The 72,089-nt window shown below is 33.8% G+C and overlaps 4 protein-coding genes and 1 long non-coding RNA gene across 15 annotated transcripts in view; 2 read left to right on the top strand and 3 right to left on the bottom strand.

Annotated features, from left to right (window-relative positions):
* The window catches only part of LOC148300710 (IST1 homolog), a 7,718-nt gene extending 3,176 nt beyond the window's left edge, over nucleotides 1–4,542 (bottom strand). Inside the window, exons 1-4 of the mRNA XM_088274415.1 lie at nucleotides 4,203–4,542; nucleotides 3,889–4,051; nucleotides 2,392–2,620; nucleotides 1,791–1,909 (exon numbers count right to left, since the gene is read on the bottom strand). Coding sequence (XP_088130541.1) covers nucleotides 1,791–1,909; nucleotides 2,392–2,620; nucleotides 3,889–4,051; nucleotides 4,203–4,384 — 693 coding nt within the window. The 5' untranslated portion in view covers nucleotides 4,385–4,542. The remainder of the gene's footprint in view (nucleotides 1–1,790; nucleotides 1,910–2,391; nucleotides 2,621–3,888; nucleotides 4,052–4,202) is intronic.
* A 5,089-nt stretch (nucleotides 4,543–9,631) lies between these two features.
* On the top strand, nucleotides 9,632–37,115 carry LOC148300709 (uncharacterized). 9 transcript variants are annotated; one of them, XM_088274400.1, is made up of 23 exons: nucleotides 9,632–9,762; nucleotides 11,452–11,605; nucleotides 12,629–12,844; nucleotides 14,918–15,025; nucleotides 15,149–16,338; nucleotides 16,782–16,885; nucleotides 17,335–17,531; nucleotides 17,730–17,834; nucleotides 17,916–18,136; nucleotides 19,121–19,234; nucleotides 21,523–21,589; nucleotides 21,704–21,817; nucleotides 26,733–26,880; nucleotides 31,593–31,705; nucleotides 31,794–32,239; nucleotides 32,979–33,218; nucleotides 33,304–33,533; nucleotides 33,804–33,922; nucleotides 34,002–34,120; nucleotides 34,200–34,296; nucleotides 34,777–34,899; nucleotides 35,014–35,182; nucleotides 35,265–37,115. In XM_088274400.1, the coding sequence occupies exons 2-23, from the start codon at nucleotides 11,471–11,473 to the stop codon at nucleotides 35,675–35,677; spliced, it is 4,788 nt and encodes a 1,595-aa protein (XP_088130526.1). In that variant the 5' UTR covers nucleotides 9,632–9,762; nucleotides 11,452–11,470; the 3' UTR covers nucleotides 35,678–37,115. The 9 variants fall into 9 exon arrangements, with proteins under 9 accessions (XP_088130526.1, XP_088130523.1, XP_088130527.1 ...); XM_088274397.1 differs by having other exon boundaries at nucleotides 32,967–33,218; XM_088274401.1 differs by having other exon boundaries at nucleotides 17,332–17,531; nucleotides 33,307–33,533.
* Nucleotides 37,116–44,212: 7,097 nt separating this feature from the next.
* LOC148300708 (coiled-coil domain-containing protein 6-like) lies at nucleotides 44,213–55,262 on the top strand. Its single transcript, XM_088274405.1, has 12 exons — nucleotides 44,213–44,547; nucleotides 44,989–45,124; nucleotides 45,990–46,080; nucleotides 46,405–46,554; nucleotides 47,872–48,015; nucleotides 48,251–48,390; nucleotides 48,709–48,786; nucleotides 49,169–49,283; nucleotides 50,630–50,725; nucleotides 51,343–51,435; nucleotides 52,913–52,996; nucleotides 53,111–55,262. Exons 1-12 carry the CDS (start codon nucleotides 44,523–44,525, stop codon nucleotides 53,297–53,299), a joined length of 1,341 nt encoding a protein of 446 aa, XP_088130531.1. The 5' UTR covers nucleotides 44,213–44,522; the 3' UTR covers nucleotides 53,300–55,262.
* Nucleotides 55,263–60,502: 5,240 nt separating this feature from the next.
* Nucleotides 60,503–63,393, bottom strand: LOC148300707 (uncharacterized). Its single transcript, XM_088274413.1, has one exon. It carries the CDS (start codon nucleotides 63,106–63,108, stop codon nucleotides 60,592–60,594), a length of 2,517 nt encoding a protein of 838 aa, XP_088130539.1. The 5' UTR covers nucleotides 63,109–63,393; the 3' UTR covers nucleotides 60,503–60,591.
* A 7,804-nt stretch (nucleotides 63,394–71,197) lies between these two features.
* LOC148300706 (uncharacterized) overlaps nucleotides 71,198–72,089 on the bottom strand; it is a 1,510-nt gene continuing 618 nt past the window's right edge. For 2 of the 3 annotated variants that reach the window (XR_015838902.1, XR_015838901.1), the window contains exon 3: nucleotides 71,198–71,505. This is a non-coding gene — a long non-coding RNA (uncharacterized LOC148300706). Of the gene's footprint in view, nucleotides 71,506–71,829 lie in introns of all 3 variants that reach the window. The other variant, XR_015838903.1, reaches the window with a different exon arrangement.

Below are 72,089 nucleotides of genomic sequence, written 5' to 3'. Positions count from 1 at the left end.
AATCACTTATATTTATTAAACCCCCCTAGGAATCGAACCCGGGACCTCCAGAACGGTAGGCGAGCATGCTGACCATTACACTACGGAGGCGGACAAAAATTGTATTAACATGCTAGTATTCGGCTCAACACAGGCCATGCCTAAAGAGCCGTAATACGTATATTAAATGTATGTATGAAATGAAAATGTATATTGAATGTATCTATGTATTATGAAAATAAATAAATAAAATAAATAAATAAATAAATAAATGATGCTCATTGATGCAGACAACTGATTTTTCAGAGCCAATATTCTTTCTCTTAATTGTGAAAAAACTTTATTCATACCTTTTTACAATTCTTACTCGTCAGCCCCTTCATCAAATCTTAATATTGTGTTTCATAATAATTTGTCCGCCTCCGTAGTGTAATGGTCAGTACGCTCGGCTACCGTTCTGGAGGTCCCGGGTTCGATTCCCAGGGGGTCAAATAAATATAAGTGATTTACTCACTCTAATATTTATTCCATATTACCCTGGACTAGTACCTGAAGTGGAGGGCTGATCACCTTTCCTTCATGTGTTAACGATCAAGATAACACTGCGTTTGTATGATGCAGTGCCCTATGCACCATTGGGGTGCGGATAAGGATTTGAATGAATTCATAATAAAAATTGTAACCTTGACATATGTAATAACTGTGTAAAAATGAAAACTGAAAAGTCAACAAAATATTTGGGTTTAGATTTAGATTAGATTATAAACTCAAATGGACCAAGCACATAGAAAAAAATGTAAGCAAACTTAGTTATTTAACATATATTTTCAAATGTTTGTCTAGTTATGTCCATCCTATTTCTATAAAGATATTTCTATTTGCGACTTCCCGTTAAAGGCAAATTATGATAATTTTGAGTGAAACAAATATTGACAATTTTACTGACTGTTTCCAGGGAGCTTGAGTGTTACAGGCTTAATGTTAGAGGTTAATCGTTATGTTACAAGTACAAGGAGTACCAATAAAAAAATTGCTGTCAGAAAACATTTTGATCATTAAAATGTAATTTACATAAAATTATATATTTCAAAAATTGAAAATCAACAATTAGCATGTGAAAATCCGAGAAATCGTAACATATTATTTTTATCTCCTGATGTCATTGCAACCTAAACAGATCTATTGCGATGAACATGATACAAAAAAAGCTCTTAGCGTCTGAACGTCATGAAAATCTAAGAAATGTATGCATATTCTTTTTACATTTTTTTAAAAACATAATTTTTATTCAAAAAGGGGGTCAGTGCCATATAAGGATCACAGTAATCAGTACAAATCTCTTGTGTCAAACATGATGCATGTATATATATGTATTAATTTAAAATCAAACACAGATTTTTTGAGTCTACTAAGTTGTATTTTATTAACAAAAAACACATAAAAAATTATATTGTGACAATTGTTTCGCCTTGTTAGGGCATTATCAAACGAATGTGAAGATCAAATGGACTACGGTCCTTATGTAGCTATACAATTCTTCTTACAGATCTTCACATTCGTTTGATAATGCCCTAACAAGGCGAAACAATTGTCACAATATAATTTTTTATGTGTTTTTTGTTAATAAAATACAACTTAGTAGACTCAAAAAATCTGTGTTTGATTTTAAATTAATACATAAATTAAAATGGGGTTCTACAAATTAAACGCCAAGTCAATACATGATGCATGTACATTATAAAAATGAAAGGAACACATAAATGGAGGAGTGGAAACTGCAAATAAAATAAAAAAGAGTGAAAAGTACTAACCGGATAACTGAAAGGTTGAGGGGGTGGTTGGGGCATACACGGCGGCTGGGGGAAGTCCACAAAGCCAGGAGGCCGAGGGGCCGCATTGGGGCCCAGGTCAATCAGCAGTGCATCCAATCCTACCAAACAGTACAGCATACAACATTAAAGGCTAGATTCAAAAATAGTTTAACACATAATTTAATTTATTTAACATAATATCACTCATAAAAATAATAAAAACACCACAATTTATGCTACAAGGCGTGGTTTTGCATACATATTGTACTATTCAAAAATCCACACTACTTTTTTGTATTTTTGAAAAACAAAAAGGGAAATTCGCATTCATGCGAAAATAAACACTAGTATTAATGGTTTAAGAAAAAATTAAAACATCCAAGACTTAAAGAAGAGGGGGAAAATTATTTTTTTAATAGTGTGTAGGATATTTCAAGAGCTATCTTTCTGAATTTCCATTTAATAACTTACAACACGCCATTATTGTAAAATCACTATATATTTTATTATTAATTGAGTCTTGAGGTATTGGAATTGTTTATCAATAAAATATACCTGTTACATACATAAAATACTTATCATTATAACAATAAAAACTTACCAGTTGGATGCTGGTTTTCATTCATCACTTGAGGATCAGGCTCATAATTAACATTGTAGTTCTTGGATATTTCTATGAGATATTTTTCAATAAGTATTTTAGGAGGACTTTGAACAGATAGTTTATGTTTAAGCTTTTCACTTATGGTATCAACACTCTCCTTTTTGCACGCTTCTGCATAAACTTTTCCATATTTCGCCGTTAGTAACTCGCATACCACTTTGAGTTCCTAAAAAATATTGAAAAGCTTTATAAAACTCTTTTTTTTTACTATTAAATCACTCACATGGCGTCGCTATTTATAAAACATCACACTGTTATTACACAAATCAAAACTACTAGTTTTCACATTATTTTCCCTCTGGAGGCTAACAAGAATTTGAGTTTCTAACAAACATCTTTTTAATAAGTAGACATTAAATCGGTAACTGTTTCTTTTTATTTTATTTTACAGTGAAACTGTTACTACTTTGAGATATATAATTGCAATTAATAACATTATGAATAAAAATAATCGAAGTCTTTGATTGATATATTCACTCAAATAATAATTTAATTTTCAAAAGATATTTGAATGATCAACTCAGTTCAAAAAGTTAGAATTTGACTAGTGATCAAAGTTAAAATAAGTAGTAATTGTGATATCATTGCTTATTATATTTTTTAAATCAGAGCCAGAAACCCTTTTTTTGGTCGTCAACATGAAAGACGTGGGATGCATAATTACGATTTAATGGATTTTTTTTCTTCAGATAAGTCCTTTCTTTTATTCAATTATCTTATAATCTAATAATTTATTTAAATAATGACACGATAATCATTTGATCTTTATTTTTTTTCAATTTATCCCATCATTCATTACATCAAGGGTGGCCAACCCACATCCTGCGGGCCACATGCGGCACGCAGCGCCCTCACGTGAGTCCCGCGGTTATGTATGATGAATATTTTTTTTAAATATAGGGTCCATCAGAATGTATTTCAAATCATATTTAAGTTATTCAAACCAAACAAGTTTCTGTAATTACATGAAATGCATATATTCTGGTGAAAAGAAACTCAAATCTCGCACTGCGTGGCCATTGATAAATTGGTTTCATTTAAATTAAAATTGGTAATATTGTTTAATCTATGTGTCATTATTTATAATTTTGATTGTTAAAATTGATAACAATGTTTATTACTATACAGATACATTTTTCGTTGCTTCCATGTGTGTTTTCTTCTTACATCTGGTCGTAGTAATGTTTAGTTTGCACAATCTCATTACCTCGGCATTATAATTATTTAGAATACTTACAAAAAACATCAATAAGTATGAATTTCATTGTGGTTTTTTTTTAATTATTACTGTCTGTATTCGGCAATTAAGAAAATGTTAGGTCATCGATGCAGCCCGGGGTGCAATTTGGGATGGCCAGGCTTGCGTAAGACAATAGTGCAAATATACAATTATTATACTATCTACCATTTGGAAAACACTAATCTGAATACTACCTGGATATCAGTTTGCATTCTTGGAGCAACCCATATGAGACTTGAAATAGCTTCAGCCAGACCTTCATCCAATTCAGTCATCTGTGTGATGAGACCAAAACGTGCCAAGAGAAGGTCGCAATACATTTCAACAATTTCCATTGCCTCCACCATATAGTCTTCCCTACAACAAATTACACATACATGTATTTACTTAGTTATTCTTTCTGAAATGATAACCTGAGCAACTTGGATGGTGGCCAAATATGTTAGCTTCTACACCTAAGGTAAACTTAATACGAAAATGATACTCTTATCATAAGTTATTATCTTACCTGATGATGTGTTCTACGCGGATTTTAGCGCGTTCGACCTTTTCGCCTTGTATATAGTCAGCTATTTCTTTTCTGGATTTTTGGGTCAATTCTGTTTTCTTTTTTTCTATTAACTTCAAGCGATTTATCGCTAATCTTAAATGCGTTTTTAACTTCGTGTAATTAGGTCCACTGGAAAACATTTTGTTGTTTTTGTACTTTACGAATTTAAAAATAACTATAGTACTTGATTTATCCTTTTAGAATGGTTTAATATTAATAACTTAATATGAAATAATTAAAAAATGACTCATTGATTAAAACAATCTGTACACTCCTATATTCTGTATATTCGACCTCCGTTTTTGACAGTAATGGTAAATTGGAAGTTTGACCATATTTTTTCTATGGACTAACTCAGTGGTGGCGGTTGTGTTTTGATATTCTAAAAAAAAAATTCCCATAACCTATTGTAGTTTTAGTTTTCTGGGTGATTTGAAGTAGGTTTTTTTTATTACTTAGATAACATTTTTAAGATCGTATTCTGTAATTTTTTCCGTGTATTCGCTACCCACCGTCAAGGTAACAATTATATCTTCATTATAATTTTTTATATGCCGACCATCTAAGCATTTACATTTCAGCGGATTCTAGTTCCATAAAAACTAGTGTAGTGATATGATACGTATAAATTTTCAGGCGTATTATAAGTAATATATATTTAAAAAAAAAAAATAAAAAAAAAAAAAAAATATATATATATATATATATATATATATATATATATATATATATATATATATATATATATATATATATATATATATATATATATATATATATATATATATATATATATATATATATATATATATATATATATATATATATATATATATATATATATATATATATATATATATATATAAATATATATATATATGTTTATATATAAAAATATATATTTATATAAATATAAATATATATATATATATATATATATATATATATATATATATATATATATATATATATATATATATATATATATATATATATATATATATATATATATATATATATATATATATATATATATATATATATATATATATATATATATATATATATATATATATATATATATATATATATATATATATATATATATATATATATATATATATATATATATATATATATATATATTATACATATATATATATATATATATATATATATATATATATATATATATATATATATATATATATATATATATATATATATATATATATATATATATATATATATATATATATATATATATATATAAATATATATATATATATGTTTATATATAAAAATATATATTTATATAAATATAAATATATATATATATATATATATATATATATATATATATATATATATATATATATATATATATATATATATATATATATATATATATATATATATATATATATATATATATATATATATATATATATATATATATATATAAATATATATATATATATATATATATATTATTTAAGGATATATCAAGATAACACTGCATCAATACGATGCAGTGCCCTATGCACCATTAGTTGCGGATAAGGGTTAGAAGAAGATTTGAGATCTAACATATCGTCAAATCTTAATTCATGTACATTATATGGATCACTCTTTCTTGATTTTTACATATTTTCATCAATAATTTACCTCTACTGGCCATTTGACTTTGAATTTATTCACTTTGTTATCTAGAAACATTTAAATGTCAAATGTTTAATACGGAACTATAAATAACTTCATGGCGTTGAAAATTGTTACAACAGGCAATAATGTCCAAGTGCCACTTGGTCACTTTTGCTCGTAAAGAAAATGAACATCAATGCAGTTAGTCATTTTTAACAAGTAAAAATATTACACTTCCAAGTTAAAAATCGCTCTGGGATTTTTTTTCAGGGCAGTATTAAGCTAGTAAGATGTCAAATAGTTAATAATCACGTTTTTGTAAAAACTGCAGTTGGTCACTTTCTCCTGTATGACTACGATATATGTATATATATATATATATATAAATATATATATATATATATATATATATATATATATATATATATATATATATATATATATATATATATATATATATATATATATATATATATATATATATATATATATATATATATATATATATATATATATATATATATATATATATTTATATATATATATATATATATATATATATATATATATATATATATATATATATATATATATATATATATATATTTATATGTATATATATATATATATATATATATATATATATAATATCCTCGATTCGCCTGTAATTTGTTCTTGAATTTTGAAATTTAATTCATTTACATCAATGTTTTTTGCAGCCAATATAGCTCGTTCGCTCAACCAATCATGGTTTCTGTAATTTTGAGAAACATTTGGAAACACCTTCTGAATGAGTTCATCTTTTGATCGAGTTAACTTACAAAAACTTTGAGGAAAGCTAATGCAGCCAGTCAACGTGTTTGTAGGGAATTTGCCATTACCAATGTCAATGAGTTGTTTGGAGAATATGTTTCCAGATTAGTCATTTTGCAACTCGACACGCATATTCTTGCTTAAATGAAGTACTTTGACATGTTTCCACACATTGGAGGACTTTAGACATGCATTGAGTTCATCTGCTGGCGTTGATCGTGGAATCACTGGCAATGTTTGACGAAAATCTCCTGCTAATAAAATCAATGCACCATCAAATCGGTTATAATTGCTCCGTAGATCTTTTAAGGTTCTGTCTAAAGCCTCCAAAGATTTTTTATGTGCCATCGTGCATTCATCCCAAACAATAATTTTACATTGCTGCAAAACCTTTGCCATTGCAGAGTTCTTCGAAATGTTGCAGGTTGGAGTTTCATTGCTTTGCATATTTAATGGCAATTTTAGTGCTGAATGGGCTGTTTGACCACCTTCAAGCAAAGTTGCTGCAATTCCCGACGAAGCGAGTGCAAGTGCAATTTTATTTTGTGAGCGAATTGTTGCTAATATTATAGAAATCAAAAAAGTTTTTCTTGTACCACCAGGTGCATTTAAGAAGTAAATCCCGCCAGTTTCATCATTTGTTACTTTCATAAGAGTATCAAATACATACTTCTGTTGGTCATTCAACAGTGGAAGATTTATTTAAATCAATTCTTTCGAAGTGTTGAGATCATACAGTTTTTCTCGATGCAACTCTTGGTTAAAAGCATCATGCATTGGACGATTAGGCGCGGCCAGACCTAATTGAATTAATAGTTTGTTTGATATCATCAAGCACATGTTCTCAATTGAAATCAATGCTTCATTGTAAATTTCTTCACTGATTTGTATATTTGGATATCCCATTCTATTCCGTATTTGAAATAAAATATCATCATGCAAATTGACTACGTTTTAGTTAGAAAACGTTTGTATGGGAAAAAGAAAAGGGCTGTTTTAAGGGTATTTCCGGCAATTATTCGAATTTTTCTCGCCGTAAAAACCATCCTTGAACTCCAACGAATATTTAAAAAAAAAATGGCTAAATTGGTCCAGGCGTTGTTGAGTTATGCGGTTACCAACACATTTTGCGATTCATTTTTATATTATAGATATATATATATTTATTTATATATATATGTATAAATATATATATATATATATATATATATATATATATATATATACTTATAATACTTAACATACTTATAATAATATGTAAATACTTATAATAAATCATACACGTAAGTAACTTCACTGCTAACTTAGAATCAATGAAATGTATAAACTCATGCCTCTAGCTAAATAGCATGTGTTTTTGGCTAGAATTTTCACTAATGAATTACGTGAAATTATAGTAACTTTAAACATAAAGAGTAAATCCACTCACGAGTAGGCATAGGCTATAAATCTTAAAAAGTTGAACCCTGAGTAAGATCATGATAAGCGGTGTTTCATAAGCCATATCTAGATTTCAGAGTCACTTGGACGTTAGGTAATTTAAAAAAAAAATCTTGTTGCCTAGAGAAGGTGCTATACATTGTCCAGCATTCGGATCCGTATAAGAGTGCGGGTCTGAGAATTGATTGGTAGACTTTTCCCTTTAATTTAGATGGCATTTTAAGATCGCAAAGGACTCCCGTCAAGGATCGAAATTTCATCCACCCCACACTTATTCTGTGCGATACATCTGCAGCGCATCCTCCATCCCTGTGTATAATTGATCCTAGGTATTTAAATAAGTCGCAATTTGGTATTACTTCTCCTTTCAATTGTATTGGGAGGATAGCAGCATTTGTATTTTCAAATGGTAGGTACAAATATTCGGTCTTGTTACTGCTCAGTTTCAATTCATTGTCCTCTAAGATCTTTTTCCATCTTTCCAGACCATTTTGTAAGTCTTCGTGTATTTCACTTATTAGCACGATATCGTCTGCGAATAATAAGACAATTAGAGGACTGCTCATTCCTTGGTTAAATAAATAGTTTATGGCCAAGATGAAAAGTAGCGGGCTGAGCACCGATCCTTAATGTACCCCCACTTTCATAGGAAATTCTGGTGAAGTTCCCAAAGTGCACCTCAATTGCGTATTTACGTTTTCATTCATGTTCTGGATACTAAGGAAATATTTTTCCGGTTCACTATGGACTCTTAGTGCTGCCCATATCAGGCTTCTAGGAACTATGTCAAAAGCCTTTTCTAGATCTACGAAGACCATGTGAAGGTCTTTTTTGCCATCTCGGTATTTTTCGGCAAGGATTCTAATAGTTTGGATTGCGTCCACTGTTGATTTTCCTGATTCAAAGCAACACTGATTTTTGTTTATTTTCACCAGATTTCTAATTCGTTCGTATATTTTAATAATGTGGGACATCAGTTTCATACCCCTGTAATTTTCGCACTTCCTGGAGTCTCCTTTATTTTTATAGAAGGGGAGAAGAGAGCTTTTTCGGAATCCATCAGGCATTTAGTGATGCTCGAACTTCTTGCGCCCAACCAAACGCTGTCCAAGAATATACTTAAACCGACACCAAAAATTAAATGGTTCAATATCTCCAAAGAAAAAGGCAAACAACTAACATCTAAAGTTGTCCGATCGCTGGACTATATAGTACCTACTCTGGTACCTAGATAGACATTTAAACGAAGAAGATGTATTATAGACAATAAAATAGAAAAACTTCCACTATTTATGTGTATTTTTTATAATAGGTACCTACTCGTGTTTTATAAGAAATTTTATTAGGATACGTTTACAAATTTTCAGTAAGTAAACGTATCTATGAACGGACCGTTACGTCAGTAATTTTCTATAGAGAAATAAATGTTATCAAGCCAAAGAAGATTTTTGAATAAAGCGCCAATTTCGACATTTTTATGTACAGATGGCGCAGTTTTACATACACGCCATAATGTAATGAGCGTGAACTGCTATTTATTATAGGTTTTTTGTAATTAAACTGTATTAGCGTGTTTAGAAATACAGTAAACATTATAAAATAATGATCACAATTATAAAAGGTATGTGAATGATTGTATTTTATCCAATATGGGCCGATATTTTTCCATTTACGGTCGGTTTTAAAATGTCAATGTAGGTTGCATAGGCGAATTTAGGGCAGGTTGTTATGATGATTGAAGAAATACAGTTATGTTCGGTTTAATTTTGCATTTCATCCTTGCAGAAGTGGTATATCTTTAATTTTATCGTTCAAATTCCTGTAATTTATAGAGATTTTTAACTTAGACCGCGATATTGACGTAGACGTACCTTGTCGATTGTTCAACACACCGATGTCATCAGACAATATTCTTGACCCGAAGTTTTTTAATATCCACAATGAAAATACTGTGGTTTTCTCATGTATTTTTATTATCTATCCCCTTATATTTCTAAAAAGAAACATTTAAACTAGTTTTATTTTCAATATTTCAATATAAGTGTCATTAACTTTTCGGGATCGGAGTATTTATAATGATTAGTGTCTTTACTAGTAACCTTTATTCTAATGATGTTATTACGATACTAATAATGGTTTTCCTAGATATTTTTCTTATATTTACTTCATAACGGTTAGTTTTATTTTTATTTTGCGACCCTAACACTTGCGACCTGTCACATTCTAGGTGGCAATGCAAGTTTTTTTTGTTAATGTCTTATGTTTAGACTTATGGAATTTTGTTTAAGGATGTGTCAAAAGAGCCTTTTAGAATTAAATATAATCTAAAAATGTACCTACTGTAAAAACGTGTAATGCAGTAACTGAAAATAATGCTCTTGCAAGAAGTGCATAATATATACATTAGTTTATACTGCAAGCGGCTGCGCTCATCTACAAATCTATAGGAGTAATAAATGTATTTCTTGTACTGAAATATATTTTTTCCGTAATCGTCTGTGTAAATTTTGTGTATTGGTGAAATCGGTTTTTAACCCTTTGCAGACCGTGTTTTTTGTGTTCTCTTCGTTAATGATTTGTTTGTATTATTATTGTACAATTCTATTTACAGACGTTTGCACAAATCACATCATTTAGTCTATTTCCATGATCTGGGTGTAGCAATATAAAAAAGAAATAGCAAAACTTGCAATTATTGTTGATAAAAGTTGAATTAATTAATTGGATCATTAATCTTCTTTACTGTCATTACCACAAGCATATAAATCTGCGGATAGTTTAATCATATTATTACACCTTAAGTGACCATATTACACCTTAAGCGACCATATTACACCTTAAGCGACCATACATTCCATGTTAGTTGGAACTGTTTAAATGTTGTTAAGTTTTGGCCAGTTTGTCATTTTATCCTGCAGCCCGTTATCAAAAACAGTTATCAAAATGCGGTACAGTGGTTTCAAACCTAGAGTCTGCAACGCTAACCGCTGGACCATGATCCGACTGCAAACATACACCTTAATATCAAGCATTAAAAATATTATTTTGATAAAACTCCAATATTCTCTGATGGAATATTAAAATATAAATTATCATCGTGTTCTGAGGATTTGTACAAGTAATCAACCTTAAGCTACATATAAGACTCCTTTATAAAGTGAATTTTTGTATCCTTAATATGTGACGTATTTCAATTCTGAACCTAATGAAGAATCCAAAATATGTAAGGGGATCGAGAACATCCCATTTAATAAGGGTAGGAAGGTGAAGGAAAATAAGGAATCACTTAAGGTCTTCTTAATTTTGACAGATTAAGAAAATTGATCCCAATGGCGCAGTATTACCAGATTGTGCCTAATCAGGTGACACTGGAAGACCTGCAGAGGTTCTATCCCAATATCTGCGTGGATGGTTCTACAATCCAGTATGTCCTCCCTGACGATCAACAGTTTACGCAGCAACAGGTAATCCAACATTCTTAACTCTCTTTTTTCCCAACCTACTTTGGTAACGGAATATGTATATATTTATATACATAAAAAGGGTGTTTTTAAACTGGCAACATTGTTTTTACAGACTGTCAATTTGATAGTTGACAGTTGATTTGTTGTCAGTACGTTTTGCCATTTCACCTTGAATAGACTGACGCCAGAACAGCGCTTTCAAATTGTGCAAATGTATTTTGAAAATCATGGTTCGGTTCGCCAAACTTATCGTGCAAGTGATTCGGAAGACCGTTGATCGTTTTCACACCACGTACACTCTAGTGGATAATACACATCCACAAAGACGACAAACAGTGTGCACAGAAGAAGTTATTGCTGCTGTGGAGCGTTGTATTAAGGAGGATCCGAATGAGTCGATTTGCCATCGTGCACAGCAATTGGAGCTGTGCCCATTCACTTTATGGAAGATTCTGCGGAAAGATCTTGTCTTAAAAGCTCACAAGATCCAGCTTGTGCAAAAGTTGAAACTGCGTGACCATGTTGAATATGCGTCGTAGGCTTGGTGAATGGGCGGAAAACAATATTCAGTTTGATTATCTTTTTCAATGCAAAATTTTGTTCACCGATGAGGCACATTTTTGGTTAAATGGCTATGTCAATGAGCAGAATTGCCAAATTTGGAGTGAAGAAAACCCAGAAGTGTTGGGCCTCACTGTTTGGTGTCATTTATGGGCAGGTGGAATCATTGGCCTATATTTTTTGAAAGACGATGCCAACCTGATCGGTGCAATCAGTGGAGAGCGCTACAGAACCGTGATTACTCACTTCTTCATACTTCAGTTGAATGTCATTGATGTGACAGAGCTGTGGTTTCTACAAGATGGCGCAACATGCCACACTGCAAGTGCCACCAAGAATTCTCTGTAATAATAATCAGTGTAAACATAGAAACCCTTATCAAATAGTACTCGATGTGTATGTTGTGTCTGATGAAAAGTCAGGAATCTAGATTAAGGATAATAATGTTTTCCCGAATGGCAGGTGATATTGTCGGGGGAGCAGAACCAAAGCATCATGGTCGGAGCGCCCCTGGAAGGGGGCGAGGTGGAGGGCTATGCCGCGCCTCCCGTGCAGTATGTCCTGCAGCGCGAGCCACCACCAGCTCCCGTGCCCCCGCCTCCCGCCCCGCCGCCTCCTCAGCCGGTCCCACAATCCCCTCAGCCCCCTCCGCCCCCTCCGCAGCAGCAGCAGCAGCAGGTATTTAGCACTTCCCTTGTAATATGGCAACGTTTTAGCATCTTTTCCCGCATCCAAACAGAGCATAATTGCTCATTTTTGTGGGATAAATACGTATGAAAAAATCACAAGACGGTCAGTACTGTCCTTATTCGAATCTTTAAAGAAATAAGGGAGATACAAATGGTTAAACTTCCTAGATTTCAATTGGTGGGAGATCACTCAACTTAAGAAGAGATAAAAGAAGATGTCATTATGTGTTTAAATCTTCTGGACCACTGTTCAATATAATAAAGTTTGTGCAAATATTATAAAGTAATGTACTGCCAACTTACTAAAATGTATTTTTTCCATAATTTTTTTATTTTTATATTTTCGGAAACATAGAGAACCTAAGAATGTTTAATATTCCTCGGGTCTAATAACAGCCAGTAAGTTCACTCGCGAGTGCCCAACTAGCAAACGAGAGAATTATATACCTATAATACATAATTTTCCCGTTTCAGCAGGTGATGGGGCGCTAGATCCCATCTGATCTGACCCGTATCACAATATAAAAAGAATAGCCAAATTTATAGAAATGCAAATAAATTTTGATACGTTTTTGATTTTTAATTTTGAGCTGTTCAAACTGGTTAGCATTCCTTAACTTAGTTGTGAAATTCATGCCAAATTATACATTTTAAATATTGATTCTTCAAATAGTTTTTAATACAATATTACCTATATGTATATAGAAATAGTTTTTTATTTATTTCTTTGGACTCTCAATCAAAACTGGTTAGCCTTACTTGAACATCTCTAAACAGTACATTTATTGACTTTCAAATTTTTATTCCTAACTGTTTTCAAATTTCAAAATTTTTTTTTTCTAGATAAAATGCCACATGTAAAGGATATTTGTTTTATTATTGTTTACATGTATTTTGCAACCACATGTACAGCACGTTCGTAGATTTTATTTTAAAAACACAAAAATTTAAAAATAAAAAATGCATGGCGGACTCTTCAGCTATCCGAATGTGATTGGGTAATACACCGGGACTGTTCGTGTTCAATGAAATTTTTAAGTATTGTTTTATTATTTTAATTCGTCCGCCTCCTTAGTGTAGTGGTTAGCAAATTTAGGTACTATGCTGGAGGTCTCGGGTCCGATACCCAGGGGGGTTGAAATGGGGTGTTTTTTCACTATAATATTTATTTTGTATTACCCTGGATTGCTACCTGAAGCGCAGGACTGATCACCTTGACTTATATATAATAAACGATTGAATCAAAATCGCATCAATTTGATGCAGTGACCTATGCACCATTGGGGTGGGGAAAAGAGTCAGTAGTAATAAAATATTATATTAATATTTACTATTTATATGGAACTAAATTGGGGATTATAATACTATTTTATGTATTACTTTTAAATCAAACACAGATTTTTTGAGTCTACTTACTTGTATTTTATTAACAAAAACACATAAAAAATTATATTGTGACAATTGTTTCGCCTTGTTAGGGCATTATCAAACGAATGTGAAGATCAAATGGACTATGGTCCTTATGTAGCTATACAATTCTAAGTGACAGTTTTAACACGTGCAGCAATAATTTATGGGAGACAACATTAGCTAATGGGGGATGTAGGTATCTACCCTTGTATTTATTTTCTGGGAAAGGAAGAATTTATTGACATGGCAATTTTTTTAGAGAATTAATATTTTAAAGCTTAATACAATTGTTGGTAATATTATTTTTAAGAATTTATATATGTAGATGTAATTATTACTTTATCAATAACGCATCATGCAAGCGTTTACATAGAGAGAGATGATGTACAATAATGGTCTATTTAAATATGTTTAGCAGTAGTGAACACATAAGGTTGGTTTGTTCATTAGGTAATGGGGGATGCAGGTATGTACCCTTATATTTATTTTCTGGGAAAGGAAGAATTTATTGACATGGCAATTTTTATTTTTATTTTAAGAAAGAATTTACATATCTAAAACAAATAAAAAAAATAATAAAACTTATCGTTTATTTTATTTAGTCTTTAACTTCATGTGTTAAAAAATCAATAAATTTTTGTCCTTTCAGCAGATTTACTATTCTGGAGATCTACCGGTAGAAACACAAGTTCTTCAACAAGCGCAGCAAATAATTGATTCTTCTCACATGAACCACCAGCCCCATCAGATTCAGCAACATGTGAGTTTTTTTCTGCGAAAATACATGCTCTGATATAAGAGTGTGCCATACAATAGATTCTTATTATTATCGGGCAACAAACAAATTGAATATCCCCGAAATAATTTAATTATCTTCTTTTAGCATATTCAAGTAGGAAGCCAACAACCGATCCACCATCATTCTCTTCTGCACATGCCTCCTCCACAATCACCGGTTGCCCAACACCAGTCCCCTCTTCACTACACCGATCAGCGGAATCAAAATCCTCAACTGGCTCAGCAGCAACACCAACTTCAATTGCAACAGCAGCAACAACAACAGCAAAGGCAACTTCAACATCAACAACATCAACAACTGCAACAACAGAGACAACAGCTGCAACAACAGCAGCAGCAGCAACAGATTCAACAACAGCAATTACAACAACAACAGCAGTTGCAACTGCAACAACAACAGCAACTGCAGCAACAGCATCAGTTGCAACAACAATTACAGCGACAAGTATCTCCTCAACACATTCAGCGACAGAGTTTGCCGCAACAAGGGCAGCCCCGGCTCCTGAACCACCTCTCGATGGTGGGGAACTCTCGACTCGCTTCTCCTCAAGGAGCTAGACCGCCGCGTCCACCCCGGCCTCCGCGCTCCGCGCCGCGCCTGCAGCAACGCCCGCCGGCTCGCCTGCAGCCGCCCCCGTCCCCCCGAGCCGCGACCCCCGCTCCGCCCCTGCCGCCACCGCCACCGCCGCTGCTGCAGCAACCGCCGCAACAGCAGCACGCCAAGGTTATAAACCAGCAGCGTTTCATCGTACAGCACGCTCCCGCTGCGACTAAAAGAATCCTTTTGAACAATCCCACCGGCGATCCGGATGATCTAGAGGAAAGTATCACAGCCGCCGTTTTGCAGAAAAACCCCACAACCGAAGTTGCCTCCGAAATGATCGATCGCCGCCCTTTCCAGAGATCACCCGTACTGCAGCAGCAGCAGGCAGTAGGCGTCAGGCAAGCTCTGCCGCAGGGGCACATAGCCCAACAGCAGCAGCGCGTATTTGTTCAGCAGCAACAGTTCACTAGCGGAGGACAATACCCGCCGCAGACGCAGCAGGGCTACAGCGCAGATACCTTCCAGGAGCAAGGGGCGGCTCGCCAGGTCCTGTATGACTCGCAGCAGGGAAGGATGAATGTATACGAGGGTGCAGGTCAGCTGGAGATGGAAGAAGATGGCGATGATTCCGGATTCATTACTCAATCCAACGGACAGAAAGTCTCCATGGCAGAGTATAGACGATCCCATCTCCTGAAGAATAATGTCCAGCAACCGACTACTCCTATTAGGTAATTTATTATAATTTATACAAAATGTCTGTTGTTGAGATAGCGTGTATCGTAGTAAAACTGATTTATGTATTAATTTTTAAATCAAACACAGATTTTTGAAGTCTACTAAGTTGTATTTTATTTTAAAAAAACACACCAAAATTAATATTGTGACAATTGTTTCGCCTAGTTATGGCATTTTTAATTTATTAAACTAGGCGAAACAATTGTCACAATATTAATTTTTATGTGTTTTTTTTAATGAAATATACAACTTAGTAGACTCAAAAAATCTGTGTTTTTGATTTAAAAATTAATACATAAATTAAAATGGAGTTTTACAAATGAAATGCCAAATTATAAATAAAACTGATTTAAATTGTGTTTTCTTAGCAGGATTTGTTCATCTTTCCTAAAGCTATATTAGTAATGTTAATGTTATTTGTTAAATTATGTTACAGAGGTACTATGCGCGCCGCTCGTGGTGGGTCTGCACGCCAAACTCTGGTCCCCAGGAAACAAGATCTGCCAGTTCAAGTTGTTTCACCCTTCAGGCCGCATCAAGGTTACCTATTTTCCAAATCATTTCCCACTCTTTGGCACAGCAGCTCATTACCACCTGTTCATTGTGCATGTCTGTATATCGTTTGCAAGGATTTGGTGTGTTTTACATGAAGGAAATGAAACCATTTTACAATGAGGTGTATGTATACAATGGAGACGTACGGTGGGCAGTAATGGGTTAAGTATCTTACAAACTGACCTCGCCGTATTACATTATATATTCACAGTTTTGACATTTTAATCAATAGAATTAACACGATTCCGTGTATTTGCATGTTCTATTGATTTCTATAAAAAATGTGTTCAGCCAAAAATGTTCGCAGCATTGAATCAAAAGTGAGGATATTGCACCACAAGTGTCGAGTTCATATGACATTTTATTTTAGTGGTGCACTTAGCATTAAGAATATGTATACCATGGCAGTTCAAATGAATTGTTTGCAATAGAAGCATGCGGATATTCGAGTGAGCAGCAGCAGCAACAACAGCAGCAGCAACAACAGCAACAGGAGCTGGGTGGCGCGTCGGACGGTGCGGTGGAGCCGCAGAGCGCGCGCATGCTCATTCTGCTGCAGAACGGGGAGCAGCGCCTCATTACCTTCACGCTGCCCAAGGAGAGTTGTACGGTGCAGGAACTACTTGAACAGGTCTGTTACAATAAATATTTAACGTGTGAACCAATTATATCGAAAAAATAAATTCTTTTTTTTTTTGTAGTTTTGTTAGCTATTTTTGAGAAAAATTCACCTCTAGGATGTTTATATCAAATTTCACCCTGTCATCATTTTATAAATTTCTGTATTTTACACCTACAAATTTCTGTTTATGCAATGTTTTGTTTTCAGGTTAATGTGCCGTTCACAGCTGATACTCCAATAAAGTGTATTTCTAATACTGGATGCGATATTGACTACTTTGTATCCATCGGCTCCCCGACCAAAGTGGAAGACGTGAGTTGATAATTTACTTAAATTCTCTATTATAATTTCCAATTTAGTTTAGTTGTTAAAAATTGAGTATTGTTAATGCAGGTAACTGAGGCGGCCAGTCCCTTGACCTCGGGGGGCAGCAGCGTGGAGCCTTCCCCCGAGAAGAGCGCCCCGGCGCCGCTGGTGCCCTGCGCCGCGCCGCCCCCCGCCGTGCCCGCCCCACCGCCGCCCCCGCCCTCGCCGCCCCCGCGCTACGTGGACGGCATGCTCGCCCTCTGCAAGTTCTGCGGGTACACAGGATTCGACTTCACCAAATGCCAGAGGTGAAAACTGCCTGCACCATATCCATTATTTCTGTGACGTCACAAAAGAGTGATCCTTTTCATTCTGATTCTTTGTTAGCCCAGTAAAGCTCTTAATTTGAAATTGAAGGCATCATAATTTAAATTTTTTTTTTTTTACTAAAATCACCCATTTTCCATAAATAAATTGATGCGCTGGGATGTTTTAAACATAATTTATATTTTTTGTTGACAACACAAGCAGTTAATAAGATTATAAGTTTTTTTTTCTTTTTTTCTTCTACAAATTAAAAGACTCTTTTTTCATGTTTGTTAATCACCTGTTTTTTTTTTTTACCAAAAAGGTAAATGTCTATATATAATGTCAATTAAAATGTATTAATGAATAAAACATGTAAAACGTATCTTTAAAAACACAAAAATGACTAGAATTATTTTTAAATTCATTGTTTTTTGTTAAATTTTTAATTCAACATAAATATTTCACTTTGTAATATCAAGAATAAAACCAAGGTGGTATGCACTGCGAACTGTCATATTAGTTGGCAGGTTTGTTTGATACTTTACATTTTTTTCTTAATTTTATTTTTGTTTTATTGAATTTTTTTTTTATTATTATAGTAAATTCAAATTATTGTTGTTGGATTCATTTAAAAGATTTTGCTTTAATACTAATTTTTACTTACATATTAACTTGAACTAATTATGAAATTTTTCAAACTAGTATAAAAACAGTGTTGGAGGAACCAGAAAATTGTATTATTTTTTTAAAAATTAAAGTAGTTTCAAATTATTGTTGTTGGATTCATTTTAAAGTTTTTGCTTTATGTACGTGTATGTACTAATTTGTAATTACATATTACCCTCCAGACCTATTAATAACCCATTCTGTTTGATCTTGATCTGTTTTGAGCTTGAGTTTGGTCTTATCATATGGTATCGGTTAGTTGTAGGTTAAAAAGTTATGATTACATATTTTTAAATTGTTTTTTTTATTTCTTATAGGTGTCGGCGTAGATTTCCAGAAGAACCTAAAGCAATTCCAATCGCTACAAATAAAAAGCCTGAAAAGAAAGAACCTGAAAAGCTTCCTGTGACCCTGATCAAAGAAAACATTAGGTATTTTTTTTAATTGTCATATTTTTATTATATTGTCACATAATATATTTTTTATTACTGTTTCAAAACAATGATTCCCTTATAATATTAGGTTTTACTCTTTTTAAAAGAAGAAACCGCATTGACATTATTATCTAATGCCAATTTTATTTATTAATTTTAAGTCTGGTCTAAACATTTTTTTTAAAGTTTTTTATTTGAAATAATTTTTTATTATGCATTCATAGTGTATTGGAAATGTACAATGCAGCAATCTTTCGGTATTTGCTAATTTACAACATTTTGCAAGCTTTTAATTGTGCTTTGAATCCGATTAGAATCTGAATAGTACCTTTTTTACAAAACTGAGTAATGCTATTTTTATTTATCTTCATACTTTTAATCATGAAAATAACATAGGCATTCTACAATTTACTATGTATTTCAAAAATTTACTGGACTAAAATTCGTAGGACTTTAAAAATATCAATAATTTTTAAATTAGTGCAAATTTTCTTGAAATTCTTATGAATCAGCTAAAGTTATAATATCTACACTAAATAATTTTTTTTAAATTTCATACCCCTTGCTTCAACATATATGTCTCCCGGCCTTCTACCTCTATATGCAGACAAAGCATTGTCCATTTGTTGAATGATATTGTTTCCTATTGAAATGTTGGTAAAATCTTTGCATGCGTGTTTGTAGAACAATAACTTACTGGCTGAGGGTATCACAATACACCTTTTATTAAATTTATAGATAATGCGTATCTCAGCATTGCATTAATTCTTTATATCACTATTCGAACATATATTATACATCGTTTTGCCGCACAATCGTCTGAGTGATCGCATTTCGACTGCATTCAGTCTACTATACCCTTCTTTTGCCAACTCCTTTTTCTTATGTTTGATATTGTGACAATTAGATAATTATTATGATGAGATGTATGTTCACTGTTGGTCAATCTATTTTTATGAAGGACTTGTATATGACATGCAGACTAATATTATTGTACATTATATCTACTGTTTTTATGAAGGACTTGTATATGACATGCAGACTAATATTATTGTACATTATATTTACTGTTTTTATGAAGGACTTGTTTATGACATGCAGACTAATATTATTGTACATTATATCTACTGTTTTTATGAAGGACTTGTATATGACATGCAGACTAATATTATTGTACATTATATCTACTGTTTTTATGAAGGACTTGTATACGACATGCAGACTAATATTATTGTACATTATATCTACTGTTTTTATGAAGGACTTGTATACGACATGCAGACTAATATTATTGTACATTATATCTACTGTTTTTATGAAGGACTTGTATATGACATGCAGACTAATATTATTGTACATTATATTTACTGTTTTTATGAAGGACTTGTTTATGACATGCAGACTAATATTATTGTACATTATATCTACTGTTTTTATGAAGGACTTGTATATGACATGCAGACTAATATTATTGTACATTATATCTACTGTTTTTATGAAGGACTTGTATACGACATGCAGACTAATATTATTGTACATTATATCTACTGTTTTTATGAAGGACTTGTATACGACATGCAGACTAATATTATTGTACATTATATCTACTGTTTTTATGAAGGACTTGTATATGACATGCAGACTAATATTATTGTACATTATATCTACTGTTTTTATGAAGGACTTGTATATGACATGCAGACTAATATTATTGTACATTATATCTACTGTTTTTATGAAGGACTTGTATATGACATGCAGACTAATATTATTGTACATTATATCTACTGTTTTTATGAAGGACTTGTATATGACATGCAGACTAATATTATTGTACATTATATTTACTGTTTTTATGAAGGACTTGTTTATGACATGCAGACTAATATTATTGTACATTATATCTACTGTTTTTATGAAGGACTTGTATATGACATGCAGACTAATATTATTGTACATTATATCTACTGTTTTTATCAAGGACTTGTATACGACATGCAGACTAATATTATTGTACATTATATCTACTGTTTTTATGAAGGACTTGTATACGACATGCAGACTAATATTATTGTACATTATATCTACTGTTTTTATGAAGGACTTGTATATGACATGCAGACTAATATTATTGTACATTATATCTACTGTTTTTATGAAGGACTTGTATATGACATGCAGACTAATATTATTGTACATTATATCTACTGTTTTTATGAAGGACTTGTATATGACATGCAGACTAATATTATTGTACATTATATCTACTGTTTTTATTGTTTTAGTTCTCCGATTGAACCCGTTAAATTAAACTTATTGAAATCTTCTCTGAAGGTGGTTAAAGCTTTAAATGTAAGTATGAAATCCCAATATTGATGTTTTCAGACTGTTCAGATCTGTATTTCTAAATCCAAGAATAAGCGCTACATTAGAATGATTAATTACGCTATTTTCTAATTGTTTCAGGAAAAGAAAGTCAAAGCCCGTAAAGGAAGATTGAAACAAATAGATCCAGACCCTGTGATATTAACTCTTAGCTCAGATGATGAGGATTCCAATAGTTCTGCTCAAAATATGCAGGTATGTATATGTATGTGGGAGCTTTGTAGTTATACAGTAAAAGCTTGTAATTTCAAATTGACACGGAATAATTAGAATAAAATAACATAACATTTAATTACAAATAAGCAATTTAAAAAAAATATGCGTGCAGCACTGTACACGTTACAGAAGTGAAACTTTAAAAAAAAAAAAGAATAAGAAATTTTATGTGAGAGACAGTGAAAATCTCAAAAGAAATACAAAAATACAAATTTTGCATAAATAATTCAATACTTACGTTGTCATCGATAAGTGTTTCAATTGGTAAAAATAAATATCAAGCCAGGTATTGAACTTTTTACTGTGCAATAGATTTTTTTAGTTAAAACCTGAATGTTTTTTCTCCATTTGAAAAACATTTAGTATATTTAAAAAAATAATTAAACAATACCTTTTCTTCAAAATGCTAAAACAACACTTTCTGCCCTGTAGCGGGTAAATATAAAGTTGAAAATTTGCCGCTTTTGCTGGGATAAAGTACATTTTCTGGGCATTCCGAAAACATGCGCAACTGAAAATTTAAGATTTTTGATATGTGACATTGTTGAAGGGAGTGAGCGAAATGTGTAAATTTTCATCAAATATTGAGAGATTTTCGTAATTCTTTCGGTTGTGTGTAGGGAACATATCAAAGTACTCAAATAAAATATGGAAAATGGAAAAAATTTGGTCGAAGGAAGTTGCAGGAATGTATTGGTATCAAGACCGTCTAAAGAAATAGAATCATCTTCGGAAGCTTCACTTTTACTACAAATACGCATTCTTAGATAATGTAAACATTCTGATTTCATTCTCACTTTAACCAAAAGAAACATTTTCCAAGTTCCACAAGTGTTTTCATCATCGCTACTTGACGAATTCGACATTGTATGAGAGAAATCAACAATTTTTACTAATAACAAATTCAAAAATTAATCTTATTTTCACGGTGATATACTTTTTAAAAGATTATTTATGATTATTATTGACGATTTAAAAATTAATTTCGTGCGCGCACCGCTACACGTCTACACAGGTCGATTTCTAAAATCAATCTGAGTACAAGTCGATATTCCGACGGTACACAGTTTTCACGCAGTAACAAAGCGTCGATATATGGACGGTCTGCAGTGAAACGGTTAAACAATACTAAAAATACATTGTACTTATTTTAATAAAATGTTTTTCAACCATGTTTGTAATATCCTAGTTAATATGATTCTAGAAAACCAATAGTTCCTATTCGAAACTTGATTTTCATCAAATTATTTGGTGAAAATTATGTTTTGAAGAGTGATTTGAATCTTTACCATGTAGGTAAAGATTAAGTTAGAACTAAATCATTGCAGATTTCACTAATAGGTTTTTACATGTATTTTTATGTAATTAAAGAAAACACTTTGTTTTTTACCACTTGAGTTTTTATTAAAGACTACATGTTTCAGAAGTTAAACTTCCATCATTCAGGTCTGTATAATAACTAAAATATAAAATATAAAATTTTTCTATAAATAAGGAGAGGGGAAAGTAAGGGGAAGGGGTTAGTCAAGGAACGGAGTTTGAAAACAAAGGAAAAATTGAAAGCAATGGCGAAGAATTTTGAAACAATATATTATTTAATAAATTATCATTAGAATTCAGGTTTTTTTGTATTTCTAAATTTTCAAGATAATTCATAATTTGGCCTTTATATGGAACAAGGTGTAATAATTTTAATTTATGAGAGTGAAATGAGTGATTAGTATCTATTATATGATTTGCAAATTCCGAAAAATAATTACTAACAAGACCGCTATGATGTTCTTTAATTCTAATCTTCAAATTTCTCGCAGTTTGGCCAATATATTTTCTATCACAATCTCCACACGAAATTTCATAAACACCACTTTTTTGTAATAAATCAATTTTAGATTTTGAGTTATCGAGGATTTTATGTAAATTATTATTTGTATAATATGCAGGTTGTATATGGGAGGGTAAGATTTTTGAAATATTTTTAGTTATTGAACCCGTATATAAAATTTTTCGCCAAGATTTATTTTTAATTGAATCATTATTAGGAGCTGAATATATGTATTTTTTGGTTAAATTATTTTTAATTTTATTTTTTAACATTTTATCTATTAGCGCGCTATTATACCCGTTGTTTTTTGCTATTATTTTAATTGTGTTTAATTCACGATTATAATTTGAGTTACTGAGGGGGATATTAATTAGTCTATTTAATAATGAATGGAAACTGGCCATTTTATGTGAAATGGGATGAATGGAATCAGCTGGAATGACTGTGTCAGTGTGTGTTGGTTTACGATATATATTAAAATCTAATTTATTATTTATAACTTTAATCGATAAATCAAGAAAATTTAGGGTATTATCGTCATTTTTTTCCATAGTAAATTTAATATTATTATGTAATGTGTTGATGTGAGTAAGGAAAGAATCTAGTTATCTATTGTTGTATTAGCTGATATGTTCCTTAATGATTTTGAGACAGAATTATTAAATTCTAGTCTTCCTATTGTAAAAACATGTATTTTTAGATGGTTTAGATACGTTGATGACATTTTTTGTATTTTTATTTTTTATTCCATTCATTATTAAATAGACTAATTAATATCCCCCTCAGTAACTCAAATTATAATCGTGAATTAAACACAATTAAAATAATAGCAAAAAACAACGGGTATAATAGCGCGCTAATAGATAAAATGTTAAAAAATAAAATTAAAAATAATTTAACCAAAAAATACATATATTCAGCTCCTAATAATGATTCAATTAAAAATAAATCTTGGCGAAAAATTTTATATACGGGTTCAATAACTAAAAATATTTCAAAAATCTTACCCTCCCATATACAACCTGCATATTATACAAATAATAATTTACATAAAATCCTCGATAACTCAAAATCTAAAATTGATTTATTACAAAAAAGTGGTGTTTATGAAATTTCGTGTGGAGATTGTGATAGAAAATATATTGGCCAAACTGCGAGAAATTTGAAGATTAGAATTAAAGAACATCATAGCGGTCTTGTTAGTAATTATTTTTCGGAATTTGCAAATCATATAATAGATACTAATCACTCATTTCACTCTCATAAATTAAAATTATTACACCTTGTTCCATATAAAGGCCAAATTATGAATTATCTTGAAAATTTAGAAATACAAAAAAACCTGAATTCTAATGATAATTTATTAAATAATATATTGTTTCAAAATTCTTCGCCATTGCTTTCAATTTTTCCTTTGTTTTCAAACTCCGTTCCTTGACTAACCCCTTCCCCTTACTTTCCCCTCTCCTTATTTATAGAAAAATTTTATATTTTATATTTTAGTTATTATACAGACCTGAATGATGGAAGTTTAACTTCTGAAACATGTAGTCTTTAATAAAAACTCAAGTGGTAAAAAACAAAGTGTTTTCTTTAATTATTGTAACATGTCTTACCACAAAGTTAATGCCGAATCAATAAATAAAATATTTTTATGTATGTTAAGATCTTAGCACATCTTTTGATAAAATTTTATTACTTTATTCTTTATGAAACATTCAGTAGCAAGATTGCTATAATTTGCTAAATAGTGTGTTTGTGCTGTGCAATAAGCTAAAACATGGAGAATGATAGCAAAAAAAAGTCATTTTATTTTATTTTTATTTTCGTAAAGGTCATGCATCACAAGCTCACAAAAAGTTATGTGTTGTGTACGGTGATGAAGCCCAAAAAGAATGGCAGTGTCTGAAATGGTTCACCAAATTTTGTTCGGGTGATTTTTCAATATAAAAAGACAAGCGCTCCGGACGTCCAGTTGAAGTCCATGGTGACCAAATAAAGGCCATAATTGGTATCCATTGCCATAGTTCAACACGGGAGATAGCAGAAAAGCTGAATGTATTGCATACATGCACTTGAAACCACCAAAAACATATTAGTAGTCAAAAAGTGATTGGTTTACCTCATAAACTTAAAGAGCAAGACTTGACGAGGCGTACCTTTGAAATATGCTTCTTATACGCAATGAAAATGACCCATTTAAAAAACACATAATTATTGGAGATGAAAATGGGTCATTTATGATAATATTGTAAAAAAAAGATCCTGGACTAAGCAAGGGGAACTAGCTCAAACAGCTTCTAAGGCTGACATTCATCAGAAAAAAGGTCATGTTTTTAGTTAAGTAGGATCATAAAGGAATTATTTTTATTGAGCTTTTACCCCGTAAGCAGACCATTAATTCAGAGGTTTATATTGAACAGCTGACCAAACGAAACGATGCAACCAAAGAAAGTAGCTGGCTGAAAGAAAAGGTATCGTCTTTCACCGTGACAGCGCCAGACCTTACAGAATTTTGGTCACCCGGCAAAATTTGCTGGAGCTTGGTTGGGATGTGTTACCTCATCCACCTTATAGTGCCGACTTAGCAATATCAGATTACCATTTATCACCAATTGTCGCGAAATTTCTTACATGGGAGTAAATTCAATGATGACAATAATGTACAAATTCAGTAAGAACAGTTTATGTAAAAAGAATAATGATACTACCTAAAAAATGGCAAAAGGTTATAGATAATCATGGACATTATATTTGAGATTAAAGTTATTCTATGTATGGAAATACGTTATTTTCTTTTCTTTGAAAAATCTGCAATGAATTAGTTTCCAACCCAATAATATTTATTAGTGAGTAAGATAACGTAATTTTTCATTGTGTTATGTATGTTCATAATGGGCTGGTACCTGAGCCGTATGACTGATACAATAAAATGTACCATATGCACCATTGAGTTGGAAAATAAAAAGCTTTTCTTTGCATAAGTGACAAACTAAACCCGTTGTTTTCCAAAATGTACTTTGGTGGCGGGTAATTTACTTTTAATGTTCATGTTTGCTTTATCTCCTGTAGGGTTCTGGAGACATGGTACTTGGGATGTTAGCCACTAACCCAGTCATCTCCCACGCTGCTAGCTTGAAAGAGCCAAGTCTTCAGGATCTTGAAACCACTCCAGGCAGCGCCCTCAATAATGCTCACCAGGATACTGGGCTATTCCAAGGTAAGTCAACCCTGTTATTTTATTTGTTTTAATGCTATCCTTATTTAGCAAATATGTACATTAGAGTACGCCGTTGATGTATGAAGAAAATTATTTTTTTATATATCAAAGACAAATGAGTCTAAAAAGTTGCATTTTGGATTGCACATAACGTAAAAAATATTTTTTTTAAATATTTGGCCCTCAAGTAGAGCTCAAAGTTTTCGGAAAAGCCATTTTTTGCATTTTATCAGCTGTCATTTCGTATTTTAGTAATATAGACAGCCTAATTAAATGTTACGATATGTAATACAATTTACTTAATCAGCACATAAGTTACACTTTACATTTTTTTTAAAAATGGTTAACGTTGTTTTAGTAAGTCATTGTTTCCATCAGTATTCGGTCGGCGCGCGGCGCTCAAAGGGATTGAGCGCCGCGCGGATTGAGTTGCACTGTCCGTATTTTCTTTACATCCCGGTGCTTTTAAAATGTGTTGAAATTTTATGTGTGATTTAGTTTTAGTTTAAGATTATCTTTACACACAATTAAAGTTATTTTAAATACATAATTATGTTAATTAAAAACGAAATGAGTTCATCTAAACCCTGTATAAAATAAAACTAGAATTATTTTTTAATCACTTTTATTATTAGTGTTTTTCTCCAACCGGTTTCACAAAGACCCTTGTCATCTTCAGGGATAGACATGCAACATGACCCCTTTCATTGTTGAATTCGCAAAAAATTAAGAATCGGCTCACCTGATGTACAAATATAAATTGCTACAGATATTATATGTTTTTAGATTTAAAAATGATATGGTGTTCAATAAAAATGCAAAAACTTGGACAAATATCAACCAATTTTAATTATTCTTCTTTTAATTGTACAAGTAAAGAAAGATATTTACACTTAAAATACTATAAAAAAAACGACACATTTACAACAATAAAAATATAAAAATACAAGATTATGTCACTTCACAATTCTGTTTTCCCGCGCATAGTCCATGTAGCCCCCTTTTCAGCGAGCGCGTACAAGGTTGGATCACCTGATATCATTTCTTTTGCTGCACATTATGCACTCGAGTAAATTGCGCCTGGGCAATTTTTCTAAACATTGATAGTTGGATGAAGCTGGATGTTTCGGTTCACAGTTTTCGCGAGCCATCCATTCTTTTTCAATATCTTCTATAATTTCAAATATAAACTGAAATTATTTCTGTCGTATGGTAATTTTTTTCTGTAGTAATGGATTTACATAAAACATAAATGTTTAGCACCATTCTTCCCAATATGTTGAATGCAATATTTTTCCAGTATTTTAGTATTCTTTATTCATCCAAATATACATACAACATTTTGTCTGATTCGTCCACTCCTCTCATGTTTTTATTGTAATCATGAATTGTTGAAGGCTTTTCTTTTTCTGATTCAAAATTACCTCGATTTTTATTTACGGTTACATCTTCTTCTTTATGTAGATCCTAGGGATCTGTTGTGCCTCCGCATGTCGCTCTTGGGATGTCGACTCCCAGCTGTCTTTCCATCTTTTCGGAGGTCTGCCTGGGGGTCTGCTTTCTTCAGGGTTGCCTTGGAAAGCGATACGTGGAAGTCTGTCTTCTGACATTCCGTTTATATGTTCCTTCCAGTATCGCTTTCGTTGTCGTCCCCACCTCACGATATCCTCCGTCTTACACATGCTTTGAATGTCGGGATATCTTACTCAGTCTCGCAATGTGTTTCCGTTTATGGATCGGAGAGTCTTCATTTCGGAGGTTCGAAGTCGAGATTTTGTTCTGGAAGTATCTGCTCTTGCCTCAATTCCATAACTGGCTATTGGTCGAACACATGTTTTGTTGTAACACGGTTACATGATTTACAATAATGTCACTACTGTGGTCACTTTCTCTATTTATCGGAATTTTTCTTAATTGTGTAAAAATACATTTTTTTCTGAATCGTCCTGTTGGTTTTTTGTGGGACACGTAAATATACGGGTTTAAATGTAGGCGCAAAATATCACATCACAACTAATGATTCAAGTGATAACTTCCAATGAAAACACTACACTATGCAGGGTCAGATATGCCACGTAATCAGACTGTCAACAGTTTCATCGATATTGAAGCTCAATGGGGGTAGTCTAACTGGCAAATTCCGCAAACATTTGAAGGTTAAATACTTTCTGGGTTATTTAAGTTTGGTGTCGGTCGTCTTGCGTGTTAGATTATTGTTTTACAATTTTTAGTGCTATTTGTCATACTTTTTATATTCTTAGTGTAATACACATATTGTATTATAAGACATTTTTCCCATAAAAATGTATTCGGAAAATAATATAGTGACAATAAAATGTTTGCAAACAATTTATTAGATTGTTCTTGTGACAATGATGGTAAAGTGTTATTGGAAATTAAATCTTGTAGTGATGACGAGGACATACCGATACCTAAACAAATTTAATTTTTTTGCAAAATACATATTAAAAAAAAAACACCTACTCTGCCACTAATTAACCCGCATATCCCCCCGACAACAATTTATTGTGAAATTGATGAAAAATTGCTGTAAATTTTTCAAAGATAAATATTATTACATGTTTATTATTTTTATTTATCTCAAAACGGAATACAATTCGCATTTAAATCTATATATTCCTGCTATAATTAATCAAAAGTTTTTTTTGTGTTAGTCTGCCTATGCACGCGAGTTTTCCGCCGGCTTTTCTCTCGAAAAACGTACCAGTGAAAAACTCGTGTGGTAACTAGCTGTCTTGGACATGGACATGAAAACTCGCTACGTGCCCTAATTAATATAATTTTTACAATGTAGTTCGAAAATAAATACTTTTCCTTATGGCATCCCGTTCCGTCTCGTTCGATTGTTTTTTTTTACAATTTGTAGATTTAGTCGAAGGGTGTAGGGGTCTAGAAATATTTAATAAAATACATTAAAATCTCGTGAAGACGAGAAAAAAATTACAAATACTGTGCATAAGCGGGTTCGTAAATAAATCTGTGATATAGAAATAGACAAACACTGTCGTGTTTGTCGTGTCGTGACAAGAATGAGAGGCCGACGTGCCGAGTGAAGAATGCGTAAAAAGGGTATGAATCTGAATATAGGCCGGCTTGAGAGACTTACTGGGTATCTTAACCTTTTTCATAAATTTTGCGTGTAAAGTGTGAGCAGCCGTGACCTAGCTTTTTTGGAGCGAATATATATTGGTGGTGAAATACATGTTATTTTATTATTATGTAATACAATAATATAGCAAAAAAAAAACAATATACGTGCTTCCGACCTCCGTTTTTATTTTAATTTTCATATTTTACCGCTGAATAACCGCCAGGCCGCGGATTGTTGGAGTCGGCAGTCATAATTTAGTTTATGGTTTATCTATGCTTAAGCGGCCATATTATAAAATTTCCATCTGACGTTTGGTATATTTGAGGTTTTCATTAAAATAATGTCCGTCGGGTCTTTTGTAAAGAAAAAAGGTTAAAATTGTTTGTTTTTTTCTTGGATATGAAAATTATATGCGCGTAATTAATACATTTTTGTGACGCCATTTCGCCGTGTCAGAACGGCGTGTTTTAAATTTTGACATTTCGGTTAAATAACGTGGGGATTATTATTTTCATGCGCTCGCGTGGGCATTTCTTTTTTATATTAGCCAACAATGTGTACTTGTAAACATTTAGATTTTATTTTTGCTGTAATGTGTATTGAGTAATATTAATAAACATTTCCCGTTTATTATGGCGGGGACCTTCGCTTATCCTTAGATTTTGTTCATTTCTCTTCTTTACTATCAGTTATTTCAGTTGTAAAAATGTGTTTCAAAAGTATATCGCCTTAATTTTATTAATAATAACGCAGTTATATGTACGAAACACGGAAATTTTATTTAAAGAAGTGTGTGTTTGTTTAAGGGGTGTCCTGGATGTTTAAAAACGGCACTTTTTGTAAAAAAAAATCTACGGGAAAGAATGAAATGAAGTTATTGAATTTTGAGGTTAGATTTTATATAAAATAAATACGAAAAAAATATTTAATAGATTTCTAATCCTATTCCACGGGCGTCTTGTTGCTGCATTCTTCAATCTGCGTGAAAGATTCCACCTCGTAATTTTGACTGAATCGGAAAACTAAAACAGTATTAAATTATCGTATATGTCTTCTGGGTAAACTAAAAAAATAAAATAAATCATCGGTTATTTTATGACACCGTTTGTCAACTGTTTCTTACCGCCGAGCTCCCATTCTTTCTTTATATTTTGAAGTAATGAACCCATGCGTTTTTGTATGTACCCCATGCACTAGTTTTTCGCAACAGTACAATCATCAACCTACGGCTTTATCTTCAAAATATCAGCAAAAAAAATTAAAAAGTGCTACCAATATAAAAATGTATTTTGTCAAAATTTTTCATAAGATCTTAAAAATATTTCTGTGGTAGAAATCTGACCCTAAAATTTACATAATTTTAGCTTTACTCGATGTTTTATTTTATAAAGCTTTATAAAATGTACCGTGAAGTATTTGCAAAAAGCATTAAAAAATTATTCTTTTTGGTTGAACCCTTCAAATAAAGCCCCAAAGATAATGCCCAGTGAATAAATAGTAAAATGCGTTTATTTCATTTTGTATATGTTTTGTTATTCATACGTATTTCTTTTTGTGAGGTTGTTTTGTATTTATTATTCATTTAGAATGTTTCCTTTAGATGAGGAGAGAGAAGATGTAACAGAGGATATGGATCAAGCCCAAAATCTTTGTACTGTACTGGAGTGTCGAACTGTTCGGATTGGTTCACACAGATTCACTCCTAAAGACAAGGTTTGTACTTAAGTTTATACATATAATATTGGAATGCCTTTCATTTTGTAGTGACGGCAGTTAGTATAGTAAATGTTGCGGTGTGCAGGTGCTAATATCTAGCAAGGGCGTCCGGATCGTGGCGCCGATGGTCGACGGGGGTGGCTGGGCCGAGCTGCAGCTGCAGGCGCGCGAGGTTGTGAAGGTGCTGCTGCACGCCGGCAAGGGCTTGCCCGTGCTCTTCCTCTACACCATGCAGTGTTGCGGGGCCTACGTGCGCAAGACCCTGCGCATGACCGACACCAACGGGCCCTACTACAACTCGGTAGCCAAAGAGGAGCAGTTCAAGCGAATCACACTCCTGCCCAATGTCATCAGCGACGACACCAAGATCAGCCTCAAGCAGATATTCGGCTCCGCCATCGAGGACCTCAGCTCGCAGGAAGCTAACGACATCCTGATCAGGACCTGCCCCAAGGAAGTCCAGCAGACTGCAAAAATGGTCACCCGAGCAAATAGCATTCATATTGCCTCCACTCTAGGAGGAGCTAAAAGGTAAACACTTACCTTTAACCCTTCCCTTACGATTCTAAAAACTTCCGCATGTACCGGTGATATGTATTTTGTACACCATATGAAAATGTTTAAAAACGTGAGTATTCCTAAATGTTGCTTTTATTGACCATATTTGAAGTTGAAATGTAACAATTTTGTAATGTTATCTCTGGTAAATCTAAATAAAGGGGGGGGGGAAAACATCGCAAGTAGCTAGCGTAATATACGCTAGCTAAATAACCAGCGTAGCGTCACAACCGCCATATAAGATGATTTGCGCAATCCTGGCGGAGTTAAAGTAAACACACATGTTACAACATGCGCGTATGCATATTTAGAAAAGACGCCACACGCACACATACTGAAATGTTTTGTATCGGTGATTTTTTTCCGATTTTTCACAAATTATTTATTTCCGTCGCTGCAAATGAATAACTTTATATTATAATACTTTCATATAATACAAAATTATATTACGAAGGAATACAAAAATTCTGAGACCATATCTATTATATTTTATATTGATATTCTCAATTGAAAAGTCGAGTTGTAGTAAATACATATCACCGGGAGGGGAAGGTTAATAATACTCATATCTTTGTTAATTGCTATTGGTACAGAGATGATATCCACTACCGTACAAATACATTAGGGTGTTTTCATAATATAATTGTAGCCAATTGTTGATATTAAGTATTGTAGAGTAAGTTCATTACATCTTAAGAAGTATTGTTTTCAGTATAAATCCTTCGGAAATCCGCCAAATACTTATTTATCCCCCTGGCAAGGGAGGTATCTCCATCAACACGGAAGATTACATGTGCCTTGCTCAAGACCAGTTCCTCAACGATGTCATTATTGACTTCTACCTGAAGTATCTATGCCACGATGTCCTCTCTGTCCAGCAAAGGGAAAAGACTCATGTATTCAGCACATTCTTCTACAAGAGATTGACTACTAAACCCACCAAAGCCAACAGGTACGCAATTCTCTCTACATATCTTCGCAGTAATTTGCATTGGTTTTTTGCATTAAAATATATTTCTGTTATTTTTTCCTTCTAGAAGATCGAACCCCCATGAGTGGGATTCTTCACTTACGCCCGCCCAGAAAAGACACGCAAGGGTCAAATCTTGGACAAAAAATGTGAATATTTTCCAGAAAGACTATGTTGTCGTTCCTATTAATGAAAATTGCCACTGGTTCCTCGCCATCATCTGCTTCCCCGGGCTAGATGGATGTCGCTCCATAGAAGGGGATCGCCTCGTTTCTCCGCAGGAAATTAGAAAAAAAGGTAAAAACTAGTTTTCATCTCAATGTAACCTTACTTACATACTAGTAAACAATTTTAGCCATTATTTTTTTAAGCTATTTTTATTATTTGAAAAATCTTTTATCGTATTTACATTTTAAATAGAAGACTGTATTACTTAAATACAATAGTCCTAATTTTTTTATTAAGATTAAAATTAAAATTTAATACAACTATTTTGACACATTTGTATGGGACGTGAGGTCCGAATCGCTGGTTGCTCGAATAAATGAATTAATTGTAAACTTTCAGACCGAAAAACAATGATACAAGTTGGAAAGTCCGTAGTTACGCCAATCCTCAAGCAAGAGCAAATAGGACTCAACTGTGATGGAGACAATCTCAGTGAAAGGGATGAGGCGGAAGCTGAAGTAAGTTATATGATTGAGTCTGCGGCATTTAATACCCAATGAGTGATGTTTTGTTCAGTAGAATACTCTTATGTTGTAGGAAAGTGACCTGGATATGCTAGGTAGTGAATCTGATAATGAGGAAAGTGAAGCAATTGTTAATACTTCTGTCGCGAAAGAAGTGGAGGACTCGGGTGAAAAGTGTGAACCTATTAAACAGTAAGTAAATTAGATTTATTAAGCTACTACTGCAGGTTACAGTAGAGTGAGCTACAAAAAGGGGAATTCTTTGTTACAGACCGTGTATACTGATATTCGACTCGTTGGCTGGAGCTTCGAGGTCGAGAGTGGTAGCTACACTGCGTGATTATCTCACCTGCGAGTTTCATGCCAAGGTAAACATATTTTCTTTCAATTTACTCTTCAATACTAAATTACAGTTTGCTAGTATTCAAATACATATTCATTAAAACTTTAACAGGTTAGTAAGTATTTGTAATATATGGATTGACATGCGGGTGTGGACTATCCAGCCCGGTCAAGTTATATACGTATATATATATTTTGTCTGTATAGTGTGCACCTCAAGCAGAAGAAAGATGAATATTGCTCTGTGTGATTGACAACTAAAATAGTATCGCATCTATCTGTATTCGTGCAAGCTTGTGAAGGCTTCTAATAATATAAACTATATATTGTATACTGTGCCCCTTATACACTATTCCAAGCAGATAATAGGAAGAAAAAATATACACATATTGTTCAGTTCATTTGTAACATTCTAGTTAGTGATTCGGTGTTTATTTTTCTAATATTTTGAAACTTAATAAAAAAATTCTTTGGGCATGCTTAAAATATGATTTGATTTGTTTCAGGTGTCATCAGAAAAAACTTTTACAAAAGATAATATTAAAGGTTCCTGTCCTAAAATACCGCAGCAAAATAACTTCACTGATTGTGGCCTTTACTTGCTTCAATATGTAGAACACTTCTTCAAGGTAGGTATTTACTTTGGCCATTAGTTTCCATCTGTACTGCTGTGGCTGGCACTGTGATAACATAAAAAGCAAGATCTGAACAAATTGTAATCACCATTCCTATTTCACTTACAGCACCCGATACTAGATTATCGCCTTCCTATCAAACAACTCTCTAATTGGTTCGATGAAATAGTGGTGACTAGAAAACGGGAAGAAATATCCAATCTACTGAAAACCTTGATGTTGCAGCGTAATGCGGAAATGGTCTTTCTGCCTGATATTTCTTTCCCAACTCTGGATGGTATGTGTGCTTGTTATTTGCTTATTTCATTATGCTTTTTGTGTCAAGCTATGGGTTTTGTCAACGCGTAGTCATATTGCAGGGAAACTGGTAGAGTCCAACGAGGAAAACGGAGAGTCGAGCGATCCGCAGTCCAGCGACCCGCAGTCCAGCGATCCGCAGTCCAGCGAGTCCGGCGCCAGCGAGTCGGGGAAGGCAAACTCCAGTAGCGGAACTGTCGCAACTCTTTCCATGCACCCTCACAATATGGCCGTTCTCAAGTTCATTTCCGACTCGCAAGCAACTATTAAACATCAGGAAATGGTCAAGGATATACAGAATTCTTTAATCAATCATAAACTCAACAGTGATAAAAATACTTTAAACCAGAGCAGTGATAATCCTTTAGATACCTCCACAAGTGATATAAACTCTCAAAAAATTAGGCGATGTAATAATAAAAGTGACAGTGGTGCTACGGAAAGTAAAAGAATTAAAATTAGTGAATTCAATTGACTTCAGACACATTAAATCAATGTGGAAATATGTGACTGCAACTTTTAAACTAACTGAAGTTGTCATGTGATGATTTTATATTGTATCCTCGTTGGCTTCTTCATTTTTCCATTTTCATAGTTGGACTACTTTTGAGATCATAAATGCGACATTATTAATCCTCTCATTAATGTTTAGGACATTTTTGTATTATATATGAATATGCTCATTCGCATGTGACCACTCAGGTGGCAAAGCAATATTGTCTTGCACAAATGCATAGCTGGTGGTATATTATCGAAACATACTTTGGAGATATTGACACTATTGTATCGTCAGGTAGACGCATTTCCAAATCATTTCTGAATCTCCAAACATTCTTTATTTGGACACATTTATTTTAATTTTAAAAAAACCTCATGAAATGCTGCTACGTACCCCGAGAATTTAACTTGAACAATATTAAGATGAGCCATCATTAATTTTATCATGCATGAACTTTTGTTATTTGAAGTATCACTATAATTTTAAAAACGTCACAAATCTTCTTTCTCAGAGGAGTATAAAACAAAGAAGCATAAATCTTTCCCCTTAGTTGAAGTAAATAAAAAATGTATACAAACTACCAGAAAGTGACTGCCAAAATTAAACCTTTAAATTCAAGGTTTCTTGATATTGGTTAAATCCCCTTTGTCCACTATCTGGGATTATAATGGAAATATTTTTATTGAATTAAAGATTTTTTTTAAATCTACATATATATTTTTTTATGAAGTTCCGGGTAATTTATGTTTTTAATTCAAAATATTAATTAATAAATAAAGATTGTATCATTAATTTATACTTTTTTCCTATACATAATCTGTTTACACTTTTTGTTCAAAAGTGTACACAGTTTTAAAGTACTATGTATTATTAATTCGCTCCAGTTACAAAATCCACTTTGAATTCTTAGTGGATTTAGGTAAAATTGATCATCATCCACACACAATCAAACTTATATTGTTAATCTTTATTTATCAAACCTTATTGCCACATTATAATTATCCTTCCTAGGCAGATTTTCATAATACATATTATTATTTTTTTTCAAATGTTTGCATCTTTGGATGATTAATTTTTGTCTCAATTTAGAGGAATCTGATTATTATAATTATTACAATGAAATTGTGTTCGGGATTGTTTTTAAGGATTCCAAATATCTTCTTCTTCAAACCCTTACCGCACCACAATGGTGCATAGGGCACTGTATCATATAAACATAGTATTATCTTGATCGTTAACACGCGAAAGAAAGTACATCAGCCTTCCGCTTCAGGTACCAGTCCAGGGTAATGTTGAATAAATATTAGAGTGAAAAATCACTTATATTTATTTGACCCCTTCTGGGAATCGAATCCGGGACCTCCAGAACGATGGCCAAGCGTGCTGACCATTACACTACGGAGGCGGACAAATATAAAAATATCTAGCACTATCTAAAAAAAATTTATATAAAAGACATCTATTTCCTACTGGTTGTTAAAAATAAAGATTTTGATTTGATATTTTTAATTGGAGAAAATGGGAACTAAAGGTTTTTTTTCTTTTATAGTCATCAATGCAATATATTTTGATACAAACTGTTCAGATATACACATAAATAAATAATTATAAAAAAGCTCTGATTATTTGAATTATATTATTGAACTAAATGTATTTTTTGAACAAAAAATAGAAGATTTTGCATAGATTGTGTACTGCCTTTTGTGTATGTAATATTAATGTGACTTCATATGGCTTTTCTTTTAAAACTCAAACCAGCAATAACTGTCTTGTGTACGAAACTGATATATCTAAAAATGTAAAATGCCTAAATAGTGGATCATATCTTTAGGTGATTATGGAATAGGAGCTTTTGTATTATTTATTAATCATTTTCACACATATTCACATTAGGGTTTGATATCCTGCTAATGTAGTATATTTTATTAAATCGATTGAATGTTAATTAGATGAAGTAGGCTTTCATTTGTAAATAAAAGTGTATATGCCTAATGTATATAAATACTGAATACAATAATAAGAAAAACTTTTAAATAATATTTTATTCCTCATTCACCCCTATCAATGCATTTTTTGTATATGAATTATTAAACTTTGCTCTGTAAATATGCACTTTTTAAAATCATTACATGGGATGGATTATGTTGTTTTTATTTAAATAACATTTTTTAACATCAAAAGATATCACAATTTTTTTTTAAACAGTAAGCGGGTTAAATATTGAGTAAAATTTAACCTATTGAGATTCATTAGTATTTGAGAGTTCCACTATTAATAACCTTTCAGTTCTCAGATGAACATTTTCAGAGTCATAGATGATAGGCTTGTATAAGTGCTGTTATGCAATCCCGAGCACTCTATTCTCCATTTCCTATGATCCATTGCTATGATTCTCCATTTCTTCCTAATAATTAGTTTTTACTGTGCCTACTCTATTTCCTTCCCCATATAGAAGTAATGATATTCACCCTGAGCTACTTCATTTAGGTCATCTGTATCATATCAAATATATTCCACTCCCAGATCAGGATCCAGAATCCTAGATCTATGGTTGCAGGACTGATGATCATCTTCCCTTTATATAATAAATTAATTTTGTCGATCCAATTTTATGTTTTATGGACTATTGGGTGAGCGAAAATATAAATTTGGTGATTTCACACTTTATTGAGTTATCTGCCTCCACGGTCTAGTGCAGTGGTTCCCAAACTCTTGACCCATGGAACCCTTGTCATAGTCAAATAGAAAACTACATAAATGCGTAATAGAAAAACTACAAATTTAACATTAATGTCTTGAATGGTAAATGGTGATATAAAAATAAAATATAAACAAAACAAATTTTTGAAGAATGTCAGTTTACATACATAGCAAATAACAATTCTTGGGGATTTATTTCTTTTTTTACAAATGTCGCATAAGTAAAAGTAATTCGTTTCCTGGTAACGTTGACTCGTCAAGCTGTATTGAGAATTCATGTGTTTTTAAATAGTCACATAAAAAGCTTTCTACACACAGCCATTTCACCTATCGTGCTTCCTACAGTATTATTACTCAGTGGAATTCTTTTTATAATATCAAAAGCTGGTTAGTGCAATACGGTGCGTATTACCTCACTTACACCTGGTGGAATAAGTTTTTCGTCAATAGTGTGCGGCTTTCTAGACTCTAGCAATTATTAAAGATAAATAAAAATGTGTCACAATTTTTTTATTAACTTGCGTGGCCCCCTGACATGGTATAGGGACCCCCGAATCAATTTTAATATTCCACGGACCCCCTGAATGATCCTGGAACCTCTGGGGTAAGGATTACCTTAAGGAACCAATGGTCTAGTGGTTAGCACATTTGTCTACCTACATTAAGCCCAGGTTCAATACCCAGAGGGATAATAATGCAGCTGTGTTTTTCCCATTTTAATGTTTGCGTCTTTCATATTTCCTAAACTGGACCTGAATCGCAGAACTGGTCACCTCGTCATTATTTAATCAACAATTAACATTGTATTACTCAAATATGGTGCCTTATGTAGCATTCGGAATGGATATAAATATAAAGGTACCTAGCTAAGAAAGTAAAAAATAAAGAAAATTTAAGACATTTTGGACATTTATGAAAAAATAAATACACAACTTCAAGAGCATAAATCATCAATAATAAAATAAACAGGAATTCCTTATTTCAATGGTATGAAAAATATTGGAAGGGGGAGGATTTGATCACGACCAACTAATAAGAAAAAAATCTGGAAGGTATAACTTTTTTCTGCAAATTAAATAAGCTGTACCGCATTTTGAAATTGCATTGTATGAAACACAAGCATCTAGGGGGGTAATAATTCCCTTCTGGGTATGACATTGTGAATAACTGATGAAATCGTAATTTTAATGTTTTAAAAAGCACACTTTTTTTTTTCTTCATAAAAATATGAAAATAATTCGTAACTATTAAAGATAACTTTAAAATGTAAATGTGTAAAATATTTACACTACGAACACTATACAATACTGTTACGCTTAACATATCAATTTAACAAAATATTTATATTATGCTTTGTAATTTACAATATATTTGCGTACGGTGCGTAAAGGGTTAATGTTTTGTTTTATAGGTTATGTTTATATTAAACTGTCAAAATTTCAGGTTATGTTTTATGTCACGTGGTATTTATTATGACAGATAAATGTCAACACTCCGTTAAAGTGTAAAAAAAAAACTATGTTAACACGTGTCCATTTCTAGCTTATTTCTTGAATATCTTCAATTCTTTTTAGAGAACCAAATCAATATAGCTCAGTGGACCGTTAAAAATTTTAAATATTCTTTTTCACTCTATATTATTACATTTATAAAGAATTGTCACTATTTAAAATACATAACCTCACAAAAATCCGTTAAATTTGACCTTGAGTATTTTTTTTTTATTTTCTCGCTTTAAGACGAATGCGTTACAGCCGAAGTAGGATACATATTTTTTATCTCACTCGCAAACGTGTAAATTTCTAGTGCGGTCTCTATTCTGATTTTTTAGCTTTTACACGGAACGTACTATACGGTCCGTTAGGAAATTTAATATCCGGATATTAATTAATGTCACGTATAGTTTTACCATAGACTAGGATTATTAATCTAGAAATGGAACATTTTCGCAACATATAAAGTCCAAACTGTCAATAACCATAGAAACACACCACAATGCTACGAAATAAACAATCGTATGTATCATTATTTGGTATATATGTGCGTGCCTACGGCAGTAACAGGCAGTAACCTGCGGGATCAAAAAAAAACATTTCAACCCGAAAATTTTTCGCGCCATAAAAATTTGAGGGTATTTAAAAATCTGTACGCAATCGTATATTTTTAATAAATGCAATCGAGAGTTTTTAATATGTTTTCACACACCATACTGTTTGAATAAATAGATTAAGTTTCTAACAAATCCCAGAAGCCAAGAAAAAACCCGTTAGTTATTAACGGCTGCTTTTAAATGAGGACTCGGGAATAATTCATGATTTAGAATGGTTTAAACGACTTGTCAAACGGTAAAAACCTAAAAATAATTTATTAAAATTTATATGCATAGGTACTTTACTAATAGAAAACAAATGTAATTATATTTTACCATATTTATTCGAAACAAATTAACAACACGCTGATTATTTGGGATTACTATTTGGACATAGAGAAGGGGTTTGATCGATAATTTCGGAGGGAAATCATCCTGACGGCTACGTTCTGGAGAGATAATGGGGGGAAATCGCCATTGATCGTTCTCGCGGGGCGGCGAATACGAATTCCGGGAACTCGATTATCCGCGGAAAAGGAAGCCTCGTGTATCGTGTTACCCCGTTAACCGAGTTATAGACTTACAAATAATTAAAAGTTAACAAAACTAATTATATTATGACTTATTATTAACTAACTGATTCTTAATTAAACTGACTATAATAACTAGATTAACTTATAATTATTATATAAAATAATTTATTAATAGAGACTCCTTTCAGAGTAGTGGTTGACGCGTTTGTCAACCACTCGAAGTTCAGGTTCGATTCCTGGCAAGGTTGATTTTAATTTTATTTTAATATTTATTTATTTATTTTTATTTATACATCCATATGTATTGCCAGTACATATGGGAGTACCTTATGGACACGTACAAGGAAAGATGGCGGAAATTAGACAAGGTAGTGTGGCGTTCTATCCTCTCTCTGCCTTCCACTCCCGAGAGGCGGCGAGAAGGTAGTTACAAAGGGCGGCTTAATATTTATGATCGTAGCTTTGGGTCCGTGGGTCGGCCCGTTTTTAACGACCCTAGACGCGGACGCCGAAATGCATTATTGCTAACGGCCGAAAATTCCCTAATTGCCGGTCTTACCCATCGTAAACATTGATGGTCTGTTATCATTGTTCCGAAGAAAAATTTTTTTACAATTCCAAATTGTAAAATATATTTTTCTAAAGAAAGGTTAGGCTTTGAAGAAACCCGCCGTCGTTTTATTATTATTTTTTTTTGTCTGATAACGAACAAATGATCTATCTGCGCGCCTAGAAGTGAAAATTTTAATGGGAAGAAAAACGATTTTTAATGTACATAATATTTTAAACACCCAGATTATGCAATATATCAAATTATATTAATAAACCCTTACCGCACCCCAATGGTGCATAGGGCACTGCTTCATATAAACGCAGTGTTATCTCGATCATTTACACATGAAGGAAAGGTGATCAGCCCTCCGCTTCAGGTACCAGTCCAGGGTAATATTGAATAAATAAAGTAAAGTGAAAAAATCACTTATATTTATTTGACCCACCCTGGGAATCGAACCCGGGACCTCTAGAACGGTAGCCGAGCGTGCTGACCATTACACTACGGAGGCGGACAACAATTATATACTTTTGTTATAACAATGTATGTAAGAAAAATAAACTAACTCACCATCACGCCACTTCCTCGTAAGGGTAGGCAGAGAGAATAGAACGCCACACCACTCTATCTTTGTAAACATTCTTCGCCTCTTCGCCTCTTCGCCTCTTCGCCTCTTCGACACTCATGCGTCTCCTCATACACACCCGCCGATTATTCCGGCAGCTTTCAAGTATTTGACACACCTGATCATGCTAAGTTTTCCTCGGTCTTCTTCTGCTTCTTTTTCCAACTACACCAGAACGGTCCAAATGTCCAAACCATCTCTCAACATACATTTCATAATTTAATTGATAATGCTTATCTCAGCTTTGTATTCTTTCATTATTTCTCCATTCGAACATGCATCATACATCGTTTTGCCGCACATTCATCTGATGGATCGCATTTCGACTGCATTCAGTCTGCTTTCATTCTTTTTTGGCAAACTCAATGCTTCGCTTCTATACATAAGGGTTGGAACCAGGACTCCGTTGTGTACTGCCAGTTTAACTTTCGCTGGTAGGTTTTTATTTGCTTTAACTGATTTCAATGCACAGCAACGAACAGCACTGAAGCATTGCGTTTCCCTTTTACGCAAAATTATTGTTTAATTTCGATGACAGCTAAATGATAAATAAACTCTCCAAATTTATCTGAAGAAATTCTTGAAAGTGCCACTGTCGTCTTATATGTAAAAAAATATTTTACAGTGAATGATATTTTCAATTTATATATTCGCCAAAGCCAATTTTTTAAATTACCTAACGTCTAAGTGACTCTGATATCTAGGTACGGCTTATACAACACCGCTTATCATGGGGTGTTGTGTGTGCAGTGTATGCAGTGTCATAGCTCTTAGCAAAGATTATATACTAGCTCTTAGGCTTTAACTTTTTAAGCTTTATTGCCTACTCGTGAGTGGATTTACTCTTTATGATCAAAGTTACTATAATTTCATGTAATTCATGAGTGAAAATTTTGGTTGGTTGGAAGATATTACTTTTTAGCAATAAGTCCGCCAATGTACTTATTTATTTTCTGTACATGAAGTTTGACTTTTCGTATTTTATCATATAAGTATTGATGGATTTTACCCACCACGTATTACCTGCTATCTCGATCTACGAGTTAGGGTATAATTTATTAAAAAGAACTGTATTTACTAATTTCAAGGGACAGGTTTATATGTGAAACATTGCTCTCCAGTTATTTTAATCAGTGAAAAAGTGTATTTTTTTGTACTTTTCATTTAAGTCTTCATTATTTGATATTAAAATGCCAAAAATGTGATTTGAGTGAATCTGAGCAGTCTCAAATAATTTTATTGAATTCGGAAGGGTTGACCCGGGTAAAAACAGCTAAAAAAAATAAATGCTCCCAGTGTGCGGTCCAAACAACATTTAAAATATTTTTTGAATCTGCTTCTTATAAAAACCGCCCAAAACTGGCTGAAAAGGGATCACTTGAAGTCGCAAAGACTAAATATTAGTTAATGAATAATTTAAAAATCGTCTTTTAAAGCTATCTGCTGAACTGAAAAATGAATGCAAAATAAATTTTTTGGCACGCATCGTAAAGAGACGTCTTCAAAAATCTAGATTAGTAGTATGCAAAGCGAGGACGGAACTATGGCTTTCTGGGGTCAATAGGATAAAAATATTAATCTGGACACAAGAACACTAAAATTGGAAGACAGAAGATTGGAATTAAATACTTTGGTCCGATGAAACTAATATTAAAATAAGTATATTAATCTAATGATGTTTAAATAAATAAAATAATAATAACACGCAGGTAACAGAAAAAAGCTGTGTTAGTAATGTATTAGTGCAAAGGGAGACACAGTTTTGTATCAAAAGTTCATGAATAATCTCATGTCTGATTAATTTGTCGAAGTGAGTATAGAGGGCTATTTTGTGCAAGTAAATTTGAGTTTTCCGAAAAATGAAGACTAACAGCAAATAAAAAAATAAGCGCTGTCAAGTGCTGATTTTTTACTGTTGTAGGTAAACCTAAATAAATACATTTATATTTGAGTAGGTACTTGCCATCATTCATGCTTTACATAAAATCATCCAATATTTTCACAAATCTTTACTTTTGTCTTTGGAATTATAGTGGACAGCACAAAAAATATTGAAATCACGGAATAAAATGAAATAATAATACTATATAGTTACGGGACGAGCCTTTCAGAAAATCAAAATACTGAAAATGTATACGCAATAGTATAAGTAATTTTAAATTCATTACACTGCTGCAAAAAAGCAGTTTTACATTTAAAAAAAAAATTGACGTTTATTTTAGATAAAGTTTACTTTGAAACTTCAAATAGGAGTGGAGCTGCACGGGGTGTTATAAATGTCATAAAGTACATTCAAATAATATAAAATACCTTCGCTAAAAATGGATGTAAATTCACCTATACCTGGTAAACACACCTTACTCACATTGAATGCTTTTATTAGAGGATATTTGCTTTATAATGGAACCCGGATCTGCATAATTTTATTTTTCCATTGTGGCACGGACTTCTACCATTCTATTTTAGGTTATTAAAATATTTAATGGTATGGATTTTATTTTATCATTACTTTAAAAAATCAGAAGTTATGTGGCTTATTTGTTATTTCATTAAAATGGTATTTGTACGTCAAAAAAATGATAGGTATGTCTGTTTTCTTATTCCAAACCTCCTGACTATTAGGCGCTGTATTGGGCTAATGGCGAGTTCTCTTGATGTTAATTAATATTAACTATGCGATCTGTGATGTTACAGTTACTTGTTTAAAAAATCACAAATATATATTATAACAATATGTCTCGGTGCTAGTGAGGTGAAAAGTAGGTGTAAAAGTTATTATTGTTTTAGACCCTGGCAAGATGGCAGATTCGGCATCTGAAAGTGACTCCAATTCATTAGAAGGAGGTGCCATAATGCTTCCGCCTAGCCCCGTGTCTCGGGATCAGCTTCAGAAGAGGATAGATTCTCTCCAGCAGCAAAACCGGTATTCTTAGGCTTTTAGATAACCGAATTAATAGCAAATTACCTATTACATTAAACAGACAAGTTTTCCCCACTATGTATCGGGACTCCTTTCTGTTGTCAGAAGGCTGAACAAAATACGTTGAATTTCTAAGGTTACATTAAAATTTATTGCAGGAACAACTGTAGTTTAATTTCACTAGGGTAACTTGCACGATTAAATAAAGTATAGGTTTTATGCTGCTACAAATAAGTTATATAAATTAAATAGATTTTCATGCCTGTTTTTACTGTCTTTCGATACTTGTGCCGAAGTTCCAGCCACCATTGCAGGAGTTATCGTCAGGACCGTGTGTTAATAAATATTAGGGTTTATAGATTATATATTAGGTGTAGACATCTGAATATGGACTTCGGTGAAATCAAATCTGTGATAAGTCACAGGGACTTATCGAGGAAGGTGGTGGCACTCGCCATAAAGCTAGTAAATGACACACAATGCTGAACACTTAAGAAGTGGAACGGAAGGTCTGGCATAGCATTGCCAAGCAAGTGGCAGTCCATCTTCTCTTGTTAAGTTTCCTGTGGTTTTCTCACCACTAGAGGAAGATGTGGAGAAGTTCCTATGAATAGGTGACAGCCGACTATCCTACTCAACCCTCAAGCAAAGCTGATCAAATAGGATAAAAAATCATTTTACTTTCTACGTCATAAGCGAGGCTTAATAACTTCAACTCTAATATATAAATATCTTAAGGCTGTATGTATCGGCACAACAGCATAATATATTTTTTAAAAGTTACTCAGGATTTATTTTGTATTTATTATTTAATTCTTTACCAATTTTCTAACTACCATTGTGTAACTACCATTTATTTTAATTTCAGAGTGCTAAAAGTTGAACTAGAAACCTACAAAATCAGGGTTAAATCATTGCAAGAAGAAAATCGAACCCTTAGGCAAGCATCAGTCAGTATTGTAAGTATTTTTAGATGTGCTAATATTTTATTTTATTTTGTTGACTTACTATTTCCTCAACTTACCTGGCTGTCCATTGTTCGAAGGCAAGGTGGCCTATCCTGTGCCCCAGATTCTTGATCTTAGAATATATTTAATAGGATACAGATGATGGTGCAGGCGAAGAAGCTTAGGGTGAAGGATATTTTAGCTAAATGTGAAAGGTAATAGAGTATGATTTGTAGGTAGGAAAAGGAGCATAGCTGCTATTTTCAGGAGTCTCAGGGTTGCATAACAGAACTCATACAATGAGTTTAATAAACCTTTGTCTTTCCCTAATTTCAGCAAGCTAAAGCCGAACAAGAGGAGGAATATATTTCCAACACACTTTTGAAAAAAATTCAGGCTTTGAAAAAAGAAAAGGAAACCCTGGCTCATCACTACGAAAGGGAAGAAGAATGTCTTACTAACGATTTATCCCGAAAATTGAACCAGGTTGGTATTTCATTAACATAAGTTTAAAGTGCAATATTCAAATAAAAATAAATCCTGAAAAAAAAAATCTGGCACGCGAGAAGTCTTGTAGATTCCATCTGGCACTATTGGAATCGGGGTGAGATGGTGGTGAGATGTCTCGTGAATCATATACATAGATTGACTTTTCAGCATTGTAAAATTTTTGTTACATAAGTAGGGGCGACCCATTTAACTGTGACAACTACCGCAACATTACGCTACTCAGCGTACCTGGGAAGGTTCTTGCCAACATTATCTTACAGATAATTCGAGCCCCCATCATGCAAGTACTCAGAGAAAACCAGGCGGGGTTTCTGCCTGGTAGGTCGTGTGCAGATCAAATCCATAATACTCACCACATTCTAAAGCAGAGCCAGGAATTAAACAGTTCTCCGGCTATGTGTTTTGTAGACTATGAGAAAGCATTTGATAGTCCGCACCGGCCTACACTCAGAAAAGTGCTGGAAGCTTATGGGGTGCCTACAAAACTAGTGGAGCTAATTAAGTCCCTTCACCTTAATAGTGAATGCCGTATGAGAGTTGACGATGTTGTCATGGATTGGTTTGGGGTCTCTACCGGAGCCAGACAAGGCTGCGTCCTTGCGCCGTTTCTCTTTATCATCCTCATGGATTTCATTCTTCGAAAGTCATTACCATCTGACCAAGGTATAACCATCTCCCACTCCCGGAAACTCTGCAACCTAGAGTACACAGATGATGTTGTTATAGTTGATGAAAAACTTACAATAAATGTTGTAAAAACCCATGTGTTGTGCAACAACTCATGCCTAGATGCCTAGCAACCCTTGACGTTGAGTAACCAGCTCATCCAAAGGGTCAAGAGTTTCAAGTACTTGGGAGTGTACGTGACTGAAAATGGCAGCCTCCAAAAGGAATTGGGGTGCGTTTAGGACTCACAGGGTCCGCAGCCGATAGAAAAGCCTGGAGGTAGTTTGTGGACTCCATATGCTTTACTTAGGGAGCGGATATGGTTTAATTAATTAATTAAAATAAAAATTTCATGTAGTGATTGGCAAGATGTGCCGGGTTGTCGTCCCGTGGTTAGTGTCGCGGACTCTCAAGTCAGAGTTTCTCGGTTCGAACCCACTCTACCACAATTTGATACCTATTTCTAATAATGAACTGCTTTGCTCACAGAAATATTGTGAAATTGAAGTATTTTTGTAAATAATAAAACACAAATATTTCTCTTTTTTCAAAAAATAAAAAAGATGTACTGTATATGATTGTATTATATTGATTTTTACCGATACTTGATTTTTTTTTTTTTTCCAGTTGCGCCAAGAGAAATGCAGACTGGAGCAAACTTTAGAACAAGAACAAGAGTGTTTAGTTAACAAACTAATGAGGAAAATTGAGAAGTTGGAGGCGGAAACCCTCGCTAAACAAACTAACCTAGAACAACTACGTAGGGAGAAGGTCGGTACCCTGTGTAACCCTGGAATTTCTTCCATGCCCCACTCCATTGAATTTTATTTATTGATTTGGGAGTTATCTCATGTAAAATCTATCTATTTAAAAAAAATTACATTTACTTGCTAAATACCGCTAATTATTCAACTATTTTGTGACACATATATATATATACAGTCGGCCTCGGTTATTACGAGGTAGATGGGACGGTCTGAATTCAGTGATTTGGAAATATTTATAGGTGGAACTGGAGAATACATTGGAGCAAGAACAGGAAGCTCTGGTTAACAGATTATGGAAAAGAATGGACAAGTTAGAGACAGAAAAACGATCTTTGCAGATTCGTTTGGATCAGCCGGTTACTGATTCTACTGTTCCTAGGTAAGTGTTCATAAGTATGTAGTTGTTATGGTTAATAAATCCATGTGTCTCCTTGATTAGTCCAGAAAGCGTAGTCGATAATCTGATTATCTTAGTGTCCTTTATTTATCCAAACACAGGAATGAATGTGGACAGCTATTACTAGACCGTTGTGTGGTCACTTTATCATTCAGTATTGGTAAAATTAAAAAATAGTAACAAAATGACATTGAGGTATTGTAATTATGTAATCATATAAAATTTTGGGATAAAATAAATCAAAGACTTACTTAGTAGTTAAACCAACAAACAAATAACTCTGTACTTTCCAAATTATAGTGACATCAGCAATGGAGACACTGCATCTAACTTAAGTAATCACATCCAAACACTGCGCTCAGAAGTAGTTAAACTTAGGTAAGTAAAACTTAATTTCTAAACATGAATTATACGTATTATTTATAATTTAAAATAAAAAATGCTTTACTTTTACTTTTTCTGTATGATTATATATACTTATATCCAGTACTTGCATTGTATTGGTGTAGCTTTATCATGAACGACACAATTGGCTACACGCTTCAAGTGTCAAGTGACATAATTTTAAATGATATAATTCTGTTCTGGATCTAATGCACGGGGCGAGCAATTTAATTTGTCTTTCTTGATTATTTTTTTAGTTGAAATAGTTCAAAAGTGTAGAAGGGCATAGAAATATTATCTATAAATTTACATCTATATTCGACTAATGAAATATATCATTTTCTTACACAACAATAGTAATTTACAATGTTTTTAGGAATCAACTAATAATTTCCCAAAATGAGAGTAAGGAAAAGATGCAACGTTATGCCATGGAAGAAAAAAGTATTCGTGAAGAAAATATACGTCTACAAAGGAAATTACAATTGGAGGTTAGTCCACTAACAATTAAGTAAAGAAAAATTCAAACCTTCCATACAAGACTTAGATTCTAAGTGTCATTAAATAGTTTTATTAATTTTTTTAAAATTGGCTACACTTTTACCCTGAATCCTAATTTCTTACGCATTTTGAGAACAAATTGAGAAGTGGAGAATTTACTACATATATACATAAGGGTGTTAATTGAAATTTGCCGGTTTTACTCATAGATGTCGCTAGAGATATGTATACATTTCTATGATTTGCCATCTTTGTCATATTTTTCTATGGACATTAACCTTCAAAAATACACAAGTTACATTCTGCCAAAATAATAGTGTCATAGTTGTTTACCTAAGTGAATATGTCGAGTTTCGTTCCAAGTAAATCGCATTTGCGGCATGCGTTGCTTTTCTTATTTCATCAAAAGAAAAAAGCAGTTGAAGCTCATCGGTTGCTGGTAGAAACTTACGGTGAACATGCTCCAGCGATTAGAACAGTGAGACATGGTTTCGTCAATTTAAAAGTGGAGATTTCGATTTAACAGACAATGAGCATCCTGGTGCAACGAAAAAGTTCGAGGACGAGGAATTGCAGGCGTTATTGGATGAAGACCCAACCCAATCGCAACAACAATTGGCCCAAACACTTAATGTGACCCGAGAAGCAATTTGCCAACGTTTAAAAGCCATGGGAAAGTTCCAAAAGTATGGAAAATGGGTACCACACCAAATGAACAAGAGACAAATCAAAAATTGTCGCAACCAACGCACCGTCTGATACAGCTAAAGTGGTGAAGAACACTCTCAAAGCTTTGAATCGGGAAATATTATCGCACCCGCCGTACTCTCCAGACCTTGCCCCGTCCGACCTTCACCTTTTCGCATGGATGGGACAATCACTCGCAGAGCAGCGCTTCGCCAATTTTGAAAAAGTAGAAAAATGGCTCGTCGAATGGTTTGCCTCAAAAGAGAATTATTTTTTTTTGAATACCATCCATGATTTTCCTCAAAGATTTTTTTTCTTTCTGTTTTTATCATCTTGACACAATTGAGCCATTGAAATGTGGAATAAGTCCATTTTTGGAAAAAAATAAGTTGAGTTGACCCATAGGGTGGAGACTGACCGGAGCCATTTCATCGTAATGTAACACGTTACGATGCGAACATTCTTATAGTCAGTACAGCGAGCCGAGTGCTCCATCCATAGTTTCGGATGCCCACTAATACTCGCCGCGAGCGATGTTACGACGCTACGTTATGACGAAATGCTCCGGTCAGTCTCCACCCTTAAATATCTCAATACATGAAAAAATAAACCTTTCAGTTTAAAAAAAGATTCAATTATTGGTTTGCAGGTAGAACGTCGAGAAGCACTATGTCGTCATCTGTCCGAGAGTGAGTCATCTCTGGAGATGGAAGAGGAGAGACAATTTAATGAATGTTTGCAAAATGTGAGTTCAAATAAATATTGCTATTCTGAATACCCCCGTCTATCTCTCTACCGATACGCCACAGCAACTGGCCATAAATGTTACTGAATCCTGCCTTCAAATCCATAACCATCCACATTAATATCTAGGCCCCCTAAATATTATAATTGTAAAGTAGCGCCATTTTTACAAGATAATTTTAATGTGTACATAATAGCTATTTAACCTCTACATACTTATATCTCTGCCAAATCAATTCCTATAAATTGAAAAAAATTATAAATACATTTATTTTTAGTATTCATACATTGTTCTTAATTATAAATGCAACATGCCACAATTTGTTTATCATTTATAGCCAAAATTTATTATTGAACAAAAGTTAAGTTTTATCTCTTGTTTTATAATAATTTATGTACTAAGTATGCTTGCCTTTTTAAATTGTAAAGATTATTTTTTCACTATTGTGTGTCCTATTCCCTTTGTATGATTATCATTAAATGTAACAATTTTGTTTTGTAACACATATCGTTCTGAAGATGCCTTAGGCGAATGTGCCCATGCTTTCTAGTCAATAATTAGACTGAAGTATGTATGTTCATATGAATAGATTATATCTATAAATGAATATATTTCAGCAAGCCAACAGGGTCCGTGGATCTCCAGGTGCTTCTCGGCCTTTGTCTCCACAACCCCCTCACCTCCCGCACCGCTGCTACCACCCTCCGCAGGTATTCATACTCATTTATCTATTACGTATATAACCTAATTACATATTAGATAAAAAACTGGATTCAGGATTAGTTCTTAAAAGATTAGGATGGTATCAAGCAAAGGACTTAGATGCTGACATACCTAACATGGAATAAGATAAGCTGTATTACATGAGGTACAGTGATGCCCCGCATAACACTGTGCAAAACGAACTTTCTGCGACTTCTTTCAACACAGCGAATCTCGCTTCACACAACAGACTGTATTGTGTTTCATCTTGCTGCTCCAACGCTCCAAGGTCACATGCAACCCATGCACTTGTACAAACATTGAGCTGGCAACTGAAGAGCTCCAAGCTTTTTTAATCCGGCAACATGATGAAGCTCAAAGGGAAGCTTCATCTGACAACGAGAAGGAGCAATCGAGTCAATGAATTTGAGCTACTGCCATCAAGGACATCCTGGTCCAATGGGGGGAGGTTCAAGAGTTTACCACACTTATTTTCCAAATTCAGCTGAGGCAAACAGGATCAACGATCTCTACAATGACACTCTTGCCCATTATTTACAGTAGGTGTTGAAAAATTTGGGGAAATAGTCAACCTAATAAAGGTTTTTCAAGAAGCCATCAGTCAAGAAGTAAAGGATTGTAACAAGAGGATTTGACCCTGCAAGCCTCGGTAGACTCTTAACCCATTGCACTTCTATTAAAAATTACATAATTTGTTCATACAACGCACTATTTAATTTTGACACATTTTTTTGTTACAATAACATAAATTACACACAAAATAAAAGTGGTAAAACATAAAAGCATAATTTTGTTTGTTTGTTCGTAAGCTAGATCGTTATGGCTCATCCCCAGGTAGTTTTGGAAGAGTGTGTTCAGTTCAGAGTTGTGAAAGTTATTGTCATTCAGTTTTAATGTAAAAAAAATCACTTCAAAGACAAACCGGCGAATCGCCAGCTTTGTGAGTCAGTGACAAATTGACCTTGGCCGGCGATTCACCAGCTTTGTGTTGCAATGGGTTAATCTGAGTATGGCTAAAAAAAATTAAAACCGGAGTTTCTGTTTTATGGTACAATACCATATTTTATGCTACATAATGATTTTTTTTAACATGTATTATGGGAAAATGTGTTTCACATAATGAACTTGCTCCTGGAACGAATTAAGTATGTTATGCGAGATATCACTGTATTTGACTTCTTGAGATACTAAGTAATTATAGAAAAAAATCCTATAAAAAATTATCATAGACAGGGAAAAGAAATTTCCAGAATGTCATAGAGCGAGGGAGGAATAAGTATATATTGCCCACTTCCCAGCCATCCCTTCTCTTTTCTGGGGCATCCTGAGCTCTCCAGCTTTCACTGGGGGCAGTACCGTTCCCATTGGGAACCTCGGGTTTGACAAAAGAGACTGATATTAAATTAATTGAGTTAGATAGAAGTTACACTGTATAAAAAATTATCAAATTTGTATAATGTGTAGCATCATGGAGGGCAGTGCTGCGCCGTACTCGCTGGAGTGTTTCATCCAATGGCTGCCTCCACACCCCCTGTTGCACATCTGCCGGTGAGTATCGAAATTATAACTTGTACTTAGTATTAATCCAAGACAGAACTACTGAAACAATACACTCATAATGAAATATACAAAAATGCATGAAATGAAATGTTTATTTTTCAGCATGTTCGGAGGCCATCGGATCGCTTTGTGAAGCCTGCGGCACCTCCCGCAGGAAGCGCCCCCCCTTTGGCCCTCTCGCTGGTAGTGCAACCCCCCCTGTGCCCCACACCCCTGGCCGCACCTGCTCCCTGCGCCCCGCCAGACTCTCCCCAGCCGGCTAGCCCCATGGACACCTCGGCTAAGGAGTGAACTCGCAACTCGCTCCGTGCAAATTTGGAATCTGGGTTCGCCATCAGAATCCTCTTTTATCCTATTCCCAAAACAGACTCGGGATAAGCTATTTAGTCATTGGGATAAATATTGATGTTCTAAAAATGGATTTTTGATTCTTAAGCTGGTAGCCATATTGTACGTATACCCGAGTAGTTTAAACAAAATCAATAACCAGAAGTTAAGAATGCTAAACTATCACATTATAAAGGTTTTTCTTTACTTGGTGAATGTTTAACATAATGTTACTTTCATAATGGGATTTTACAGTTAATTTACAAAATTGGCCAAACAAAAAGCTTGTTACATTCAATCCTTTCATATAATGCAAGAAATCTTTAAACAAACGACTTATATTGCCGACTTTTCGTACAATAATAATAAAGATAATAAGATAAAAAATTAACAATATTGAAGTTATTAATTTCATCATTTAATTAAAAACATTGCTTTATTTCCATATTTTTAGCCCTTTATTTCTTGTTAGGATAGTGGTATAAAAATTCAAACTTTTTGACCCTATTTTGTATATGTTGAAAAATGTTACCCAAGTACATATAATGCGTGTCCTTTTATTATTAAATTTGTAATCACGTAAAAATGGTGGAATTCAATATCTTTCTTTCTTTTCTTTTCTTCAATATGTTTTGTATTCACTATCTTTAAAAAATCACTTATAACATGTCCTATAAATATATAAAAATAAATTTTGACTTTCCAGTCAAAATCTGTTGTCAATTCCATACAACTTAGTAATTTATTCCCTTTTCAAAATTCAGCAGTTTAGTAATACCAACTAGCAATTCTCTAAAGAAGGTAGCAGTTTGCATTTTAGGCCCCAACATTTATGTCAAAAACTGTTTTTTACTACCATTGCTGTTAATAACAATAAATCTTTTGTTTAAATCTTTAAAATATAGTTTAATCCGTATGTAATATACTCAAATGATACTGAAAAAGCAGAAATCAGTAAATGTAATGTTAGAAGTAAAATCAACATTTTACTATTACAATACCAAATTATGTTGGTTGAGCGTAGCATCGCTATGCTCAGTAAGTAGTAATTTTGTGGTTGTATGTAAAACGTACGAACTACACCAGCACCCTCAATTATTGTCTACTCTTTTTTGACAAGCTGTAAGTTGCCTTATTATATGTAATACATATATGAATATTAATTATGAGGTGTTTTTGTTAATAGCTATTTTAGTTCTTTTATTGAGCCTCTCTATGAATGGTTTCGTTTTATGGGCATGTACATCATCACCATTTGAATGTGTACACATTTAAACTACAATTGCACTGAATGAAAGCTTCATGCTTCTCTTTTATTATTTTTTTTAACAATACATACTGATGAATCTTCCAGTTGTTTTATTAGGGTTGATGTTTTGTATTTACAATATTTCTCAAAATAAAAAAAATTGATTTGGGAATACTATAATTGATCATATTATGTATTTGTTTTTAATTTATAGGAATTTTTATAGAGGGTATTAGATGCAATATTAGGATTGTCCACTGAAGAAGTTACTGAGCTATTTGCGAAAACTACCAACTATTTTTTTGTTTGTTGTAAAAGCACTTTTACTCTTTTTTTGTTTTTTACGGGCGTATAATAACTTTATTTTGACGTCAATAACAATTTTATATAACATTAAGCGCAGGCATGATCACCTTGCCTTCATGTAAGTAACGATCAAGATAACAATTGCTTCAATACGATACAGTGTCCTATGCACCATTGGGTGCGGAAAAGGGTTAGTGTGGAGTGAGTTAAAATCAAACACTGATTTTTAGAGTCTACTAAATTGTATTTTATTATTTTAAAAGAACACATAAAAATAAAAATTGTGACAATTGTTTCTCCTTGTTATGGCATTTTCAACAACAAACTTACAAATTAAATGCCAAATCTATAAATAAATAAATAAAAAAAAGTGATATTGGTAGATAATCCTAAGCATGTTTCTAAATCCCTTGTATATCTTAAATTGTCATAAAATTATACTGATTCTGTCTACAAATTGTGAATGTTTAATTGATTGCAGCTGTTATTATTATTTTAGTGCCAGAAGTAATTTTTGTGAATTCTGTGGATGTTTTTACTGCATTAAAGTTTGTAATTTAAAGTGCTGTATGGTAGTCTTCCAAAAGGTAAGAATAACGTCAGATCTGGAGACATGGTGCTTTACAGAATAGCAAATAGCAATACACGTGTCAATACTAGCCAGTTGGCACAATCACGGGGCTTTGGCTTAATCTACCTGAAACTAGAAACCATCCCTTCCGTCATAACTTGAAATGTTAGTCCTTTAGTTTTATGAACCTATCGTCAAAAAAGTACCTAACAGATGCTTCAATTTTTTGGAAAATTATTTCATTGAAGCATTTAAAAAATGTAAGATTTTTTTCTTTATTCAAATTGATAGTACATACTAATGATATTCAATAAATTCATCATGTTTTGACTTTATCCGTTGGATGTGTTTAAATAGGTGAGAATAGTAAATAAAAAGTTTTAACTGTGTTGCTTTCATTATTTACTGTTTTGAGAATATTGCTCTCAACGTACCTATTTTATTTTTCTTTCATTTGAATGGTCAAATTTGAATTAAATTTTTAATTGTGCATTATAATTGGACAAATTTACATACGTAATACTTAACCTCATTTAGGCTGTATCTTCTTTAAGAATCAAATTTCTAAGTATTTATCAATTAAAAAATTGCTTCACCTTTATTTAGAATTGGGGTTATTTGGTAGATTTTTTTTCTTCACTGAATTGCTTTATTTAACTATTATCAAATTGTAATGCAATATATATATATATATATATATATATATATATATATATATATATATATATATATATATATATATATATATATATATATATACATATATATATATATATTTAAAATTTACTTATCGTATTTGTGTAAAGTGAAATCAAACTCTGAATTAATAGGGCTAAAATTGTGTAAAACCTTTCAATCCTGAGAGTTACATTTATATTGCATTTTCAGGGATCTAAATAATAACACTCATCGAAAGATGATGGTATGTACTTAGATCTCTTTATTCAATTTTCCAAAACATGTATGTGTTAAATTTTAAGATTTATTTGTTCTTTTTTTTTAAACTTGTCAATATGCTAAAAAAAAATACTATGGCATTTGGTGTAAGAAAAAATATTAGTTAAATAATATTATAAACCTTGCTAAAAGTTTTATACTTGTATGTTTACTTACCATGTATGTTTTTTGTTGTTTTTGTTTTTATATGCTACCTCTTGCTGTGGATTTTTATTGCAAATATGAAGGAAATGCGGTATTTCATAGTACCATAATTTAAAATAAAACCTCCCGAGAGCAATTTTGGAAAGAACAATAATAAAAAACGGATTAAAGTCAATTGTCACTGTAACCTGCAAACAATATGACTTCTATGGTTTAGTTTGTTCCTTATCAATTTTTGTCTTACTTCTCTTTCTAATTAAATATATCCAGCTTAAATGTTTCTTAAATAAAAATAATGGCTGTAGAATTATTATTATTAAGAATCGAACAACTATTGTAGTTTTCCTGACAAGGGGTTGGGTTGTGCAGTCTTGGATAAATAAAGATTTATAACATCGTTAATTATAAAACAGAATAACAGTCGGTATTCTACCTTTTCGTGGCCCCATATCTTGTACTTTGAGGATCACTAATTTAGATCAATATTTCCTAAAATGCTGTTAAGTTTTTGTTTTATTATTAGTGGGAAGGTTGTGATAGTCAAAAGGATCGCTTCAAAAGCAAGGTAACTAATTATCATATAGAGCATACTGACACTTAAATAGTACGTGCTGAGCCATGTTGAGAGACTACAATATAACATGCAATTCTAGTGTATGTAGAACAAAGGTCGGTATTTCTGCACTTGTAAGAGATCGATCGCCTAATGTGTTATTAATTTATATGATTATTTGTGGTTTCTTGGAACTTTACCAATGTCAATCTTTTTATGGGGATTCTTGTACTATAATAAGCTTACTATATTCATAATTGTAATGCGTTCTTGCTTCTAAGAAGGTTGTTCAACCATGTCTAAGAATACGCACATGCTATTTGTATAATGAGGAAAATCACTTTTTTAACCGTACAGATGCCTATGATTTACATAAAATAGTTTGTAAGAAGCCTGATGGATTTATTCTGTATGACAGTCGCTTATTATTAAAGTAATTATGATGTATAATTTATCTTATATTTAATAGCATTAGATTGTATACTTTTTTTTTAAATAAATAAAATATATTTTATTCCATATTCTATAACTTTTAGTATTGAACTCCTTAATAAGAAACCCATAAGTTTGGAAATTGATTTAAAAAAAAAAACGGTTAAAAATCAATGGCAAAGGAAATTAACGCAAAACTCGTGTGTAAGTCGAGCCATACAGTAAAATATTTTTGTATCAAATATGAACAATTTTCCAATTTCACACTTCAGTAGAGTGCCTAGGGAGTGCTCAGAGTAACAAAAAGTTTTGCAACTTGAATAATTGGTCCCTCCTTTCCTAATCCTTAGGGATTTTAATGTCCACCAGTCTGATATCTTGGATGAACTGGATATGTGCATGCTTAATGATTGTTCCCCAACACGTCTTTAAATTCCAAACCAGCGACCCAGTGCTGTAGATTTAACAATCTCCAGCGCTGGAATTGTACCAACATTTCACTGGAAAACCTTGAAAGACTCTCGGCAGTGATCAATATCCTATCATTATCAATTTTATGTTCAATCATAAATATTGTAATCTGAACCGTTCTCCTGGGGGCTTACGTCGACCGAGGTATATCATCACAGACGCCAATGGGAGGGACTTCTCAAAACAGGGTAAAGAAAATGCCAACTCTAACAAGAGAGAGTGTGTTGGAATGTTACAAGATCCTGTAAGTCGTACATTATCTCTTCGAATCGAGGGTAAAACAAAGCATCTTTTGAGAAGCAAGAAGAGACAGCGATGGAAAAAGTTCTGTTACTCTATATCTTAAGATATACAGTGGAACCTCTCATAACGAGCACCTCTGATAATGAGGAACAAAAAAAAGTGAAAAAGTTGCTCCCTTAACAAGCGATGTTTCGCATAACAAGTAACAGAGGAAGGGCAAGTCCCTTTTTCACCACATTCATTTCTGAACCGGGACTTTCGCGGCTTGGGAAGGAGGTTTACCAAGAGGACCCACACTTCTGCAATATCATGGGAATCGAGGTGGATAACAACGATATCGAAGAGCTTGTGAAAGAGTACAGCCAAGAGCTGACCACCAAAGGGCTTATAGAGTTGCATAGTGTTTCACAGCAAGAAATTATGGAGAAGAGTTTGTTAATGGAGGAGGAAGTAGCAGAGCAACAATCTTCTAGCGCAATAAGAGAAATGCTGAAACCATGGGAAACTGTTGCATCGTACATTAAGAAGCATCCCCCTAATAAGGCGGTGGCTATTCGTGCTACAAATTTATTCAATGATAATACCGTGACACATGTCGGCAAAAACAAATGTCTTAAAACAGTTTTCTAGTAAAAAGGTCATAAATTTATATTTTTTTTACGTTTTTTTTCAAGTCTAAATTATTTTCTAAGTTTTTTCACTCCTTAACAATTTATAAGTAATTTTATTTGAATAAACGTTAAAAAAAATCAATAAAAAAAAAAAGAATTTTCTTTCGGCCTAGAATGCATTATCGTATTGTACATTGATTTGTATGGAAAAAATGTTTCGCGTAACGAGTAAGATCCTGGAACGAATTAAACTCGTTATGAGAGGTTCCACTGTATCTCTTTTGGAGGTTTGGAGTATGATCTGCCGATTATGTGACCTGAGACATCTGATCGGGTGTAAGTGTTCCAACAGACTAGCCCCATTGACTCCGAATAATTAGAATGAGACCTCTTACTCACACAATTTTAGAGAGAAACACTGGTTGGACTGAAGTCTCTCCTCAGCCGCCTGAGTGATTCATTCCCAGGTATTGACGGTATACTGTATAGTTTCATCAGACCTAACAGTGATCTTTCCCTTTCATATATCCTATCTATTCTTTGGATCCAGTAATATCACCCTCCTGGAAAATCCAATCAACCATCCCAATCCTAAAACCCAATTCTAGATCGGTATCTCCATATATTGGTGGAGGGTTCCGAAAACCCTCCCCAATTCTCAATTTGGCTCCAGGAAGAGGAATAGCACTATTGAAAGTGTTTCTGTCGTGACTTCCAATACAAGGATAGCATTCTCTAAAAATTAAATGGCGTTACAAATGCAGCAAAAATACCTTTTGCTGCATTTGCAACGCCATTCTCCGTAGACGTGAATTTATTGCCGGATATTTTACAAATGGAACATTGTGAAATGTTTGTGATGCACAGTTAAAGTAGAAATTCAATCAGGTTGGTTTGGTAAAGTTTAATAAGCAGAAATATCCTGCATTTTACAAACACGCTCTATCAATGATTTCCCTTTTTTAATTAATGTTTTACAAAGTAAATACCACTATTTCTTAAAATCTACTGTGACACGTGTTTCGATGCATTCCTAAAACATTAGTTAAAAATGGATAGATTTTACCACAAAGTGACTGCCGAATCAATTAATGAAATGATTTCCCTATTTGGAAACACTTACACGTGTGAAAAGCTTTTTAGTTGAATGGAACATATTAAATCTCAAATGAAAACAAGAATCACAGAAGAGCATTTGGAAAACTGTTAGCATATAGCAACAACATCAATCGTTATCAACATTGATGCAATTAGAGTTATGACAAACAAAATCACACGTCTCACTAAAATTTATTATGTTTTGTATATTTTTTTATTATTATTTTTTGTATATCCTAACTCTTATCTAATAAATATGTTTTATTCTCATTTTTGTTATATCTTCTTAAAAAAACATACATATTTCTTATAATGATTGAGGAAACACTTGTTTTTATACCACTCGAGTTTTATTAAAAACTACTAGTTTCGGAAGCTAAACATCCATCATTAGGTCTGAATAATAACTAAAATATAAAATAGTTCTATAAATAAGTAAAAGGGAAAGTTAGGGGGAGGGGGTTAGTCAAGGGGCGGAGTTTGAAAAAAAGGAAAAATGGAAAGCAAAGGTGAAGAATTTTGAAACAACATATTATTTAAGAAATTATTATTAGAGTTAAGGTTTTTTTGGATTTCTAGATTTTTAAATATAATAATGTTACTTGAAATGCAAATCTGAAATTATGTTCTGATGCGCTTACTTCTACGTATTTGATGATCATCATTCACAATTGGGGAAATAGTTTCATTATGAGCCATTGGAAATTTTTCTTTTTTTAGTGTGATATATTTTTTTTTATTTGTGGTAGTTATTTTATTTTTGATAAATTCTGAACTATCGCTTTGTTTGGATTTTTTTTTAATGTGTTTTTTCTTTTTGGGCCCTCCTTTGAAAAGCGTTGATGGTTTATCAACTTTTAATAAGTCATTCAGCTTTTTAATGCTACCATTTTCTACAAAATTTTCACTGCATGAAATTTTGTTGTTTGTATTTTCATCAAAGATATTTGTTTTAATAAGTGTAGGAATATTCGAGAGATTGGCAGACCAAGCGAATAGAATTTCAAATCTTTTTCTCCACATAGAGAAATTTGTTTCATATTTAGTGATAGTCTGGTAATTTGCATATTCTGTCTGGAAATTGTCACCTAAGCTATGTTTTTGTAACATTATAGTTTTAAAAGCTAAGACAGAATTAAGATTTGGCGGAAGCACATAAAAGTTTTCATCGGACAAAAAATTGTTACTATCTTTCCAGACGCTTCTCCCAGTACCTTGCTGAGGAACTGATGCCAGTGTAACATCACTTTTTTGTTTTCTCGAATAAGTTTTAACAGTTTTAAATTTGGAAGGAACATTGATTTCACCATCATTATTAAGCAGATTGTGAGCTATTGTTTTCAAAGGTGAATCATGATGAAATGACGTATTAATCAAGTTTTTGTCAAGTTTTGCACCCAAAACGAGTAGAATAGTTTTTAATTCCGATATGTCAACTTCTACCGGACTCAACTTCACGCTTGATGAATCTAACATATTTGCAGTATTATTTTTAAAATAATCAACGAATTGTGTATAAAGGTAACGTGGTGTAGTATTTGTGTTTTTATTATTCTGTACGTTTATTTGATTTTTTTGGCTATTCGGATTGTTTCTTAATTTTTCTAAGGCTTCCGATACGCTTAGAGAATTATCCCAGACTTTGTTTATAACCATTTTTCTACGTGGTGCCCTGGAAAGTCCTCTACCGGGGTGCTTTAATAACCAGTTCTCTAGTGTTCGAAAGCGTAATCTCACTAAATTTGCCGATTTATCAGTGAAGTGTTTAGCGATGGCAGAAAATTCAATATTATCCGCACTATATCTAGCTTGGGAAATAAGGTTTAAAAGGAGTCTATCTTCGGCAAACGTCCACTGTAAATGGGTTTTGTTCTTGTAACTCTCCAGAGACAAGAAGCGGTGTCGGACTTGCAGGGGGGTTCGACCGGGTAGTAATTCCGCAATTCGTCTAAAGTCCCGTCCGCACTCTCGCACGACAGCCATCAGCACGTTGTCTTCTTCCGCGGTGAAGCGGCCGCGAGTTCGGGCAGACAGGCGGTACACCCAGCGGTTGTAGATCTGCTCCTTGGTCCGGTTCTCCACGTAGTAGGCCACCTTGGTCCAAGGGACGAAGTCGCCGATGCGGCAGTGCTCCACCACCTGGCGCAGGTAGGCGTCTTCCTCCGGCTTCCAGGGCGAGACCAGGCGCGCGGCGCGCATCAAGCGCAGGCGGTAGAACAGGAAGCACTGGTAGGCGGAGCGGCGCGTGCAGCCCGCGCCCTCCGCGCTCGCCATCGCCGCCGCCAGCTGCGCCGCCACCTGCTCCCAGTTCTGCGCGCGCAGCTTCCGCGCCAGCAACGCCAGATGCCGCTCCTCGCGCCGTCCCCACGGCCCCTTGTTGATTTCGGGATGAAGGAAAACGCGCCACATGGTGCGACACTCTCGGGCGCTGTGCGCGATGGCAGGGTTCAGTTGCAGCAGTTCCCAATCGAATTCTTCATTTTGATCCAAAGGTAAAACTAACTCCCGTAACGATTTGTTATCAATATTTCGCAATATCTCGGTACAATCCGCGAGTCTTTCGCAACGATCGAGTGTATGTGGAAAGTTGTCACTTCCTTTGTTCACTTCGTTCGCATTTAAAATTTCAGTATTGATTTTCTTTATTTCTAAGGAAATCTCGCTTCTTTTTTTATTTCTAGCTTGTTTCGTGATCTCCGAAAGCATTTCTTTCTTTTCAGAAGGCTTCCAAGAATTTTTTGCGGTACTTTGAAAAGAATTTGTGATGTTTTGATTTTTCATTATTTTTGTATCCGCATTCGGTGGCGATGGAAAATAATTCTGATCTTTAAAAAATGGCACTCCACATTGATAATAGCTAAAGTTTGGTCTGCTTCGTGCTCGGGGCGGATTGCGTTCGGAGTACGAAATCATAGATTGAACTTTTTGAATTTTATTTCTACAAGCAGCCAGTCGCTCTGTCAATTTTTTCTCCAACTCTTTTAATTTAATATCGCAACTCTTGTTAAGATTTAACGCGTCCAAGTATCTGATACTGGACATCGAAGAGTCGTTCGATAATATAGATTTGACGGATAAGTCTTCCATCTCGGCAGTATTTGTTTCATCCATTATCGTAGAATCATTATTGCATTCCATAATAACTATCAGATTTTTCAGATGTCGATGTCGACTTCAGATTTACATCGAAATAAAAACAAGAAATATTATATATACGTATCTTCGATCGTCAAATAATACAATCCGATGAATCAAATGAATCCAGAACCTGTCAGAACTGCAAAACTACAACCACTACAACCGCAACCGCAGACGAAATTTGACTTTTAAAACCACAGATCAAAGACCAATTGCCACAGATTTAGCCAGAATCTCTAAACTGTCACTTGGAGACGATTTGTAACTAGGTACCTACCTAGAAAGTATGAATTTCATGCTGGTCACTCACGACGAGGAAAATAGTAGATTTTGTTACATTTTCTCTGGTTTTGTAACGTTCAAGTACGAATTTTGGAAAGACGAAAGATTTCACTGCCAACCTGGCGATGTGACGCGAAATCGAATACCTACAGCGCCATCATTAGTATATGATATTTGTATATAAGCTTCGTTCGAGTCTGGCCGGGCGACCGTCATGAATTCATTGCACAAACTAATTTATATAATTCATTGTAAACGATAAATGACACGCCGGGTGATCTCGTGTTGAAAATAACTATTATGTATTGGAAATGTGAGTACTTCATTATTGGTAAGGCGTTTCCTCTCATTCCGCCGTTTGCTAAACAGCTGTCAAACAAATTACGCAAGAAATTTGTCTCGACTGCTGCTCAAATAAGCGCTAATTAGAAGAAATATGTATTCTATAACCTCCCGAATGACCCCATCAACAGCATTGCAGGTAATCAACTGTTTTTGTTGTTGTTTTTCATGCCTGAAAAACTGTGCAATCTTCTTTGTGTGAAATGTCATTCTGACAGTCCGTTGACAGCGAGTCTGTTTTTATTATCGTTTTTATGTTATATTTTAGGTAAAGTACGGACAACCGACTCTGAGCTGTCGGCAGAGCCACCTGGGAAATTTCGGAACATTGTCGGGATGGCAGAAGCCGAGTTTAAATATCCTTTAAAGAAAATACCCTGCGTGTCCAGCGCTCAAGAGGTGAACGATTAAATGTTATTTGAAGCCCACCTTTCATAAAGAGTTACACTAATCGCGCCATATCATCCGAGCATGGACTCGTAAGAAAGAAGCCAAACATAATTACAAGTACATTTATTGTCATATAATGTTGTTTATTGCAATATATGCATATAAAATAAGATTCAACAAACACAAAAGATGTCATTCAAAAATAACTACAGCACGTGGCGTATAGATTTTGAAATGGTTTTCCAGTTTTACTTATACAGTTACAAATGTCAATTTACTAGTGGGTGCAATGCTTGGCCATGTTTTGTTCACAAAGAAATAGGTATGGATGATAATTAATAAATAATATTCGATATATGATGTAAGAAGACCAGCCCGCCGAAGCTTGCAATCGCAATACCGGACTGGACTCTTGATGCTGACAAATTTTCAGCCCCCATCTGTGCTCCACGAGCAGTTTTATGATGAGGTTGGAACTCTTCATATCAGCCCCTCCGGGAAGCCTGCCACTGTATACCTTATAAGACCATCTCAGTGTATACCGGTGTCTGATATCCTCATAATCGGAGATCGCTCAGTGGGTCGTAATGCTCGCAATTATTTTTCAAACATATAAACTAATTCTGTAACTTTGTTACCTTTTCAGACTCGTACAACTATTGGCAAATGACTTGTCGCGGCAGAAGGGTTCCATTTCCCCCATTGTGTTGGCGCTTTGGACAGTTTCATTTCCTAGCGCTGGATCAGAATATATAAACTACAGAGGACGATTCGGCATTGTTTTATTTGGATGTGTAGCCAGTAATTACTGTTTTAGTGTTTGCAGATATGTATAGGCAGATAGATGATATAACCATGAAACGTGTGTTATTGCACAATTTTCTTGGGAGTTATTCATCGTGACTAATATATGTATACTCTCCCCCCTGAAAATAAACATATTATGCTCTTAAATATGTTTTTATTTTGTTCATTAATGACCGAGATCCTTGAAAAGTATCATCCTATCCCGCTCTCTGTGATCTTACAACATTGACCTTAATTTTTTACAGAAATGCAATCTAAAGTAACTAACTGACCATCACGCCGCTTCCGCAGGGATAGGCAGAGAGAATAGAACACCACACCACGCTACTCTTGTCTTTGTACACATTCTTCTTTACGCATCCCCTCACACATCCTCCTCCCAACCCTTATCCGCACCCCAAAGGTGCATAGGGCACTGCATTATATAGAAGCAGTGTTATCTTGATCGTTAAATACACGAAGGAAAGGTGATCAGCCTTTCGCTTCAGGTACCAGTCCAGGGTCATATTAAATATATATTTGACTGAAAAATCAATAATATTTATTGCGACCCTCTTGGGAATCAAACCCGGGACCTCCAGCATGGTAGCCTAGAGCGCTAACCGCTACACTATGGAGGCGGACCTCATACATACCCGCCGATTATTCGGATTCCTGAATTGACCACTTTCAATTATTTTAAATACTTGATCATGCCAAGTTTTGCCCGGTCGTCCTCTGCTCATGTTCCCAACAAGATTCGCCTCATAAATTTCTTTTACAGTCCTTTCTTCACTCGTTCGTTTAGATCTTTTATAACTAACTAACTAACCATCACGCCGCTTCAGGCAGAGAGTATAGAACGCCACACCACTCTGTCTTTGCAAACATTCTTCGCCTCTTCCACGTTCATGCATCTCCTCATACATACCCGCCGATTACTACGACTCCCAACCTGACCACTTTCAACTATTTGGCATACCTGATCGTGCCATGTTTTTCTTGGTCTTTCTCGGCTCCTTTTCCCCATTACATTCGCCTCATAAATTTGTTTTACCGTTCTTTCCTCACTCATTCGTTCCACATGTCCAAACCATCTCAACGCACCTTTCTTAATTTTATTGATAATGGTTATCTCCGCTTTGCATTCCTTCCTTATTTCACTATTCGAACATCTATCATGCATCGTTTTGTCGCACATTCTTCTGAGAGATTGCATTTCGACTGCACTCAGTCTACTTTCATCCTTCTTTTGCCAACTCCATGTTTTACTTCCATACATTAGAGTTGGAACCAGGACTCCGTTGCGCACTGCCAGTTTAGCTTCCGCTGATAGGTTTTTATTTGCCATAACTGATATTATTAGAGGGTATTTCTTTTTCATCGACAATTTTAATGACTTCCTTTAATCTGACTCTATCGAATGCTTTAGTAAGACCTGCAAAGCAGAGGTAAGCTGTCTTATTGAACTCTCTTGCTTTTTTAACTATTTGTCTAACAACAAATATGTTGATATTATTTATGTCCGAGTTCACTCGGTTTCTCACCGTCACATATTTAGCATATTCTTCTGGTGACGGTGAGCTTCTGTATTTCAGATGGTTTTTCTTCGGCGAGTTCCTTGACTTCATCAGTACACCATTTTATCAATAATGATTATCTCAGCCCTGCATTCTTTCCTTCTTTCACCATTCGAACATCTATCATACATATTTTTGCCTCACATACAAATAATGTAAATAAAAATAAAAATAATAGCACAACCTGGCTGAACGGTGGAATACGCGTGAATAGCCAATAAATAAAAAAAAGACATTCATAACAACAGCAATGGGGGCGCGAGATAGAGACAGGCATGAATTAGAAAGAGATAGAAAGGCATTCGCCGGAGCTAGCGATTGAGTTTGGCTTAGTCCCCAGAACCAAAGATCAAAGACGAATATCTATTTACTTATATTTCTTCTTTTTTTATGGCTGTTCACGCTTCTAGCCAATGCGAGTTATTTTTTATTTATATATTATTATTTTACACTTTTTACAGTTTAAAAAAAGATAATTGTTTGAGTTTTTATTATTTACAAAAAAAAACTTCAATTTCATACTATTTCTGTGAGCCTAAGCGGCTCATTATTAGAAAGTGGTATCAAATTGTGGTAAAGTGGGTTCGAACCGAAAAACTTTGATTAAAAAATCCGAGACACTAACCACGGGACCACAACCCGATACGATTTGAATTGAAATCGTTTGTTTTCCTGTAATTGGGGTTAGTTTCATTATTAAGTTGGTTTGTTTAGTGAGTTATTTAATATATTTCATACACATTTACAAATGATTTTCAATTAATTTTGTTTGTTAGGGGAGGTCGATGAGATTGAGATGTTAGTAGAAAATGGAATTGGATTGAGAAGACAATACTTGACATATAAATTTATCTTAAAATTTTCGACTAAAAAATATAATATTCTGATTTAAAAAAATGATAGTTAATAATTCCGAGGGGGCGTCAGAGGCCTGCACTTGCAGGGCATTAATTGGAGACCTAGATCTTATTTCATTGGGCACCCGTTTAACTCTTAAACGCTACCATGGGTACTGGAGTACCCCACAGGATTTTAAAAACCCAGTATTTAAAAAAATATCGTATCCACACTTGCGCCATTCAAGCTAATCTCTAATTATTAGTTACTGCGACGAACTGTCCATCGAAGTGTCGCGCAGGTACAGACGTGTGGGCGGGTGTTCCGGGGTACTCTAGAACCCCACGGTAGTAGTTGTCAAAGTTTTTTCAAATTCGAAGGCGGCTGAACTTTGTTATTTATTGGTAAGTTTTATTAAATATTATTCTTGAAATAAATATTTAACTCTTTTATTAGGTATATTATGTTTTTATTATCACTTAAAATCGTGTTTTTATTATTCTTTTTACATATGTTTATAAGTTTGTTATTTTCCATGACAAGTAATCTACGTTTTTGTTAGTCATTTGTCTCATAGATCAAATCGACGTCTTAGAACTGATGGTGAAAAAGCAGTGTTTTTAGAAGATTTGGATAATGAGGAGATGAATACTAGAGGTGCTTCAGATGATGAACTGGATGACCTCATTCAAGATTTTAGCTTTTAGAAGAGCCTGGTGTTAATTCTCAAAATCACTACTCCACTCTTGTTGCTTGCAAATACGCTGATAGTGGCGATGAAGATGACATTCGTGGTATCGTATCAATGAAGAAAATAAAGTACTACTGCCAGAAATTATAGCATTTTATAATAAAATAAAATGTGGGTAGATGTTTTTGACCAGATGAGTAAAAAGTATTCTACGTCTAGAAAAAACGAGAAGATAGCCTTTGTGTATTTTCTATACCCTCTTAAATACAGTAGGAGTAAACTCCTGGATTTTTTATACTATGTCAAGAAGTCCAGACAAGAAACTCATTCCGAAAAGACGTCTATTTTTTAAGGAAATGGCAAAATCTCTTATAACACCGTATATGCAAGAAAAATTACAATGGCCATGTTTGCCCCGGGATATAAGGAAATCTATACATGGTATTTTAAAAAATGAAATGGACATTGCTGAACCAGTCCCTCGAGATACCAAACCTGATCGCTGCTGCTTCTGTCCGCATATAAAAGATAGGAAATCGAGGACCGCGTGCTCCTCTTGTCGTCGTCATATTTGTGCACCCATCAAATAAAAATATGCAATCTTTGCAAACAAAAATTTTAAAAATTATTTCAATTTGTTTTATTTGTAGGCCTAAGTAATAGTACATTTGAGTAAATACAAGAAATTAATTGATAAATTTATAGTTTTATTTCTAACTCATAAATATCTACGGGGTACTCAGGTACCCCACGGTAGTATTCATGCCTATAAAGTTGAGGGTAGTGTTCTAGAGTTAATGACTGCTTCCTTTCAGACCTCTCCAGCATTAGCATTCCATTTTCCACTAACATCTCAACCTTATTAACCTCCCAAACTTGTTTGCAATAATTTTTATTTCTGCTAATAATTTGGATGCAACTGGCTATCCAGAAGCTTTCAGATTCATTGTCGTTGCATAACCTAGTTGTGAAAGTAGAGTGGAGTTCCCTAGATTTTCAATTCTGCGGCGATTGCATCTTTCAGAACTATCTTCAAAAGCTGTTCCGCACGACCGCGCTTTTGTTGTTTTCGAGTCATCTTGCCCCTATGTGCGGCGCGGCGAATTGCATTTGAATTCAAATCGTATCGGGTTGTGGTCCCGTGGTTAGTGTCTCGGATTTTTTAATCAAAGTTTTTCGGTTCGAACCCACTTTACCACAATTTGATACCACTTTCTAATAATGAGCCGCTTAGGCTCACAGAAATAGTATGAAATTGAAGTTTTTTTTTGTAAATAATAAAAACTCAAACAATTATCTTTTTTTAAACTGTAAAAAGTGTAAAATAATAATATATAAATAAAAAATAACTCGCATTGGCTAGAAGCGTGAACAGCCATAAAAAAAGAAGAAATATAAGTAAATAGATATTCGTCTTTGATCTTTGGTTCTGGGGACTAAGCCAAACTCAATCGCTAGCTCCGGCGAATGCCTTTCTATCTCTTTCTAATTCATGCCTGTCTCTATCTCGCGCCCCCATTGCTGTTGTTATGAATGTCTTTTTTTTATTTATTGGCTATTCACGCGTATTCCACCGTTCAGCCAGGTTGTGCTATTATTTTTATTTTTATTTACATTATTTGTATGTGAGGCAAAAATATGTATGATAGATGTTCGAATGGTGAAAGAAGGAAAGAATGCAGGGCTGAGATAATCATTATTGATAAAATGGTGTACTGATGAAGTCAAGGAACTCGCCGAAGAAAAACCATCTGAAATACAGAAGCTCACCGTCACCAGAAGAATATGCTAAATATGTGACGGTGAGAAACCGAGTGAACTCGGACATAAATAATATCAACATATTTGTTGTTAGACAAATAGTTAAAAAAGCAAGAGAGTTCAATAAGACAGCTTACCTCTGCTTTGCAGGTCTTACTAAAGCATTCGATAGAGTCAGATTAAAGGAAGTCATTAAAATTGTCGATGAAAAAGAAATACCCTCTAATAATATCAGTTATGGCAAATAAAAACCTATCAGCGGAAGCTAAACTGGCAGTGCGCAACGGAGTCCTGGTTCCAACTCTAATGTATGGAAGTAAAACATGGAGTTGGCAAAAGAAGGATGAAAGTAGACTGAGTGCAGTCGAAATGCAATCTCTCAGAAGAATGTGCGACAAAACGATGCATGATAGATGTTCGAATAGTGAAATAAGGAAGGAATGCAAAGCGGAGATAACCATTATCAATAAAATTAAGAAAGGTGCGTTGAGATGGTTTGGACATGTGGAACGAATGAGTGAGGAAAGAACGGTAAAACAAATTTATGAGGCGAATGTAATGGGGAAAAGGAGCCGAGAAAGACCAAGAAAAACATGGCACGATCAGGTATGCCAAATAGTTGAAAGTGGTCAGGTTGGGAGTCGTAGTAATCGGCGGGTATGTATGAGGAGATGCATGAACGTGGAAGAGGCGAAGAATGTTTGCAAAGACAGAGTGGTGTGGCGTTCTATACTCTCTGCCTGAAGCGGCGTGATGGTTAGTTAGTTAGTTATAAAAGATCTAAACGAACGAGTGAAGAAAGGACTGTAAAAGAAATTTATGAGGCGAATCTTGTTGGGAACATGAGCAGAGGACGACCGGGCAAAACTTGGCATGATCAAGTATTTAAAATAATTGAAAGTGGTCAATTCAGGAATCCGAATAATCGGCGGGTATGTATGAGGTCCGCCTCCATAGTGTAGCGGTTAGCGCTCTAGGCTACCATGCTGGAGGTCCCGGGTTTGATTCCCAAGAGGGTCGCAATAAATATTATTGATTTTTCAGTCAAATATATATTTAATATGACCCTGGACTGGTACCTGAAGCGAAAGGCTGATCACCTTTCCTTCGTGTATTTAACGATCAAGATAACACTGCTTCTATATAATGCAGTGCCCTATGCACCTTTGGGGTGCGGATAAGGGTTGGGAGGAGGATGTGTGAGGGGATGCGTAAAGAAGAATGTGTACAAAGACAAGAGTAGCGTGGTGTGGTGTTCTATTCTCTCTGCCTATCCCTGCGGAAGCGGCGTGATGGTCAGTTAGTTACTTTAGATTGCATTTCTGTAAAAAATTAAGGTCAATGTTGTAAGATCACAGAGAGCGGGATAGGATGATACTTTTCAAGGATCTCGGTCATTAATGAACAAAATAAAAACATATTTAAGAGCATAATATGTTTATTTTCAGGGGGGAGAGTATACATATATTAGTCACGATGAATAACTCCCAAGAAAATTGTGCAATAACACACGTTTCATGGTTATATCATCTATCTGCCTATACATATCTGCAAACACTAAAACAGTAATTACTGGCTACACATCCAAATAAAACAATGCCGAATCGTCCTCTGTAGTTTATATATTCTGATCCAGCGCTAGGAAATGAAACTGTCCAAAGCGCCAACACAATGGGGGAAATGGAACCCTTCTGCCGCGACAAGTCATTTGCCAATAGTTGTACGAGTCTGAAAAGGTAACAAAGTTACAGAATTAGTTTATATGTTTGAAAAATAATTGCGAGCATTACGACCCACTGAGCGATCTCCGATTATGAGGATATCAGACACCGGTATACACTGAGATGGTCTTATAAGGTATACAGTGGCAGGCTTCCCGGAGGGGCTGATATGAAGAGTTCCAACCTCATCATAAAACTGCTCGTGGAGCACAGATGGGGGCTGAAAATTTGTCAGCATCAAGAGTCCAGTCCGGTATTGCGATTGCAAGCTTCGGCGGGCTGGTCTTCTTACATCATATATCGAATATTATTTATTAATTATCATCCATACCTATTTCTTTGTGAACAAAACATGGCCAAGCATTGCACCCACTAGTAAATTGACATTTGTAACTGTATAAGTAAAACTGGAAAACCATTTCAAAATCTATACGCCACGTGCTGTAGTTATTTTTGAATGACATCTTTTGTGTTTGTTGAATCTTATTTTATATGCATATATTGCAATAAACAACATTATATGACAATAAATGTACTTGTAATTATGTTTGGCTTCTTTCTTACGAGTCCATGCTCGGATGATATGGCGCG

Source organism: Brachycentrus maculatus, unplaced genomic scaffold (assembly GCF_059751285.1).
Source record: "Brachycentrus maculatus isolate JH-2025_06_01 unplaced genomic scaffold, ASM5975128v1 h1tg000667l, whole genome shotgun sequence".
Classification (NCBI taxonomy): domain Eukaryota; kingdom Metazoa; phylum Arthropoda; class Insecta; order Trichoptera; family Brachycentridae; genus Brachycentrus; species Brachycentrus maculatus.
The sequence above is the reverse complement of the archived record's forward strand: the minus strand, read 5'-3'. Positions and strand labels throughout refer to the sequence as shown.

Excerpts from the sequence above, each read along its gene's own strand:
- LOC148300709 (XM_088274393.1), top strand. The coding sequence starts at position 11,471 with ATGGCGCAGTATTACCAGATTGTGCCTAATCAGGTGACACTGGAAGAC. Across the intron at positions 15,026-15,148 it reads CCCATCAGATTCAGCAACAT|CATATTCAAGTAGGAAGCCA; the intron begins GTGAGTTTTTTT and ends ATCTTCTTTTAG. Across the intron at positions 33,923-34,001 it reads GGGATGAGGCGGAAGCTGAA|GAAAGTGACCTGGATATGCT; the intron begins GTAAGTTATATG and ends CTTATGTTGTAG.
- LOC148300708 (XM_088274405.1), top strand. The coding sequence starts at position 44,523 with ATGGATGTAAATTCACCTATACCTG. Across the intron at positions 45,125-45,989 it reads TCTCTCCAGCAGCAAAACCG|AGTGCTAAAAGTTGAACTAG; the intron begins GTATTCTTAGGC and ends TTTTAATTTCAG. Across the intron at positions 48,787-49,168 it reads TCAGAAGTAGTTAAACTTAG|GAATCAACTAATAATTTCCC; the intron begins GTAAGTAAAACT and ends CAATGTTTTTAG.
- LOC148300707 (XM_088274413.1), bottom strand. The coding sequence starts at position 63,108 with ATGGAATGCAATAATGATTCTACGATAATGGATGAAACAAATACTGCC.